Source organism: Blennius ocellaris (genome assembly GCF_963422515.1).
Source record: "Blennius ocellaris genome assembly, chromosome: 7".
NCBI classification, from domain to species: Eukaryota; Metazoa; Chordata; class Actinopteri; order Blenniiformes; family Blenniidae; genus Blennius; species Blennius ocellaris.
This window is the reverse complement of record NC_137656.1, coordinates 25439001-25511089: the sequence shown is the minus strand read 5'-3', so window position 1 is coordinate 25511089 and position 72089 is coordinate 25439001.

Below are 72089 nucleotides of genomic sequence, written 5' to 3'. Positions count from 1 at the left end.
TGGGGATACCTCAGGGCTGACGGTTGGGCCTTCTCTTTTCCTACATAAGCAGTTTACTCCTCATAAGATCACAATATTACTTGAGTCTTTCTACTGCCTGCACTCTTCAGGTAAGAGAGTCTCTGGGGTTCACTTGCTGCTGAAGGGCAACAGACATTTTATTTTGTAGCTCCAGTGCTGTGGAAGTCAAAACCTGAAGAATTTAAGTTCGCAAAGTTGACATTTTCCTTTTTTAGACCATTTACCTTTATGTAACATTGTCCTTTTATAGCAATGCGTTCTAAAGTATTATCTAAAACTTTCATGATGTGTTTTGGAGATTAGATGATCAATTAAAAGGTCACATAGGGCAGACAGTGCAAATTAGTAAATTGATAAATAGTGCAAGAACAGACTACAACTACATCTTTGGGTAAATAAAAACCAGTAATAGTAAAAACCTGATAATAAAAGCGTGAGTCAGATATAAATACAACAAAGAATGAAGGTCAAAGGTTAAATTATGTATAAACAGGAGGCCAGGCAGGGATCACAACTGACTTTTGGAAAAACTGGTTGGCATTTTTATGTTGAGACGGTGGGGGGGGGGGGGGGGATATTGAAACTGCTGAAAGTTACTGCTGAAAGTAACTAAAAGTTACTTGTAATCTAACACTAGTTACTTTTTAAAACAAGTAATCAGTAAAGTAACTTTTAAAGGAGTAACTAGTCGTCAATATAATTACTTTTTCAATGACTCTGTGGCAACACTGGGTACAACTAGGAACAGTACTGATAAAAAACACGTTATGTGAGTGTTATTTCACACAGACGAGGTTCAGATTGAGGAACATGCGGAGTTCATGTGTTCATGGTAATTTCTGCAACAGCAATGTCAGAACCAATTTCGTCCATGCTATTCTGAAGGATGATGTTCAGATTTGCACAACCTCTATTTATCTGTCAACTGAAGGTATTTATCCAGAACATCTCAGCATTCGCAATCAGTGAAAATACATTCAGTTGTAACCACAGCAAAAATATATAAATATATATTCAGGAGCATTGTTTGTATGTGCTCCCAAGCTTTTCTGACCTTGGGGATACCTCAGGTCTCATGTTTGGGCCTCCTCTTTTGCACATAAGCAGTTTACTCCTCATGGCATCATGACTTTACTTGAGTCTTTTCACTGCCTGTACTCTTCAGACAGGAGAGTCTCTGGGGTTCACTTGCTGCTAAAGGGCAACAGACATTTTATTTTATAGCTCCAGTGCTTGTGGAAGTCAAAACCTGAAGAGCACAAGTTAGTTTCTTATTTGGCAAAACCATTAACACTTATGGAAATTGCCCTTTTACTGTAATGGCGAAGCTTATACCCACTGTTATAACAGTAGGTATACCTAGGTTACGTGATAATTCTTCATATATGTATATATATATATATATATATATATCCTGAGCTGACTGTCCATTTCCACATCAACATTTCAAGTGAAAATGGATCAGAAGTTTCAAAAAAATGATGTAGTTTTCCTAAAGGGCTCAGCTATCCTCAGCTCCAGCTGCTTCTCCCCTCAGATCACAGTCTCACAATCATCCACTCTCCAGGATCAGACTCTCAAAATTCAAATTCAAAACCCTTCATTCACCTACCTCATCTCCCCTACCACCAAACCCCTTGCTACATTTTTACAAGTGCTTTAAAAGACAAAGATAATGATAACGATGATGATGGAGAACTTTGTACTTTCCTTATAGCATAATAAAACTCACCTTGCTTGACCAAAGGTAGCCGTACCTATATATCATATAAAACTCACGCTGAAACTCAGTGACCGAGAAGTGGGGTTTCTGGATCACAGCTCGCCTTATGCTTCAGTTTTATCGTTGAGTTGTCTGTCTTGAGCCAGAGTCTGACTGCTCAGAGGTTTCAGCGGTAATCAATGTGGCTGTCGAGACAACCAGTGCAGCAGGTCATATTGCCTTGACCACAAGTACATTATCAGGCTTCGAGTCCATTTTTCATCTGCCTTTTTCTTGTTTTTCTTGCTTGTGTTTCAATCTATCATTACATGAAGGGACTCCTGAAATGCATGTGACCCACACTTAAGTCTGTACCTGAACACAGTCACATGTCAGGAAACTTCTGCTCCTACAATCATGATGATCGTGATTCCATTATGGTCTAGAAATAGGCCAACCAGCTCTTTATCTCCATTATAAGTTAGTAGGAGGTAGAAAATACTGAGAACTTGTGCTGGTAAAAGCTGACCTGGCTCTTGGAAGCCATATTCATCATTGTATTCCAGAGTGGATTGAACTCACTGAGGACCTCAGTAGGCTGGACAGCTTGAGTTTATAGCACTGGTGTTGGACATGATGTTCTTGTGTGTGCATCGTGTGTGGTAAGTGAGAGCAGAAATAAATGCTAAAATACTGCAAACATAATCAGTGTATTGATTTGACATTTAAACTTGAAAGTTGTTGTGGAGCAGGGTATATGTGATGAAAATATCTATATATTTACACAAAACTAAACGATTGCTAACAAAAAATGACTGAAATCTGAACATAAAGCCAATATGGATGAAATCTTCTGTTGGAAAATAACGTGAAATGTCCAAAAAAACTTCTCGCATAGCTGTTGGATTATGCATGTTTTAGCAAACTCCCGCTGAGAGCTTGGCGTGGAGGCTAGCTTGATATCAACCATGCAGCTATCTTTCATGGCAGCATCGCTGATATCTGGGCTTGGGTCTCAGTGCGATGTTGTGTTTGCTACTCTTAAGAAATGCTTTTTTTTTTTTTTTTTATCAATGTTTTCTTTGAAATTAAAAAAAAAAATGTTCTTGGTGGTTTGGTCAGAGTGGAGCCTCTTGTGGGATGAGTTTGGACCCAAGGATTTTTGTATGTGTGACTTCAAAGTTCAAATCCATGTTGAGAATCTATTTATCATCTGGAAGTCTTAATATGACAAGGCTCATCCTCACATCTGTCACCTCCTTACACCATGGCTGTACAGAGTCATTCCCACATCCATCCACAGTGAATCAGCCACTTTAATACTTTTGCGTACGACTCATTCTGTTGAGCTATATCCATTTTATACTCTTATTCCAAGTTCTCCATAGTTATCATTACTTGTGTAAAGACATTTATAATCCCTTCAAACCCTTTTCCCATTTTTTTTTCATTTTTTATGATCTCGGTTTTAGTTTTCATTTATCTATTTTTATACAACCACCCTCATTCACTAACTTACCAACTTTAATTTACTCTTTTTGTCACCTCAGCAGTGCAGTAGTGTATACAAACGTCAATTTAAAGTCATTCTTTCAAGCTCATATGGCCATGTTGTTTCTGCTGATGTCATTGTTTTTTTTCATTTACACAATAACTTGGTGAATTTTCTAAAAAAAAAAAAAAAAAACTTCTCCGGGTCAAAAAAATCATTGAGGCAGCCTCGGGACATTAAAAGCCAGCGGATATTGTGCAAAATGCTTGATAATGACAGCAATGTTATAAACAATATAAGCCTTGTGGAAGCACTTTCTCTTCCACACACAACCGGAGCAGTATTGATGAATTATACAAGACCTTGCAGGCAGTCGCGAGAGTGGAAATCTATGCTGGAGCTGGAGAAAGAGAAAGTCACAGCTCACATAAGAGTTTACAGTTTGGTGTTTGTCTCCCCACTTGATTTGAACAATTAGGAAGCGCCTACTTAAAATGCCACTTAGGAGCAAGCTGGAAAGGTTGGATCAATCTATAGACCTTTTCTGCAGAGCACAGGTGTATTGATGATGGCTGCATTCCACTTTTGTGAAGTTTAGTGTTTGCACAATGGTTTGCTGGAGTGGTTCACTCAGACATCATTGATCCCAGACATCTTGAATTTCTCATTTGCTTTTCAGTGTTATGAAAAGTCTGTGTTCAGTCTGCGATCAGTGTACAGTACAGCTTCATTATGAGCAACATCTTAGATCTTCATCACACTTCACTTAATCTTAAATACTGTTCTGGCTTCTGCGTTGCTTATTTTTATACATGTGGGAACAAGACATGGTGATTTATCATTGCAGTGTCTAATTGGAATCTTAAAACTATGCGTTATATTTGATTCACAATAGAACAATAGCAAATAACCTGCAGGAGATGTGTCTTTAGTTTGATTGCAGGGCGAAGTTTTGCATTATACATATTCTGTAAAATGCAAAAAGAAAATGCATGTAAACTTCAATAAACACTTATAACAAAGATTTCAATCTCTTTAGTATCTGCAAAAATGCCCTAATTGCTGTAATAATTGCATATTATGCTGGCCTCCAACATTTATAGGTTTTACTGCTTCATCCAATCAAGGATGACAGATTGCTGGAGCAAACGATGGGTTAGTGCAAGATCACAACCACAGAGCAAACATAAGGAGAAAAGACAGTCACACAAACTCAATTCACACTTGTTGGCTCCCTGATAACCTCCTATATATGTGGAGAAAACACACAATTGAATGTGTGAAGATTCAAACCACGAGTGATGACCCTTTACCGAAAGCATGCATATGAGGTGGTGATGAACGTGTGTGTGTGTGTGTGTGTGTGTAGTGGTCCATCTCTCTGGGCTTTTCCTGCGATGGACTCCTGACCGGTCCAAGGTGTTTTGACATTCCAGGTATTATTGCTTCTCCATCTCTAAAGTGTATTTGGATCATCACAATATGTGCAGATGGAGAGGATGAAACAAAGAGATATTTGAAAGCAAAAGGAGATGTGAGAGAGAAACAAAAGCTTTGTTGGGTTTATAAAAACAGCTTGGGAGCTGTTTTCATTAAGTTATGTGGAACTTTTTGAAAACACTCCATGACTCCATTTCAAACATGGAGGGAACTGCTACTGTGCATACATGTGTCATAGTCAACATGTCTTCAGCAGATGTGTGAGGAGATGGACAATAAGAACAACGTTTCCTCCAGAGTGTCATGGCTCCCCGTCCACATTCTCCTGGACTTGGTGCTTTTGGTGTGTGGTTTCATTACAAAAACAACCAACAGCACCCACGACAGGTCCTTCATGACAACTACATTGTTTTCAGCGTGCAAAAGCTGAATTAATATGATATAATACAAGTACATAATGTAAAGTATGTTTCCAAACCACAAGGACACAATCAGTAATTGAAATCTTGATGTGTTTGACCCGACATATTGCTGTGATGAGGATCCCAGTGGGAAGCTCATTGACTGCGCCTTATGGGGTGGATTCATCCTCTGAGGAACATAAATGTACTTTAAAATTTTTTATTGCAGTTCCATAGGATGCTGTCCATTAGTTAGAGAGCGCTAACTGACAGACCTAAATATAAATCAAACAGTCGGGGTATCGCCAAAGTAATTACAGCTCATCCCAGGGGAGCCATTAATGCCTGTAAGAGGTTTCATGACAGTCCAATCAGTCGTTGAAATATTTCACTCCAAAAACATAACTGGACGAGAAAACACACAGTCTTGACATTTTATGTTTTTGTCCATATGACAGATTTTATCCTCAAGTCGTTTTCTATTTTTCATTAAAGTTCTTTTTTTCCATTAAAGACGAGAATAAAGCACTAGGAGATAGCTTCATCCCTTTGTCTTTACGATTTATCCCACTTCATCCCTCTCTTCCTTAGTCTCATCCGCACATTTTTCACTTAATCAGACCTCCACCGGAATGAATAGATTATTTGTCCAACAAGCAAATAGAGCAATTAATCTGTATTGGGGTGGCACAAGTTCTCCACAGCTCCATTAGAAGCTGAAGAGCTTCTGGAGAGGAGCATGGAGACCTCGCCGAAACACAATAATGGCTGAAGATAATACCAGCCTGGTCCAGAGAGACACTCGCTGTTTGTTCCGCTGATATTAGTCCCTCAAAATAAGACGAAGGTGGTTTGTGTGTGTGTGTGTGTGTGTGTGTGTGTGTGTGTGTGTGTGTGTGTGTGTGTGTGTGTGTGTGTGTGTGTGTGTGTAAAGAGAAGAAGAAGAGGGTGATTATGATGGAGAGGTGGGTGCTGGCTCAGTGTAAAGAGGCCACAGAAGCGAAATTTTGAAGGTGTTAAAAAAGTGATGGAATAATTTGGTGCTTGGTTTTTCTTCATCCTTCGTCTTCCCACTCGCAGCTGCTGCCGCAGGAACAGAACATGTTGTGCCTATAAGTGACATTTCAAATTTCATCTCCACCGATGTGACGGCAGCAAAGAGCACTCAACTTCATGAACACTGGACAACTCTTGAAATGTCCCAGAATGATCACTTTTCATGAAAATCACAGGTTTTTATTTCAGCCTCACTTTACATTTCCTTCTCTCCCCCTTATTTCCATTATCATTTCTCATTTTCTTTTTTTTTTTACATTTCTGTCATCCCTCCCTTTTCTCCTCCCATCACCATCAATCTGCCTTGCCCCCCATTTCCTGTATTTCTCTGTCACCTTATCATCTCCTCTCCCTCCATTACAGTACTTCATCCTCCTCTTCTCTATCATCACCTTCACTCCAGCCATCACAGAAATCACTACTCTGCATCGACTCCCACTTAACCATTCTGTTTACGTTTCCCTCTTCGTCCTCGCCGTCTCCCCGCCGCCGACCCCTGGCTGCATTCCTCGTCTTCATCATCCCCATCATCACCCTCATCATCTTACTCGCAGCAGCAGCCGCCGCCGCCGCCGCCGCCACGCAGTATTTGTATGAGCTGGATGTACTGTACTCCATAAAAGCGGTATGCTAATGCGGCAGAAGGCTGCAGAGCATTACGTGGAGTGGACCAATTTCAGGAGTGCTTGGGTTCGTTTTATTACAGCTCATAAGCCCAAGGTCAGCTGCGTAAGATGAAGAGGCAGGGGCGTCCCGTGCAGCACTTGAATCATTTATCACCCGGCTCCGGTCTGCTTTCTTTCCCGTTTCCTCTTTCTCATGTTCAAGTACAGTCCACATGCGATCTTGCACCTCCACTCTAATTTATGCACCGTAGTTTCCACCCTGTCATTTTCTCTTCACGTCTCTTTTTGTCATTATAGATTGTTCTCGCGTTCCTTTATGCAGTAATCATTTTCACTAAATTCCCATCTTCCTGTCTTTTATTCCCTGTTTCTCCATGTGCAGAAAAACTCATTTGGCATAAATGTCTATTCCAGCTATTTCTCCCCACACTACCTGTCGATGTTACTGACATCATCTCGTTCAGTTTGTTTTTCTTTTCATTTATGAAACAACATCCACAATGTATGTACCATCTCCAAATATACTCTTCCATATATATTCAGACAGCAATTACTTTTATTGCTACATTTGGCAAGTTGAACTCATAATGTCTAAGTGCTGACAAAACAAAAATGATAAATTTTTAATATTATATTTTTTGTCAGCCACAATCTAATTCTCACCTCAGTCTCCCCTGGAGACTCTTTTAAAGAAAGTAGTTTTTATCAGTTATATGAGTTAAAAAAATTTTTTTTAATAATAATAATTATATATATATATATTTATTTATTTTTTTTTTTTTTTGTCAGCCACAATCTAATTCTCACCTCAGTCTCCCCTGGAGGCTCTTTTAAAGAAAGTAGTTTTTGCCAGTTATATGAGTTAAAAACATTTTTTTTTAAATAATAATAATTGTATATATAATCAAAGTGTCATGTTTATAAGCAGCTGGAAGTATAAGTATAGTATATATTGGCACATCGAGCAAACAGATACCACCTGATCATGAAATAATATATGAATATAGAATCGTGAATGTTACTCTTTTACCAGTGGCTTGACACAACAAGAAAGAAAGCTCTTCATTGTGACAATAATTGCGTGGAAACTCATTTTAATGGAGACAATAAAAATATAGATGTAAACTTTTCTCGCCGGTGCTTTTCAAAACAAATTCCGTCCACATGTCACTATGAACACGGCTCAACATGGAGCCTAAGGGCATGTGGTACATATGCCAGGCCATTAGGGGAGCTGTGACATCGGGAGTGACATCATCGTTTTCCGCAGATGTACATCTCTGACCGTCCACAGCTCAAAGCTGAGCCGACATCTTAGTATTTCCCCACACTGGAAGCCGCGTTAAAGAGGAACAGACCTCAGCTCCTAAAATCCACCATGTGGATGATCGGCCAACAAAGAAGCGTTTACGTGAAACGGCGTTGTCATGTGGACATGAGGAGCGTTGCTTCCTGGAGACAGGATTGATGTATTCTGCTAGAACAACCTAAAAACTTTTTCTGCTTTAAAATGAGTTGTTTTTTCATCCAGTTACGATTTCGTCACATGTTGCTTCAGCTTCTCCACGATAAGTCTATAAGTGTCTCACAAGCATCTCTCAGTTTGTTGCTCTCCCCTCTCTAATTTACCTCCATTCTTCCTCTTGTGCCTCCTCTTCTTCCCCTCGCCATCTCTCCGTCTCTGCAGGAGGTAGTTAGTGCGACGCAACTTGTCTGCAGTCGCACGGCGAGCTGAAGCAACACACGGCGTGCCGTCACACCCAGGAGAGCGGCGCACGCACTCTGTGTTTTGTGTGGAGGGTGAGAGGGTGAGAGGGTGAGAGGGTGAGAGAGTGAGAGAGTGAGAGGGTTCGTTCCTCTTGGTTAAACGAGAGGGTGTGCGTGTTGTCAGGACTGTGAATGGACGATCAGACAGGAGACACTTCACATGTGTGTACTTTGTGTGTATGTGTGTGCACAGTGTGTGTGATGAACATGTGGTGTAAAAGATTTGAGACGTTTGTGTTTGTATGTGTGTGTGTGTGTGTGTGTGTGTCATGTTGTTGGTCTGCCACTTTTCAGAACTGACAGTGAGGAAGCTTGACACCGAATGTGCGACGACAGACCGAGAGGCTGAGAGAAACACGAAGCGAGACAGGGAGGGCGAGAGGAGGAGGAGAGAGTGCTGACACGTCGTCTGGCCAGGTTCCATTTCTGGTGGGTGGGGGGGGGGGGTTCTTTTGGTACTTTTTCCAGGGGGTCATTTGGAAGATCATCTACCAAATGGGCACTTCGATTCTTCGGCTCCAGCCGTCTCATAATTATTATTATTGTCACGGCTAAAGCTCAAGTATAATAGCTTGTAGCCTCCCTGCTAAATGACTTAACGCAGGTGAGAACATTTCCTGATGTGACCCACCGAGCCTCCTCGTCTCCAGCGTGGTTATGGTGTCATCTCTTAGCCACGTCAAGCTGAATCTCAAGGTTAATTAGCTGTAGAAGTTACAGTTTTGGGTCATTTTGTGAACATTTTTGTGCAAAATCACACTTTTCCTGCTCTGGACACCTGAATTTACTCATAATAAAATAAAATATAAAGCAGGTTGAGTTAAGGCAATATTTAAACATCTCTTTACATTCAAATGAACAAAAATATGGCTTTTTATGTTTAAGATACTCAGCCCATCTTGTTCAAATGTTGGACTATGACAGAAATCGACTGTCCATCACAGATATTTAATATATGATGTCTATCTAGTCATCGATGGGAAGTAGAGAAGGGCTTTACCTTGTTTTTCTTTCTTTCTTTTTTTAAAATCCTTTAACTTTACGTGTCCTCTACAATCATGATGGTGTTTTTATCAAGTTTATGTCAAGTTCTGAATCTGAATGTTTTCTGAATGTAGAAAACACGTTTGAATCCTGGTTGTTGCAAGAAAGAGTGTCCGTTGAGTCAAATTAGCAATATATAGTTTCAATAGGACCTGTTTACATGACAACATTTCAATGGAAAACAAGTTGTTTTTGTGTTGGGTTATCTATTTCCATGGAAGCGGATCATGAATACAAACATTGTCCGTTGTTTTCGCACTGTTTTATGTGACACACATCCACTATCCTTATTTTAAGGCATAGAGATGAATGTGTTTTTTTTGTTCTATTCGTTTATCAGATGTGAACCTCAGTGTGATCGATGAGTAAAACAATGTTCCACATCTATGTGCTAGTAATATTGCACAAACACTTGAGTAGATCAGGCCCTGTTTGAGTCAGTGGGAGTCTTTTCTGTGACTTTTTCCTTTAGTAATATTTTTATGATTGTTTGTGGTAAATGGCCTTTCACAAGAAAACAAATACGTAAGAGGACAAACATTTTAGGGTTTGGTTGACTGCAGGAAACGACCGATATTTTTCCTGTCATCACCAGGACCAAACAAAGCAAGTTGAATAATCTCATAATTGTGCGGCAGCGCGTTGCTGTATGGCGCAGTGCTGCAAAAGTGAAAGGAGGGGGCGGCTGTCTCTCTCTGGACAGAGAGAGCTACGCCGTTGTCTTTTAGAAGTCTCAGTCAAGACGCTCCTTCCCTCAGTAGGGGAGCGATCAAATGAAGCCTGGTCAGATTCAGCCACGATCCAATTTATAGCTGAAAGGTAACAGTCACCCTGTCTGTCCACTGTGAGACTGGCCAGCCTTGCTGTCCTTACACAGCGGGTGGTACAGTCACCATCTACACACACACACACACACACACACACACACACACACACACACACACACACACACACACACACACACACACACACACACACACACACACACACACACACACACACACACACACACACACACACACACTTCAAACACATGCAGCCTGTCAGATCTGGACTCCTCCGTCCTGTGTCGCCACCCCTGGCAATGGCCGGTCTTGTTATCTCTTCATGTACCTCGCCCCGGCGTCTCTCTCTCTCTCTCCTCTTTCTCCTCTTCCAGCAGCCTTGTGAGACCGAAGCGCCCGTTTGAAGGCACAGCCAGGGACCAACCGCACTGAAGCACCGGGACTCATACCGATGAAGTCGGCCTATCTAGGCCAGCAGAGGCACACTCTAATTAGAATTCAGGCATACTGTAAGTTTCCAGGCACGAGGAGAAAAGAGCTCAAAGGAAAGCCTTCTATAGATAGAAGGAGTAGAATGTCTAATTAGGGTCTTATTCTTATCCGCGTCTGATTGCATTGCATCCGTCTCTCCATCCCCCTCACGCACTGCCATTATGAAACCCATGTTGGTCTTTCTTCAGCCCATGTGGGCTGGTGGTTTTATCTTGGCAGCGCCGGGGTGTGAGGAGACTGACAACAACACCGGTGGAAGATCTGCAGGGCCAAACGCGTGGGCAGGTGTGAGAAGCATCTCAGTTTGTGTCTGCGTGAGAGAGTCACTGCAAGAAAGGAAGAAAAAAAACACAAGAGCGGCTGCTTGTATTGTGATTGGCGCTGAAGTGTGTTTAAGAGAGCATTTGCATCACATCCAGCATATGCATTCAAACCGCTATATACAATTAACTTGTGCAAAAGCAAATACCAGCTTTTGCAACTCGGAACCAACCGAAAGAATCAGAAGAACCTTTACTTCTACAAAGCGACAACGTCCAAACCCATCACCACAAGCTGCCAACCAGCAGGTGCAAAGCACTGCGAAGGAAAATCAATTAATTCTAATGAAACTATTGCTCGGACACCACCTACCACCAGCAACATCACAAAAGCTGTTGTTGCCACTTCTCAAAACAGTTATTAAATTAAAGCATCTGCATACACAATTATTGCAATGAGCAATCAGCAAATGACAGCACGAATGCAGTCCTCGTAAAGGTATGAGACATATCTGTCAGTCACTGCTGCTTTTAAAGGAGTTGATGATAAACAACCTGCAGGATGAAGTGGTTAACTATGAAATTTAATGTAACATTTTTAGTTGTGTTTAAGAATTCAAGCATTTTTTTTCCCATCTCAAACTGATTGTGTCTCATATTCACAGTTTTGTCAAACTTGAGTTCACCGTGTTGCAGGAGGTGGTCGTGAATTTAACTCTTAATTTACCTTCATTTCAAACTTTAGTAAGGAACTTGACTTTGTTTGCATCTTGCCAGAACCTGTAATAGCTTTTGCTGATCGCACTTTTTTCAGCCATGATAAGTGTCACACTCTGTTTGCGCGACGTTTCAAGTGAAAACACATTGCTTGTGCATTTTCTCCTCAGAGCAGTTTTGCATTTGCACAGGAATGTTTTGAAAATGATGTCCGTTTACACAGAGATGGCAGAAAAGCTGAAAAGAATTTAGTTTTTGAGCCACGAGTTGGTTGTGTTTGTATTGAAACCACACACGTGCCAGCAGAACAATACACTATAAACACAAACAAAGGGAGTAAACTGACATTTGTATGGACAGACGAAGTTGGACGCAGAAGAACTTTACTATGGCCGTGGCACGCATGTGCAACCTTTCTCAAATGTTGTATTTTCCTGTTTCTTTCTGAAAAGTTCCACTCTGGGAGCCATTTTCAAAAAGATTTCAGTGACTCTAGCACCGTTCTTGTGTGAATGGACAGACACAACGCTACTAAAGTTTTAAGTTTTCATGGGAAAACATTGTCGCGTAGATGAGGGTCTACCTTAGGCGAGTGGATTCTGTTCCTGGAGAAGCAATGGCGGTACAGCGATTAATCTCAGCTGGTGTGAGACAGACTCTGCTTCAGTTCCTTATCAGCTTCTGGACACTGCTGCACAAAGACTGTCAGCTATATTCCGAAAGTCAAAAACATTAAGAATTTGTACGCAAACCACGTCAACATTCACTAATGTTTGTCTTCTGATCTATGACGGGGAAAACCAGCCGGTCACTGTCAACACTGCGGTACCTGGCTGCTACGCTGACCAGAACTGGGAATCCAGCCTCGTTGGATTTCCAGCAGAGGATTTGAACTCCTCGCATGACTGACGGTGACCATTCATCACAAACTACTAAGTTGTTTTCAGTTTCAAAAAAAAAAAAAATCTCCACACAGCAGACATGTTTGAGTTTTCCCTCTTTTACGCTCATCAACAAAATTATTTTTTTACCTTTTTACCTGCTCACTCACTTCTGAACATTGCTGTTTCATGCTGGTGCCAATGTTCAACTTGTTAGTGTTTATGACGCGCTGTCATCATGGTGCGGCCCTAGTTTTTGGCTGATGCAATTTGATTGGGTTTGGAGAGTCGTAATGGTTTGTTGAATAGATGTAAATAAAATTTGGTTTAGGTTGAAAAATAATTGAGGTAATGCGAATTTACGTGTTTAAAAATTGTGATGAAAGATTTTCGTTTAAAAGTAATTACATGAATATTTAAACTTAAGTAAAGTTTCAAGTATAAAAATGATAATGCCTGGTATATACGGTAGCCAACACAACAACAAATAGCCACAACACTTAAGGTGCCAAGAACGAAGCGAGTTCTGTTCAGGACACTTCATACATCGATGAGGAAGCAGCGCTCCAAAAACCAAACGGAAGAAAAGAGCAGCTTTTCACGTTCACTTTCCCACGTTAACGACGCTCACGTCTACATTCTGATCAATCGTGGCCAGATGACGTGTGGAGGAGAGGATGCGAGAACTTGTCTTGTTCGCTGGTTTAATAGTGAAGCATATTTTTCTGTTTTTGCAGAGATGTTAAATACCTCCAGCCTCATTTCTTTGTGTGAATTAGTTTTCAAAAGTGATGCAACTCTCTCATATGGCGCTGTGAAATGCAGTTTTGATTTACAATGCCTTGATGGGTCTGAAGCCAATGCCGGGAGCAGCTGGCGTCAGTAATGCTGCCGTATGTCTTGAAAATGATTAGAGAAAAGTGATGTAAGTTTGTGTGTAAAACCGCTCGTTTCAGTTGGGGAATATTCCATATATTTACACCCCAATTATTGTGTTTGATATTTGTGTTTGACGTTTCATTGTGCTTACATTAAGAAACTTGCAGGGAAGCTTCTATTGTCAGCGTCGCTTTCTAACTGCTGTTATTCATGACGGCTCGCTTTGTGTTAAGGAGGGTTCATTAACGTGACGGGAATCTTTGTAGTGCTGTGTCGTGTGTCACCATCCCTGCATTTATCCAACACTGTTCCCTCACCAGGACACGTGCCCCCATTGTTTGAGGTTTTTCATCTTACCACTAATTAGCTTCTCAGTGATAGCTGTTTTTTTTTCTTAATCATCTTTGGCTATTGTAGTTCTCTTTTCTATTCTTGCCAGGCTGATAATGATGAGGCTATAATTTGGCATGCGCATTGAAAGCTTAAGACTAGAATGCATATTCCTGGCATGGTGCCACAAGAGGATGGTCTTGACCAAAACAAGATTTCATTTAAAATCTTCATTGAATATATCGATTCACGTAATCCATTTAACCTGTGAGGTTCTCATAAAATACAAAGTCAGGATATACAACCACAACCACAGACATGTTTAAGCCTTGATTCCACTTCCCCGCCTTCATGAGAGCAATGAAAGAGTCTTTCGCATTGAAAAGAGGGAAGGTTTATCCAAGGAATTTTGCTTTGTTCGTGTAAATCACTCAAATGTTACAAAAAAAATAAAAAGTCCAAATGATGTCAGTCTCTGTTGACTTCCGGCTTGTCGGCCATCTTTCAGCTGTAATCACAGATTAGCTGTGAGCTGTTTGTGTCAGGACTGAGCTCCGCAGCCCTTTGTCACCACAGACGTTGTGACATGTCATAATGAGAAAAGCACAGGTGCATTAATGGCGGTTGTGTTCCGCTCAGATGAGGTCCTGCTACTTTGTATGCTGGTTCGCAGTCATCGCACACTGGGACACGTAATGGAGCCGAGGCATCATCCATTCAATTAATTCCAGCTCTGCTTTTCCTGTTGTGATGAGTCAAAATATCCCCTCCTGAAAAGATCTTCCGTATATTATTGCCTGATTAAATTATGAAAGAGCACTGGCATAGCATTTTAAAGTACTTCTTGGATTCTGACAGCTTGGCTGAGGTATTAATGCCGAGGTATTTAATGTTCCCTGGTTTTAGTGGAGTATTTGATGTGTGCTGAAAAATAGAATTAATAGTCAAGACAACTGATTTATTCCAATTTATAGAATATTCTGAAATTGCAGAGAATCTGTCTATTAGTTCTATTGTTTCTGGAATAGAGGTCTGTGCGTTTTGTAGGAAAAGTAATACATCATCTGCATAAAGGCATATTTTATGGGTTACATTTGCTGTTCGTATTCCTTTTATGTTATTGTTCTGTCTAATGGCTGCTGCTAATGGTTCGATAAAAATTGCAAAGAGAAATGGTGAGAGTGGACACCCCTGCCTGGTACCTCTCTCGAGATTGAACCTGGAGGAAGTTTGATCATTTGTTTTAACACAGGCACTGGGTGAAGTGTACAATGTTTTTATCCAGGAGAGGTAATTTTGTCTAAATCTGAATTTCCGTAGTGTAGCGAGTAGAAATGACCAATTTACCCTATCAAAAGCTTTTTCTGCATCTAAGGAGGTGATAATGGCCTTTTGTTTATTCTGGTGGCAGTGGTCTATAAGATTAATTAATCTGCTTGTTGTTAGTGGAGTGTCGTCCTTTAATGAACCCTGGTTGATCAGGGTGTATGATGTTGGGTGTAATTTTTTCTATTCTGCTTGCTAAGGTTTTACTGATTATTTTACTGATCTACATTGATTAGTGATATTGGGCGATAGCTGGACAGTAGTGTAGGACCTTTATCTGGTTTAAGAAGAAGATTGATATTTGCACAGTTCATATGTGGGGGGAGAGATAAAGATTCTTTAATTTCCTTAACTGTTCTAAAAAAAATGGGTGAGAGTAAAGGCCAAAATTCTTTGTAAAATTCAGTAGTGTATCCGTCAGGCCCTGGAGCTTTACCATCAGGTCCTGGAGCTTTACCATCAGGTCCTGGAGCTTTACCGTCAGGTCCTGGAGCTTTACCATCAGGCATGTGCTGGAGAGCTTCATGCAGTTCTTCTACTGAGATGGAAGCTTCTAGGCCTTGGATGTGTTCGTCTTTTAATTTTGGGAGGTCAACTGTGCTCAGAAAGTCTCTATTTCAGATTGTGAAGGGTCAATTTGTGAAGAGTAAAGTTTTCTATAAAATTCTCTGAAAGTAGTATTTATTTCCTGAGGGTCACAAGTGATTTCACCATTTTGAGTTTTAACTGAGGGGATTGTACACTTTTCTTTATTTCGTTTTAACTGATTGGATAAGAGTTTGCTGGATTCATTGACATGTTCAAAGTTCTCCCAGCGTAATCTCTGTAGTTTGAATTTTGTTTTGTGTTCAATTATTTCATTCAAATCCATTTTTAATCTCTTTAACTCCGTTAATAAGCGGTCATCTTTGGAAGCAGTGTGAGCTGTCTCTATGGTCTTGATTTGAACATGTTCCTAGCTACACTCATCTTCTAGGTGGGTTTTCTAACGTGTGTCTGTGTGTGTGTGTGTGTGTGTGTGTGTGTGTGTGTGTGTGTGTGTGTGTGTGTGTGTGTGTGTGTGTGTGTGTGTGTGTGTGTGTGTGTGTGTGTGTGTGCGTTTGTCTGTGAGTGCTTGTGTATCTGTGTGTGTGTGTGTATTTGTGTGCGTGCATGTGTGTATCTGTGTGTGTGTGCTTGTGAGTGCGTGTATGTGTATGTATGCGCATGTTTTTAAGGTTCCTAATTCTGACTGGTTATTTAAACATGGGAGTGTGTGTCTGCCGATATATGAGTGTGTGATCTCATGACAGTTGGATTGTCGTGGTATTAATGTGGTTAAAACAGTGGTAAAGCATTACTATTAAAACAAGGGAGGGGGTATAGAAATAGAAAGTAGGGAACCGTCGACTCTCATGTCACACCTCAACCACAAACGGTTCAACCCACCAGTATTACAATCACTACACAAATAACATGAATTTTTCACAGTGGCAGACACACACACTTCCACTCCTTATTGATGAGATTTGCTTGTTTCATGTTTTCAGCTATTGTTCTTTCAATTATCAAAATCATGTTTTTGTTTTGTTTGTTGTTGTTTGTTTTGTTTTGTTGTATTGCCTACTTGCTAACTTATACTATTGCTTGAAAATCATGTTGCTGTCCAGATAGAGACGCTCAGGCTGGTTTAATCTCGTAACAGTTGGAAAATATTTGGATCAGTGTGATAACTAAATATATGTAGCATTAACAAGGTGACAACAATGGTTCTCTCTCTCTCTCTCTCTCTCTCTCTCTCTCTCTCTCTCTCTCTCTCTCTCTCTCTCTCTCTCTCTCTCTCTCTCTCTCTCTCTCCAGTCGTGTACGGCAGCCATGCCAACTTCTAATAAAGGCAGCAACATGGGGAAACTCTTAGTCTTTTCCTGTTGCAAGAGCAAACACTGTTCTGACATCAGAAGGCTCTCAATCACATCATATTGTCTGACCAAGCTGATGAACAGGACAAGGGTTGAAAAACAAACACAAAAGTGTAAGTTGGGACTTACACTTCTCTTAAAATTAGTATAAAAACTTCTCTTAAAATTATTATAAAAAGAAATGAGTAAAGAGCAAATCTGTTAATTTCATTGAAACACATTTCCCGATGTAAACTTACGAAGCACATGGTGTTGTCATGGTTACAGCGCCTCCACCTGGATAAAGAGTGGATGGACAGACGTGCGGGAGACAAACTGTGCTATCATGATCTATTTTCTGTACTGAAGTAAAACCATTTTAAGTAACACATACACTTTGCCCAACAACCAATGTTGAACTTGTACAACCTTTATTCTATCCAAAATGTCCCCAGCAGGTACCCAGGCACGTTCCTCAGGACCATACCCCTCCCAGTCAACAAGGTACTGAAGGCCACGTCCACGCCGGCGAGGTGCCAGGAGCCGCCTGACAGTAAAAACCTCCTCACCATCTACAATACGGGGAGGAGGAGGGGCTCTCGAGGAGGGAACCAGTGGGATAAAGAGTGGATGGACAGACGTGAGGGAGACAAACTGTGTTATTATTATCTATTGTCTGTACTGAAGTAAAACCATTTTAAGTAACACATAAACTTTGCCCAACAACCAATGTTAAATGTGTACAACCTTTATTCTATTTGTGAAAATGAAAAAAATGAACATTTCACTGTTTTATTTTTTTCACACTTCAACCACATTGAACCAGGTCCAGGTCAAAGACCTTTTTATCTGGACTGCTCAAATCTGGACCCGACTGTAGAAGTCAGTCAACCTTTTATTACTTCAGAACAACACATCTGACAGGCATCCTCTTCAACTCCCTAATTCATACTCACAACACACCGCCCACTTCTGATGTGAGAGAATCTGCCTGCAAATATTGCTTTTAAGTTGAAAACACACTCACAGTCTTAAAAAACACTGAATTAATAAAGTTTATATTATCATTTATGATTGTACCGGATAACAACAAGTTAAACAGGTGAAGGGTTCTGGCAGGCATCCAAAAACAAAAAAAAAAAAAACTAAAAAAAAAAAAAAAAAAGAAACAAGCAGTTCATAATCACAAATGCAGGAAGGCAGATTTGGGGAAAATATTGTCATTGTTACAAAATATACATTTATTTTCATATAAATTATTTATTCATTAATTATTATTCATTAATTATTATTCATAAATATTTCCAAAAAAACTTGTTTTCCGGGTGCAAAACATTCATATGTACTTGTTTAATTGTATTGATTATACAAAATTTGGGACAGATTTTATCCAAATATTTTGGAAACAAGTCCTCTGAATCCACACTTTTCAGGGAAATATCTAGATAAAAATATAATTTCTTGAGAGGAAAATGTGTCCTCTTTCATTCTGTGTGGGTTTGGAAGCAGTCAGAAGTAAACTTTAGACATTAGGAGGCGCTGTTTTGCACAGTCGCATGATTTTCCTCCTTCTGACTGCATCGTTTATTCTCTGTCTTATGGAATTTTCCCCACATATATTACATCATCTTGTTCAGCAGGTTCTCGTCGCGATGACGATGTGCTCGTTTTGTGGCTCAGAGTCACGGTTTAGCCACAGTTGGCCGTTGTTCGGGGTGTTTGATCACAGTGGTTTCTGAGGAGAAATTTTGGTTTTCCCATATATTTGAATGGGAGGAGGGAGAAACAGAATTCAGTGTTCTGAACTTTGAGGGCTTATAAAAACGAAACCAAATGTGTTAAGAAAATTTTGTTCAAAATTTTTGATCAGGAGAATCTCCTCTTTCATTCCATATGCGTTAAGGGAGATAGTGTTTGCGTGAGGGCCTTTTTGGGGTGAAAGGCAAATTGCGGACTTCCTGTTGGAGTTAAGTCTCGGGTATGAGCACGTGATTTGTAGGTCTTGATGAAATAAACAATAGAGTATTAATTTTGATCTCCCTACGACATTCCTACGACATTCACTGCACCCCTTGGAGAAGATTTCAGCCTCTGCTACTTCAAATCGATTTCATTTCAGGACGTTTCCATATACTGTCTTTGGATTTTTGAGACTTTTTGTACAGCGTCTGTGAGTAAACACATAAATGACAAACTTTAGCATGTATTATTTCATATATACAGTAACTGCACATTGGTTTGAAGTTAAATTAATTAGCCCTATGTTTCCTGGAGCTGTATAAATAAGTAATTGTGACAATGGGTAAAGAATGAGTTCACATGAACGTAACCCTCCAGGTATTGAAATATGTCAGTTACATAGTCATTGAGGTAAATTTTACTTTTAGACAATGACCCAAGCATCAGTGATGAAATAGAAATTGTTGTAGTGGGCATGATCTTTATTTCTGATGAATAACCTAAAGTTATATCCTTCTTTGTGTTTGTGTCTCTGCAGTGAGGAGCAATAACAATAGTTGACAGATCTTCAGAAACCATTTGCATCATTTGAGACATAATGCTCGGCAGCACTTGTTTCAGGAGCCAAACAGCCCGACCCACCATGCCCGAGAGACAATGTTCACGAGAACGAGATCGACGGTACATTTATGGCGGCGTCGATGGAGAGAGACACTACTGAGACAGAAGTCATGAGCGACACTGGGACAGTGATCGGTACCGATCCAGACGGGACTATAGAGATCACCAAAATCATAGCTCCTTCAGGGACCCTTCACCTATTGATGATCGCCCCAGAGAACAAGAGGTGGAGGGTCGCTGGGGCAGGTTCCCCCAGCACCCTCGGGAACGAGATTGAGACCGGTGCGCACACATTACCACTTCTACCAACGGAGATCTACAGGTGAGAGTTTTGAACACTGTAATGACCCGCACAGCAGCCGGCGGTGGTGCCACGATGGTCGAGAGTCTCGTTTCATAAAGCTCAAGAGCAATGGCAACTATCGCCCTTCAATGGACGGGATTTCCTCAACAGCCACCAAGTCAGAAGGAAGCGAGGTACCACAAAGGCACAAACGACGTTACTCTGATGATGCTAAGCACGTCGAAGGGTGTCCACCGGAAAAACGCAGACGCACCGACTTCGCTGACAATAACAGAGATCAAGAGAAACACTACAGAGACAGAAGTCATGAGCGACACTGGGACAGCGATCAGTACCACTTCTACCAACAGGAGTCTTGCCACAGTTGGCGGGGTTCTCATTTAGTCCAAACAACAGAAGTATTAATAACCCCCATGATCGATATGATAACTCGACGGTGCACTTAATATCCTCCAAAATAGTGCTGGTGCTCAGTATGTACAGTGGCAAAAACAAAAATGGATATTTACAGCAAGCGAAAAAATATATATTTGCTGACCGGGAATCCGACCAGGAGAAATGTGGTAATCTGGATAATAATGGCAGTTTTTGCCAGACTCACCCGAGGAGGAAAAATCTCACAAGAAATACATTTGGCACGTTTCCTAAAACTAATGGGGTGTTAACAGTGTGCTCTCAGTGTTATTATGTTTTTGTTTTGTTAAAGTCACTAATGCTATAATGTTTTGTTTCCTTTTTGTTTTCTTTATTGATTGATACTTTGACTTTAAGCTGATTGAACTGGCAGGCGACGAGTAATGTGGGTGTGTCCATGTATTGTGATTGATTGTTCAATAAAATCCCCTTGAGTGAGCACAGATGTGGCTCTGCTACTGCTGTGTTTTTGCAAATCAGTCACGTCGTTGCGTGTGCTCTGTGAACATGGGGAATCAGTAATGCACGTCAACAGGTGTCCAGCCGAAAAACACAGATGCACCGACTTTGCTGGCGGTGACAGAGATCGAGAGAAACACTGCAGAGACAGAAGTCATGAGCGACAAACTCATTTTGGTTCAGGAGACACACATAGGCCAATTCTATCCTGAGTGGGCTGGACCGGTGAAATACTGCCATTATAACCTTTGAATTTAGACATTAAAGTTTGTAATTTCCTGTGGTGCAGAATATATGTATTAAAAAAAAATCTGGCTTCTTCCAAATCTGAGCAATTGGGACTGAACATTACTGCAAACTCAGCATGAAGCCAGTCTTAATGATAGAAAATACAGTAAGATGACCAAAAAACATCCATTACTGTTACATTTTGCAGCCTGTTTATAACAAACTGAAACACTGAAGAAAGCTGTGTTAGAAATGTAATGCATTCGTTGCAGTTTTTACAATTTGCTTGGTGGGTCCTGGGCTGTACTGGAGCCTCTTGCAGGCCAGTTCTGGCCCACGGTCCTTATGTTTGACGCATTGTATTAGTGGTTTCCTCTCAGGATAGGGCTCTGCTATGTTATTTGCTCCTATGCTGCTCCTAATGTTCAACATGAGTTTTTTCTGTGAAACATAACGTCTATTTGATATATTTCGCTTTCCACCAATTACATGGCACAAGCATATGCAATTAGCATTTTTAGTTGGAGGTTCTGACAAAGATATATCAGAACCGGTCGAGCAAGTGTGTAACGAATGACTACATTAGTGGGGTCCAGAGTTCTGTATTGTAAAAATTGGTTCAGCAGAGACTCTCACTGGGATAATTAAAGTAGCTGAGCGATCATTAACGGTAATGGTTTCACCTGTTTGACACACTCCGAGCAAAAACAAGCTGGTAGGGTAAAGGTCAGGACCATGTAAGAGAAGTGCACAAACCCACAGTGCAGACGAACACATTTTAAGTGTTATTTATTCATCTCAGTACGTGCACACACACCACACACAGACACACTAAACATACTCCATAAATTAACACAATTGACAGGTTAATCACGGAGGGCAATAAAAATACTTTTTATTTTTCATTCATATTTGGCATTTAGTCATTCACTGTCACATCCCTGCAATTGAGAGAAGTGGTTGCCAGTTTTGATCATTTCAAGAGCTCTCTCCATGTCACATAATTGCATTTAAGTGGCTCCACCCACAAATGAGTCATCCTGCCATTGTCAGGAAAATCAATTTCATATTAAAAATCTAATGAGCTATCCAATCCCAAACCCAATCTAATGAGCAGTAGTTATTGTTTAGCAAATCTTTGTATACCACACCACTGCACTGCATGCCATAACTACCTCTATTTCCTATAATAGCAACAGTATTGTGTCTATTACGATTATTTGTTCTGTTTATTTGCATCCAACTCATGAAAAGCCAGTTTATGTACTCTGTTTACAATTGCTCTATTTTTATTTTACAGCTTTACCTTCATAAAAATTACTTTGTACACATACAGCAAGGGTTTGGATTCAAAAATGTTGTTTTAATGGCAATAAAAATGATAATTTCTCATGACATTATGTTGTTTGTGCTGAAACTAACAACTTATTTGAGCCTCATATGCTCAGCTCATTATAATTAAGAACACAACCACATTTGGGGCTTATGCAAATAAATGCATCTGTCTCATCCATTGTCACCACTGTTGTTTTTCTGTTTCTTTCAAACAGCATCCTCTCGGGCAAGACTAATGTGACTACTTTTAATTCACACAAAAGTTAGTGCCAATCAACAGCTGCTTGTGTTATGATCCATATAGATGAGGGTTAAGTTAAAAGGAAAGGAAACATGACAGACAGAACAAAGATACAATTATTTAGATAATTTTCTAATAAATTAAAGGCTTCAACAAAGGAAAGACCAGTCAACCAAAAATGACTTGTGTCTAATGGAGCGAAAACTTACAGAGTCAGAAATAGCTCAAACTGGGTTTTTAAATGATACCAGCTCACAAGCACACACACACACACACACGCACAGAGCCTCATGGCTCAATGGCCTATCTTCCTTACATTTTCGATGAACTTAGTTGATACATATGGAGAAAGATGTGGGACAGACCAAGCAGAAAACTGTGGAAGTTTTCATTCTGTGAAATTAACTGCTTGTTAGGAGTCCAATAAGCACCTGTAACACACTGGTATATTGCGTTCAGGCGCCTCATTTATAAAACCTGGTGTAGGATTCCTACTGAAAATCTACGTGCGCCCAAAAGCTGAACATGGCATGCGTTCTAAATAATTTGATCCTGCATCCCCACATCTGTACTCACTTTCCTTTTATAGCTCACAATCCACCTGGAAGGTATCAGAGTTCATCTCCCGACCTCGACACGCCAACTTTCTACCATAAATGGTCAATGCAAAGTGCCTCGTCCATATTTTTGCATCTCAATCAGCCTGTTGATCGCCGGCATTTGACGCTATATCCTGACAGAAAAGACAAAGAAAAGGAATTTTACAGAGAGCGAAATAATTATGGGAGAGGTGGAGGTCAGGAGAATGATACTATTTGGTGTCACAGTAGTGATATTACCATTAAAAGAAAAAACTGTACAAACACTGTCCATAGTGTGAGAGTCTAGGAGAGATCTGTGACTGCAGAGGCGGAGAAGAAGATATGATCTGATGGTGGGGGCCGGAGGAGAGTGACATCATGGGGGCCGGAGGAGAGTGACACCATGGGGGCCGGAGGAGAGTGACATCATGGGGGCCGGAGGAGAGTGACATCACGGGGGCAGCACATGAGTCACACCACTGGACCCTAAAACAGCCCCCATGGTTGTGACGACCACTGTGTGTCAGAGTTTTGGAAGGGGAAGGAGACATAGAAAGAGTTCTGTTTTATCTGTTTAATGTCTAAATTATAAATATTTGAAAAAGGACTTGTGAAAAGCTCAGTAGACTTTGTCGTCTGTCACCAACAGCAGACCATCCAGAGCACATGGCGGTGCAGAGCATCCACACTGCAGCTTCACTCACGGCTGTTACTGCACTATTTATATGCTTATTCAAAATTACACTGATTGTTACACACCTTGTCAGAGTTGATTATCAATCAGTTATATCCAGCGCTCTGGATCATTAGAAGATGAAACTATGACAAATGAACATCGTGCTGCTGATTCAGTAGTAACGTCTCCCTAAAGAAACAGCTATACCACTGCAGCTTGGCTGTTTATGATTACGTGGGTTAAGGATGATCCGGATACTCGTTTCAAACGATACGTAAGTATATATGATATGTATATATATATATATATATATATATATATATATATTAAAAAATCAAAAATGTACAACTGTCAAAATTGGAGGAACCTATAAATCCTCTTTAGTGTTGTTATTCTGCAGTACACCTTTTTACATCTGTCAATCACTTCCCTGACCTGTACCAAAACCAGAAGTGACGTACACTACATCCCTCCTTTTCTTAGATGCTAACTTACATTACTAACATTGCAATACTAAAACTAAATAATAATTCTAAAGCACTTCAATTCTCAATAGAATAACACCTTCAAAATTATCAATAGCAAACTCAACACTATAAAATAATGTCAGTTATACAAAAATATATATTAGACTTCAATTAACCTGCAAACAATTCCACTCCTTGCCGTAACACAAACTCCCTAGAAACAGTTGTATAAAGAGCAAATAACACTTCAACCCAAACCAAAACATAACAGTTGCTTATATGAAATCATTTTGTTATCCTGTTCACACATTTACCAAATTCACAACCAAGATGGCTGGAGGAAGGCCACTCTGCCATCAAGACGATTGCCAGAGATTATTCTGCTCTTTTATGGAAACGTCTCATTACCCTGTCACAAAGTCCATCAGATAAGTAGGCTCCTGCTTGGCTCTCTGAGGTCGAATGTCCTGCAGGGGCACTTCTTCAGATGGTGCTTGTGATTCACCCGGCATGATTTTCACTTCTCAGCAGGTTGAGTGTTCTTGAGTTCTGTATCTAATCTAGTTCTAGACTAGTGTAACTCCCTATTATCAGGAGGTCCAAATGACCCCCGAAAAAGTCTTCTTCTGATTCAAAATGCTGCAGCGTGAGTCCTGACAAGGACCAGCCTCAGAGATCACATCACTCCAATACTAACCTCTCGTCATTGGCTCCCTGTTAAATCTGGAATAGAATTTAAAATCCTTCTTCCAACCTATAAAGCTCTTAACAACCAGGCCCCATCATGTCTTAAGGATCTATTAGTCCCGTATCTCCCCAGAAGAACACTTGGTTCTCAGAGTGCTGCTTACTGGAGGTTCCTAGGTTTACTAAAAGTAGAATGGGAGGCAGAGCAATAAACTCTCAAGCTCTCGTCTTGTGGAACCAGATCCCAGTTTCAGTTATGGAGGCTGAAACAGTCTCTACCTTTTAGGCCAGAGTCAAAACTTTTTTATTTACTAAAGCTTACAGTTAGGGCTGTTTCAAAACACCCCCTCCTGGCATCTATCTCTACCTCTCGCTCTGCCTCTCACTCTGCCTCTCTCTACCTCTTTCTCTATACCTCTCTCTCTTTCTCTCTCTCCCGCTCTCTACCCAGACCAGGGTCTGTTTCGCCAATTACCCAAATCAAGATTTATATCTCCACACCCAATCTTTCTCTCTGTCTCCTCTATCCTCTCACCCAAACTGGTCAGTAGAATGTTGCTACCTCTGAGTCTGGTTTCTACAAAGGTTTCTTCCTGTTAGAGAGTTTTTCCTTTCCACAGTCACAAATAAACCTGCTGCTTATGTTGATCCATTGGGTTTTTCTCTTCTCTCTGTTAAAAGCACAGAGAGATGACTATGTTGTATTTGGTGCTATGTAAATAAAGTTGAACTGAATTGAATTGAATTGAATTGTTCACTCTCTCTCCATCCTGACTTGGTCACACTTGTGCAGGCTGAACCCATAGCTTCACAAAGGATGCATTATGCATTCTCCTCTTACCATCCTGTTCTAGAATAGGAGAAGGTCCTTTCCGCTCCACAACTGTGTAAGGGTCCCTTTCAAACAGTGTTGACAGTTTGTTTTCCCTTTTCTGTTGGAGAAGAACTTTGTCACCTGGTTGTACAGTGTTATCTTTTGCTCGTCTGGATCTGTCTGCATCCACACGTCCCTTCTCCTTTCTTGTCGCATCAGTGAAGCGTACAGCATCATCCCGACCTGAAAAATGCTGTTGGACGTTACCTGACAATTCAGGGAGCTTGGTCCTGATTTGGCAGTTAAACAGCAGTTCCGCTGGACTACGACCTGTAACACAATGAGGAGTCCTGCGGTAAGCCATCAAGAAAACGTCAAATTCAACATGCCAGTCTTTGCCTTCTGTATGAGCCGCTCGTGTGGCTTTACAAAGTGTCCTGTTTTGTCTTTCAATTTCACCGTTTGCTTGAGGCCAATATAGAGTGACCTGGCAATGCGAAACACCATTTTCTTGCGGACATGTTTCAAATTGTCTTGAAACAAATGGAGCCCCGTTGTCTGTCACAACACATTCTGGAATGTTGTGAGTAGCAAATGATTGTTTCATGCTTTTGATTATGTTAGCTGTGGTTGGACTCCGCAGAATGTCAACAGTCACCCACCTTGACTAGTAATCGGTCATTACCAGTAGATGATCTCATGACAGGAATGGTCCACAAATATCCATCGTGAGTGTCTTCCATGGTTTAGCAGGGAGCTCTGTCCTCTGAATAGGATTCTCTTGTGAGCTCGACCTATTAAGTTGACAAACATGATATGATTTCACCAACTCTTCTGCTCAATTCCTGGCCACCACACTTTTGTTCTCAGTCTTTGTTTTATCTTTACTATTCCTCGATATCCTTCATGCGTTAACATCAGTGTCTTGCATCGTGCACTGTTAGGAATCACTATGCGAGAACCTCTCAACACAATTGTTCCTATTGTGGAAAGCTCCATTTTGACAGTCTGGTAAGCCACATCACAATTTTTCCAATCACCAGTCCTGATGCTCCTCCATAACGCTACCTGTGTAGGATCTACTGCTGAGAGCTCCTCTAGTTGTCATGGAGTGAAAGCTTTTGGCACTGCATGTTGAGCTACCAGCTAGATGTGTTCCTCTGTATCCTCAAGGCCCAGCGGTGGATTCACTGTGAGGCGTCACAGTGAATCAGCTGCATTCTGCGGCCCTGGCTTGTACATAACCTTAAACTTGTATGGCTGCAAACTCAGTGGCCATCTTTCAATCCTCACTGGTGGTTTTGAACCTGGTGAATATATTGTTTCAAGAGACTTGTGATCCATGATTATAACAAAGTTTTTCCCATATAGGAATATGTGGAATTTCTCACATGAACATACAATTGCAAGAGCGTCTCTTTCTGTCTAAGAGTAACATTGCTCCACATCTGACAAAGCTCGGTTTGGCTCACAATAACTCCAAGCCCAACTGGACTAGCATCCACTATCATATGTGTCTCTGCATCCTGATTGAAATATACCATCACGTGTGAACTGGCTAGCTGCCTCTTCAGTTATACAAATACTGTCTCCTGTTCTGAACCCCATGTCCATTTGCAGAATTGTCTAGTAAGTCTCCTCAGTGGCTCTGCTTTAGTAGCCAGATCAGAAATAAATCTGCCACAGTAGTTCACAAGACCAAGGAAACTTCTCACCTCACCAGCATTCGTTGGACGATGTGTTTTGCTTGGACTTTTGACTGAGCTGCTCCGATGCCATTTTTCCAACAGAACATGACCCATGAACTCCATTTCTGTCATTCTGAATTGGCACTTCTTTCCCATTTAGTGTCAGCTGCTTGTCCTCCAGTCGTTCAAGAACTTGGTGCAGCCTTGTGCAGCTGGATGGTTTCTCCTGAAACTATGATTACATCAGAGATGTTATGAACACGAGGAATGCCGTGTAGAACTTGTCCTATGATGTGTCGGTAAATCTCAGGGACAGACGAAACTCCAAGCATCAGTCTCTTATAACGCCACAATCCCATGTGTGATGAATGTAGTGAGCTGTTTCGAGTCAGGCTCTATCTCGGTCTGGTGATATCCCCATTTCAAATCTAGCTTTGAAAATACTCATGTCCACACACAGTCTTGGTTCCTTCTTGCCTTGGACTACAACTAACAGTGACACTCACGCAGTCGGTACAGTTACTCTTTCTATTACATCCATTTCCTCTCCGATTTTCTCTCCGATTTTCTCTTTAACTTGTTTTGTCACACTGAATGGCTCTCTGTGAACTCGCTGCGCTACTGGCTTTACAGTATCATCAACATGTAACTTGAGCTGAAAGTCTTTTAGCTTGCCTAATCCCTGGAAACTCTTTATATTTTTCCTGTATATCCACTGTGAAATCTTCTGCCTCTTGTGATTGAATGGCATTCACCTGTTCCTTACAGCCTATGTGCAACAGCCCTAATTTAACAGCCCTTTCCCTTGCTTGACAGACGGATCTGTGCATTTTCTATCACTTGAATTTCTGCAGTGACAGTGTCTGACCTCTCACTCTTCAGCACAGCTGTGAAAATCACATTAAGTGGTTTTCTAGATCCAAATGAACAGACCCTTTTATCTGCTGCGTTTAATTCAATGGTGTCCCTTGACTTGATCTTTCTAAATGTATGCCCGTTCACAATATTACAGGAAGCACCAGAATCTATCAAAATTTCCACTGGCTGCTCATTAACATGTGCAGTGAGTGTTCCTTCCGTATTACCACTCACAACAGAGAAGACATAACCAGCATCATTGTCACTATCTTCTGTAACTGTAGTTGACACTCTGTATACTCTATGCACATTCTTCGTCTTACACATCTTGGCGAATATCCACGTTACATTTTTTGTCCTTTGTTATGATATATTCTTTGTTCATGTGTCCTGCACGTCCACATCTGTAACATGTTGCTAATCTTGAGGTCTCGGTCTTGTCAGTTTTGTTTTTCCTCTCCCTCTGCCTGGTTTCATTTCCACTGCATTAATTGTTAATTTCTCAATCTTTGCGGCTTGTTGATCTGATGTCTCCATTGCTCTGGCCATTTCTTGGACTTCCTGGACCAACTTCAAATCTTTTTCACGCAACAACCATCTGCGCAGTGCATTTGAATTGCATTTCTCAATAACCTGATCTCATATGAAGTCATCTTTATTGTCTCCAAACTCACAAGTGGACACCAGCCTTTTTAGTCTGCTTACAAAACTGCTCATTGACTCCCCTTGTTCTTCCTCTGCTTGTCTAAACACGTGTCTCTTGTAGGGAATGTTTTTCTGCTGTTAAAATACTGATCCAACTTGTTCACTGCACTCGTAATTATCATCTTCTCCCGTATCATCCAATGTGAAGATGTCTTGGACTTCAGCATCTGCCAAGTGGAGTAGTAAAGCTCTTTTTCGTGCAGCGTCATGAACTCCAGAAGCAGCTGAATAGACTTTGAAACTCCTTAACCACTTCTGCCACAGCACACCAACATTAGCTGAGTTGGCAAGCACATCAAAAGGAGCTACTGGTAAACTAGAGAGCAATATCATCTTCTTTTCTTTGGAATTAATCGCACGTTCCTTCTTGAATACTCATCGCCAATTGTAGTGTTCTTATTCCACATTACACTAACCACAGTACACATGTTCGCAGTTGCCCACTTTATTCTAGGTCCGCATGTTAACCTTTTTACATCCGTCAATCACTTCCCTGACCTGTATCAAAACAGGAAGTGACTACACTACATAAAAAAAAAAAAAGCCTCTACGACTGTATGTTCAGGTCAGCCTTAGCGCTGGAGGGTTTTCTCAGGTCGTATACACTGAAAACTTTGACTACATCAATAGTAGTAGCTTATGACACAACAAGTCTGACTTGTAACAGTTAAGATGATCATAGTTGACCAGTATTTGTCTGTTATTTGTACTTTGCTAGTTTCAAAACGAATCAGTGTTTCTATATACTGTATTTTACTGAATATAAGTCACACATTTTTCCCATTGTTTGGTTAGTTATGTGACTTATAGTCCAAAGTGACTTACATGTCAAAGAATTTTGGCACATCTGGAACCACCACATGGCATCGTAGCGTCGAATAAACTTACCTGGAGAAGAGTGAGAGGAACAAAATCACAGGTGGCTAATCAAAGACGAGCTGAAGGCTACGGCTTGGAAAAAGAATCGCATCTAATATACCAGTGAACAACAATTTATATATTTGTATTTCTTTTGTTTTTCTTCATGATGCATTTGCTAATTTTCTCAATAACAGTGACTGAAGAACAAGAGTTTAATTTCTTTTAATGCCAATAGTGTTGACAATGTCTTTATTTATATGCAGATTTACTTGTCTGCTGCTTTTGTGGGCGATCAAGTTGGAAGCGGAAATTTCAAATTTCGTAACTCTTCAAAACTGACAACACCAATACTAATCCAACCAATCAAACAACTAAACCTATTTGCGGGTTGTTTGACACACTGCAGGTGTTTGTTAAGTGAAGATGGCAGGAGAAAGGAAAAAAAGTCATCTGCCACTACACCCAGCAGCATAATTCATTCAGTCATTTTCCACTTCTTGGTTATTCTGACTTGATATGGCGAAGGGGGTGTAAATTACATGTCAGATGCAGTTAGACAGCTTGAATAATTTGACAGTCCATTATGTTTTGAATATTGTTCAATCAGGTGAAGGGATGTCCATGTAGCCTCATTTCAATTATCTTTATGAATGCAGATTTTCACACACGATGGTCAGTGCAGCTGAAACAAGGACGTGGTTGTAAAACGACTTTGCCCAAAAACTTTATTCTTTGATTTTGTCAGTAAATTTATATTTGTAGTTTGGGTTGGAAAGCCTTAATGTATTTCTGTGCAAAATAGGAAGAATTTAGGCCTTGTTTACACAACAATTCTTATTATTTTTGCATCTCCATTTTATGTGGACTGGGACTCATGACAATCTGGAAGCTATTGGTTTTATCATGCATCTGCTTGCGCTTGTGCAGAAGAACTGTTTTCTACAGCCGTGGTGCCATGCGCAGTAGCGGTGTTTTCAAAAAGTTGTGTTTTTCTTCATTTCCATGGAGATGGACATGTTTTACCTTGGGAGTTGTTTTTCTAAAAGTTACATTTTCAGTGGCTCACTGTGGTGTAAACGGACAGCCAAAGCACAACAAAAGTTTTCCATGTTCACTTGAAAATGTTGTCGTCATGGAAAAGGGGCCTCAGTGCACATTTGTCTGGTCTTCATTGATGTAAAACTCCTGATTTTAACTCTTACATGACTTTGTTGGCCTTTCTTCATAAAAAAACCCAAAAAACAATCATCTGCACTGTGGAAGAAATCTGATGCAGTCTTAATAAATGACTTATGATGGTGTTTGGTGACTATTGAATAAGCGTCCATGCATCCTTCTCCAAGTTTATCTAATTTAGGGTCACGGGGCGCTGGAGACGATCTCATAAGACGATGCATGAAAGCAGGGTCCACCCCGGACAAATTCCACGGCTGTACACAGAGATCATGTAAACCTCACACAGAACGGCCCAAACCCCAAAATACTAACCATCAGCAGCAGTTGAATTCTCTCATTATTCTCAGCTGTTTGTGTCCTGAAGGCAAGAACGTGGTTAAGAACGAGCTGCTTTCTTAAGACTGCCAAAATAATCCATCTGTTGCTTCGGTCTGTGTACCAACAAAATCAACAGAGGTCAAACCATGCCTGTGATCATCAAAAACATTGACTACACAACAGTTACTTTAATAATGAAATGTCACACTATTTATATATATATGTATGAAGCTCTTATATTATAATATTCTGACTTGACAGTACACATGAAGCTTCATACATAAAGAAAAATTGCGGGATATTATTATTATTATTAAAATAACGAGTCGAGTCATTGTTTTTGATTATCTCAGGATCCATCCATCCATTCCATCCATTGTCTACCGCTTTATCCGGGGCCGGGTCGCGGAGGCAGCAGTCCGAGCAGAGTTGCCCAGACTTCCCTCACCCCAGACACTTCCTCCAGCTCCTCCGGTGGCACCCCAAGGCGTTCCCAGGCCAGCCGAGAGACATAGTCCCTCCAGCGTGTCCTGGGTCTGCCCCGAGGCCTCCTACCGGAGGGACATGCCCGGAACACCTCCCTCGGGAGGCGTCCGGGGGGAATCCGAAACAGATGCCCGAGCCACCTCAACTGGCTCCTCTCGATGTGGAGGAGCAGCGGCTCTACTCCGAGCTCCACCCTGGTGACTGAGCTCCTCACCCTATCTCTAAGGGTACGCCCAGCCACCCTACGGAGGAAGCTCATTTCAGCCGCTTGTATCCGGGATCTCGTTCTTTCGGTCATGACCCATAGTTCCTGACCATAGGTGAGGGTAGGAACGAAGATCGACCGGTAAATCGAGAGCTTCGCTTTTTGGCTCAGCTCCTTCTTCACCACGACGGACCGATACAACGTCCGCATGACTGCAGACGCTGCACCGATCCGCTTGTCGATCTCACGCTCCATCTTTTCCCCACTCGTGAACAAGACCCCAAGATACTTGAACTCCTCCACTAGGGACAAGGGCACTCCACCGACCTGGAGGGGGCCAGACACCTTTTTCTGGTCGAGAACCATGGCCTCGGATTTAGAGGTGCTGATCCTCATCCCAGCTGCTTCGCACTCAGCTGTGAACCGCATCAGTGTACGCTGAAGGTCCAGGCTTGATGGAGCCAACAGAACCACATCATCCGCAAATAGCAGAGATGAGATCCTGTGGTCCCCAAACTGGACCCCCTCCGGCCCCCGGCTGTGCCTAGAAATTCTGTCCATATAAGTAATGAACAGAACCGGTGACAAAGGACACCCCTGCCGGAGACCAACGTGCACTGGAAACAGGTCCGACTTACTGCCGGCAATGCGAACCAAACTCCTACTCCGGGAAAACAAAGACCGAACAGCCCTCAACAAGGGACCCCGGACTCCATACTCCCGGAGCACCCCCCCCCCATAGGACATCTCGGGGGACACAGTCGAACGCCTTCTCCAGATCCACAAAACACATGTGGACTGGTTGGGCGAACTCCCACGAACCCTCAAGCACCTGGTGGAGGGTATAGAGCTGGTCCAGTGTTCCACGACCAGGGCGAAAACCGCATTGTTCCTCTTGGATCCGAGGTTCGACTAACGGCCGGACCCTCCTCTCCAGTACCCTGGAGTAGACTTTCCCGGGGAGGCTGAGGAGTGTGATCCCTCTGTAGTTGGAACACACCCTCCGATCCCCCTTCTTGAAGAGAGGGACCACCACCCCGGTCTGCCAGTCCAGAGGTACTGTCCCCGCCCGCCACGCGATGTTGCAGAGACGAGTCAGCCACCACAGTCCCTGCACATCCAGAGACTTAAGGAACTCTGGGCGAATCTCATCCACTCCCGGTGCCTTGTCACCAAGGAGCTTCACAACAACCTCAGTGACTTCAGCTTGGGTAATGGACGAGTCCACCTCTGAGAACCCAGCCTCTGCTTCCTCAATGGAAGACATGGTGGTGGGATTGAGGAGGTCCTCGAAGTATTCCTTCCACCGCCCAACGATATCCCCAGTTGAGGTCAACAGCTCCCCACTTCCACTGTAAACAGTGTTGGTGGAGAGCCTTTTTAAGGCGCCGGACGGTTTGCCAGAATTTCCTCGAGGCCAACCGAAAGTCCTCCTCCATGGCCTCTCCGAACTCCTCCCAGACCCGAGTTTTTGCCTCCACCACAGCTCGGGCTGCGGCTCGCTTGGCCTGCCGGTACCTGTCGATTGCCTCGGGAGTGCTATGAGCTAACAGTGCCTGGTAGGACTCCTTCTTCAGCTTGACGGCATCCCTTACTTCCACCACCGGGTTCGGGGATTGCCGCCACGACAGGCGCCAGAGACCCTGCGGCCACAGCTCCGAGCAGCAGCTTCAACAATGGAAGTGGAGAACATGGTCCACTCGGACTCAATGTCTCCAGCCTCCCTCCTGATCTGTGAGAAGCTCTCCCGGAGGTGGGAGTTGAAAGCTGCGCGGACGGAGGGCTCGGCCAGGTGTTCCCAGCAGACCCTCATAACATGTTTGGGCCTGCCGAGTCTATCCGGCCTCCTCCCAGTCCAGCGCATCCAACTCACCACCAGGTGGTGATCAGTTGACAGCTCTGCCCCTCTCTTTACCCGAGTGTCCAAGACACGCGGCCGGAGATCAGATGACACGACCACAAAATCTATCATTGACCTCCGGCCTAGGGTGTCCTGGTGCCACGTGCACTTATGGACACCCCTGTGCTCGAACATGGTGTTCGTTATGGACAAACTGTGACTGGCAGAGAAGTTCAATAACAGAACACCGCTCGAGTTCAGATCGGGGAGGCCGTTCCTCCCAATCACCCCCTTCCAAGTCTCACTGTCATTGCCCACGTGGGCGTTGAAGTCCCTCAGGAGAACAATGGAGTCCCCAGTTGGGGCACTATCCAGCACCCCTCCCGGGGACTCCAAGAAGGTTGGGTACTCTGAGCTGCTGTTCGGTGCATAGGCCGAGACAACAGTCAGAGACCTGTCCCCTACTTTAAGACGTAGGGACGCAACCCTCTCGTTCACCGGGGTGAACTCCAACACATGGCGGCTGAGCTGTGGGGCAATAAGCAAGCCCACTCCAGCCCGCCGCCTTACACCGCGGGCAACTCCAGAGAAGTGGAGTATCCAGTCCCTGTCGAGGAGCTGGGTTCCAGAGTCCAAGCTGTGAGTGGAGGTGAGCCCGACTATATCTAGCCGGTATCTCTCAGCCTCCCTCACAAGCTCGGGCTCCTTTCCCCCCCAGCGAGGTCACATTCCATGTCCCAAAAGCCAGAGTCCGTGTCCGGGGATTGGGTCGTCGAGGCCCCTGCCGTCGACTGCCACCCAATCCACACTGCACCCGACCCCTACGGCAGCCTCTGTGGGTGGTGGGCCCACAGGAGGATGAGGAGCAGGGGCCCGCGTCGTCCCTTCGGGCTGAGCCCGGCCTAGTCCCGCGGGCAAGAACCCGGCCACCAGGCGCTCGCGTGCGAGCCTCCACCCCGGGCCTGGCTCCAGGGTGTGGCCCCGGCTGCGCCAAACCGGGCGACGTCACCTTGCTCCTCGTGAGTGTGTCCATGGGGTCTTGTGAACTGCTTTTAGTCTGACCCGTCGCCTCGGGCCTGTTTGCCTTGGGAGACCCTACTGGGGGGGCAAGCCCCCCGGCAACATAGCTCCGAGGGTCATTCGGGTGCTCAAACTCCCCCACCACGATAAGGTTGCAGTTCAAGGGGGAGTATCTCAGGATGATCATTCATATTTATATATATATATATATATATATAATTTATTTCACAAGATTTAGAGTAAGATATATATATATATATATATAATAACGAGTCCAGTCATTGTTATATATATATATATATATCTTACTCTAAATCTTGTGAAATAAATGATCTACATGTTCATCTGAAGCATAAAGAAGCCGCCCTGCCGATGTCAGACTTACGCCTACGCTGGTGTTCATTTAAAAGCAGCTTAGAGACAATTTGATCCATTTAGCACGATCATAAATCTATTTATTTCTTGCTTGATTACTGTTCCTTTGTACCTACTTGGTACTCTCTGCTGTTTGTTATTACTGCTCGCCAATTCCATCTACTTTATAGAAATCTATTTTTTCAGTTTTACCACTTATTACCCTGTAAAACACTTGAACCACAGCTTGAACTTCAACTAACCGCTGGAGTTTGACCTTGAAATGCATTTACCGCTGCAATAAACATAGATTGATTTTTTAAAATCAGCGTCTTGCAGTTGTTTCTCACAACCAGGTTTTTTTTGTTTTTTTGTTTTCTTTTGAAGGGGCTGTGCAGCATCTTTGGCTCGTTCAGTAGAGCACAGTGGCCAAATAGACCGGAAACACAAGGACAGCGGGAAATGACAAGCACTCAGTGTCGTACTATATTTTAGTGCTCGCACTTAAACAGTTGGTGACCTCGCATTATCTCAAACTGGACACGACCATTGTCCACTCCCCTGAAAGGACAACGTTTAACCTCCACAACCTCACCAAACTATCTGCCTGCAGTGTTTACTCATATTAAAAGAAATCTCACTTTGATCTCACATGGAAGCCACAGTTCTGTCTGCAGTATTCTATGGCTTTTTTTTTTTTTTTTACCACAAGACGTTTTGCTCTGCAACAGCTGCAGCCCCCGCCCTTTCTGTTCTGTAGGACATGGAGAGACCGCTGAGTGCAAGAAGTGTCCATCAATTAATTTCACTGACCCATGTAAGTGCACCATCTGGGCACTGCATGTTGCACCAATGTGAATTCGCTCCAGCACTCAAATATGCAAGTTTAAGTGAAGCACTGATTAGACGTGCAAAATCTGCAAAACAGCAAGTAACACTTGTAAACAGTACTTGGAACACATGGAATTGTTATGACAAAGGCTTGACGGTAGGGTTCCAGTACATAACCCATTTCTTAAGATTTGTCTTTTTAGGATTAAAATTTTTTTTGTCTTCCATTTTTTCGTGTCATTTTCATTCCCACGTTAATATGTCCCCTGTTCTATTGTTCCTCCTTAATTTTCACTACTCTATCACAATTCAGAATCACACACAAGCATGAAATTGAGTGTTTTACAAAGCTCCTTACCCATTCTATTGCATGGGCTGCGGTTTGGTATGCTCAACCATAGGGGGTGCCACAAAACATGGTAAGAATTAGGTTTCCCCTAATTGTCAATGACATTTTTAATTTCTAACCAAACAGCTGCATTTCTTACCCAGCTAAACCCCCCAGGGCTCCCCAACTTTTATATTCTCCAACCCCATTTTTAAAAGAACTACAATTCCTTAAAGCCGCTCTTCACTCTGTGATGACAGTCGCTGTGGAATATGTAGTTCCTCTGGTTTGTAATCCTGCAGGCAATTTCTTACCAAATGTTGTAGTGTAAAAGCAAAATACGACAAATACATGAATGTAGAGCAAAATATTGATGTATGATTACACAAATATTTCTAGGACAATTGAGCGCGTTGCCTGGGTAACCGTGATGACGCCTCGAGCGCTTTTCCCGCATGCACGAAAGTGAGACAAAAGTCGAGACTATCTGCTGTCGATGACTAATTTACAACAACTCAAAGACTGAACTCGGTTACAATAATCAGATTATTTATTCCTGTGATCACAGGACATCTTCCAGTCGACATTTTCCCGCAGGTGTTCATCTTTTCAGCTTTATTTATTTACAGAACAATGAATGTAACAATGAGCCTATGGCCCAATGCAACGAGGAAGAGAACATATATTTTGTCACAAATAAATCAGAGGGAGAGAGATTATTTTTTTTAAATACCTTATTTACATTTCATATTCCGTCACTATTTTAACATAAAACATTTACACTTTCGATTTCAGGCATTCACACATATTTTCACATGTTTCATTGGGTTGTATCAATAATCTGTCTTGCCATTCAGCTCAGTCTCGTTCAGGCCTTGATGCTTCATCAGTAGAGTCTGTCCCTCCAGTGGGAACAGTCCAAATGACCTAGACTCCCACTGGGTCTGCCAGACCTCCACCCGGGTCAGTGCCACTCCAGAACAGTCTGCCAGACCTCCACCCAGATCCGTACCAGTCCAGAACAGTCTGACCTCGGCAGATCATTAAATCTTCTCTGGATCTGGTTTTTTCTCCCCCACATTGCACTTACTCCACAGATTGGTCCTCAAACAGTCTCTTCATCCATTTCCCCCAATAAACATTCTGCGTGGTGGACGAGGTGGTCCAGGAGGATCAGGTGGACCAAGAGGACCAGGTGGACCAGGAGGGCCAACCTTAGTCTGAGGAGACCACCAGCAGCACCACAGTCCTTTAAATCCCACCAACTGTGTGGATCAGAATTCTTGATGTGAACCAGGGTCTCAGGTGGACTCCTGGTGTCAACAGTCTGGGAGGTCTAGTCCGACCCCCCCAACCGGAGGTTCCACCAACAGCCAGTGAAAACTTGGAGCAGGAGCAATAAAGTCATTTAAAACATTGAACTTTAAAAACACTTTGATGAAATAGGACACTTCCTTCATCCAAAAAAAAAAAAAAATAATAATAATAATTTTAAAAGAAAACAATCACAGTGGCTCATTCTGGTCTCGGATGTCTTATTTGACTTTCACCATAAACTTTCTCAGTCCGAACACTTCCTGGTCAGTAAGCTCCGCCCCTTCTTTGACCATGATGACGCTGGCCATGTTTAGGAAACAGTGAATCAGGAAAAGGGTTCTTAATTTGTACACCTTTTTTGTTATTTGTTTGTTGTAGGACCCATTTCATTCCTGCAACTCGATAAATATTTGTCACGGTCTTCACTTCAGGGTAGACGTTGCTGGACTCTTCACCATCAGAGGAGTTACCATCCAGCTCTTCACTCTCCTCAGCTGAACTCAGATCAGCTTCAGAATCCTCTAGTGAACTCACAGCTCTTCCTGTCCTTTAGGGCCACTCTCCACGTCTTGTTTGCTTTTGGCTCTGAGCCTCTTACTGTTCTCCTCCTCTTCCTCCTCCTCCTCCTCCTCCTCCTCCTCCTCCTCCTCCTCCTCCTCCTCCACCTCCACCTCCACATCCACCCCCGCTCCTCCCTTTTCAATTTTACCTGACTCCCCCTGAACCTCAGTGAGACCACAGTCCTCCTGAGAGTTCAGATGAGATATTATTATGTGAAATGTATACAGCAGCAAGTGACAGACTTTCCATTATTTTTCTGGCATCAGTTTGGGAGTGTGTCCCTGAGTCACCGTGAGTCCAGACCAGCAGCACCCGGTCCCCTCCACCAGCTAAACTACAGAACTATGAAGATCACCCATGTTTTTCACTTCATCCAGAAAATGCCTGGATGTTGTTTTTCCTTTTATTTTGAAGGGATACGGAGCTTCTATGCAGCTAAACACACGGTACCTGCTGAGACCAGGTGTTCACAAAATGTTAATGTTCATTGTGGACACGCATCTTTATTGTGAACTTTATAGTCATTAGTGTGAACAGACCGTTAAGTAAAATTAGTTAATGCCTGGTTGTTGGAAGAAAAGCAAAACAAAAACATCACAGCATATATGTGCTGTCTCAGATGGGGAAAAGTGTGACCCAGTGAGGAAGGATAAGGCCAATTAAAATGCATTAGTTTGAAATTCATTATGGTAACATGAAAAGGGGGCAAAACGTGTCACAGAACACGAAAAATAGATTACATTTCGTGACCATTTGACAAACCGCCGTGAGCTGGTCAGCCCGATTACCTGCGATCTCTGTGGTGGACTCAATGGTTGCCTCATTAGGGGCTCTGTGCCTTTAATTCTGCCTGTTCAAACACAATTATGTTCAGTTTTACATGAGATCAGTGGGGACATTTTAATTTTCTTTTTTCTTTTTTTTTCCCTGTGGGAGCACAAGGGTGAGTGTCAGTGTTCCAATGCCAGTTGTGGCAAGACGGTCATCCTGCATAAAGAACAACCAAGTCTACTCTGCAAATTGCAATGGTTTGCCATGGCAACCCTCTTTCTCGCTCTCTCTCTCGCTGATTGAGTGTGGTGAGGAGGTCTGAGTGGAGTTGGTGAGAAAGTGCCATTTTTCTGAATTATTTGAGCAAGTTACTGACTTGTATCAGTAGTTTCATGGTGTGATAGTCTGTGGTGAGTGAAGGTGTGTGTTGGTCCGGTTTGGTGAGGCTGTGGTGCGGTTAGCATCGCGCTAGTAGTGTAGCACCATGACTTCCACCAAGCTGAGCAGGAAACACAGGTTCAAGCTGAACCCCGGGTTCTCCTGCTGGGTGGAGGTTCTCCTGGTCAGTGGAGAAGTGTGTGACATCGGTGGCGAAGGTGGTGGAGAAGTAGACATTGCGTCTGCTGCGAGAATGACTGGAGCTGTGGTGATGGTTGTGGTGGAGGTGGAGAAGGCTAACGCTATCATCAGGAGAAGGCTAATGCTGTCATCACAGCTGGTGTGGTGATGAGGGACACACTGGTGGAGGTGATAAGGGACACACTGGTGGGGTGATGAGGGACACACTGGTGGAGGTGATGAGGGACACACTGGTGGAGGTGATAAGGGACACGCTGTTGGAGGTGATAAGGGACACACTGGTGGAGGTGATAAGGGACACGCTGGTGGAGGTGATGAGGGACACACTGGTGGAGGTGATGAGGGACACGCTGGTGGAGGTGATAAGGGACACGCTGGTGGAGGTGATAAGGGACACGCTGGTGGAGGTAATAAGGGACACGCTGGTGGAGGTAATGAGGGACACGCTGGTGGAGGTGATGAGGGACACACTGGTGGAGGTGATAAGGGACACGCTGGTGGAGGTGATAAGGGACACACTGGTGGAGGTGATAAGGGACACGCTGGTGGAGGTGATGAGGGACACACTGGTGGAGGTGATAAGGGACACGCTGGTGGAGGTGATGAGGGAAACACTGGTGGAGGTGATTAGGGACACACTGGTGGAGGTGATGAGGGACACACTGGTGGAGGTGAAGCCTCTTAGCACACCGGCTAAAAGAGTTCTGGCAGGGAAGGTTCCACCACGAGTGGAGGATGGAACCCTGGTGGAGCGGCTCTCCAGGTATGGAAAGGTGGTGTCTCCTGTGAGGAAGCTGTCTTCAGGCTGGAAGGAGCCAGAGGACAGACACATCGTCCAGGGGGCGGGACTGAACCTCCCTGACTATTGACACCAGGACTCCACCTCACACAATCAACACCCATACCGTTACACCTGAGACCCTGGTTCATGTCGAGAATCCTGATCCACACAGTTGAGGGACTTTAAAGGAGTGTGTTGCTGCTGGTGGTCTTCACAGACTGAGGTTGGTTGTCCTGGTCCACCTGGTCCTCTTCGTCTACCTGATCCTCCTGGTCCACCTGATCCTCCTGGTCCACCTGATCCTGCTGCCAGACCCAGGGGGATTCTGGGTCATTTGGATTGTTCCCACTGGAGGGACAGACTCTACTGGCCTGAACGAGACTGAGCTGAATGGCAGGACATATTATTGATACAACCCAGTGGAACATGTGAAAATATGTGTGAATGCCTGAAATCGAAAGTGTAAATGTTTTATGTTAAAATAGTGACGGAATATGAAATGTAAATACAAGTGTCTAATCAAAATCTCTCTCTCTCTCTCTCTCTCTCTCTCTCTCTCTCTCTCTCGCTCTATTGAGCATTATTGAACACCAAGAGAAGCCTCACCATGTATACAAATCATACAACCAGGGGTATTTCCAGACAAGTCGGTTGCCCCTGGCGGGAGCCTCTTTGCCCATCCTGATGGATCGGTGGGCTTCAGTTTCCAAGCTGTTTCACGGCAGCAGCACCGGGCAGCAAATGGCTGGCAGAGGCCCCATTAGGAAGATTTCCATCATGTCATCGGAGTCTGAGGGGATTTCAAGTTGTGTCATTGATATAAATGATATGGACCAAATGTCAGTTCTCTTTTGGATCCCCCCCCCCCCCCCCCCCTTCTACACAGAGGAAAGCCACAATGATGGAGCTCCACTGGGGGATTCCTGGCAAACTGTCATCATTACGGACGGTGTCTATGTAAATGGACTCCATCATAGTATCATTGATAGGAGACAATATCAACCCCCTGCAGTTCAGAGCCTGAGGCAAACCCCCCCCCCCCCCCCCCCCCACACACACACACACACACACACACACACACACACACACACACACACACACACACACAAACAGATGTCAAGTCATAGCTGATTGTACTATTATAGAATGCACCAGAAAGAATAATTATATTGCATTGACATTGTTGTTGTGTAAATTAACCCCAGCGCAGAATAAATGCTTTTAAATAACGATGTTATTATTATTATTGTTATGATTATTATGATTATGATTATGATTATTATTGACTTTCATTCTAATAATGTTACTTTTATTTTTTCAAAATTACATAGGAAAGTTGGTTTGGATGAATAATCATCTATTGTGTTGGTAGAATGTGAGAAAACACCCGGGAGTCAGTCCATCACAGAGAAATTATCCTTCCTACTTGTATTGAATTCTCTGTACCAGATTCCAGCTGTTATTCGTAGTTCTCAGTTGTGGTTTTGAGGTCATTGAATCCCTGACTGTTGACCTCGGCTCTAATATTTCTCTCTCCTCACGCGCACAGTCAGCAGCTTTGGAAATTATTCATCTTGAGAGGAGATTTTACAAATGGTTCACTTTTAGTGAACCTTAATGCCATTTATGGATGTCCAAAAGCCTGAAGAATATGCATAAAGAAATGGAGAATGCCTATTATTCTACTCTTCTCATGTGCAGTAATACAGTAGACCTTGTATTATGAGCAACAAGTCCTAATATATTCACTTGTGGGAAAAAAACCCATTAAGTTGAAACATTTTGAGTGATTTCAAGAATTATCACAATTGATTTTTATTTTTCATGTGGCCTTGAATCTTTGCTTGCATTTTTTCTTTATTTGTCAATTTAGTCTGGTCTAATTTCCTCTATTTTTCATTTTCCAACAACTGACTACATGTATTTTTTTTTTTTTAATGTCTGTGCTGAATATTTCATGGAATCTCTGGTATTTGAGCTTTGGGTTTGAATTTATTGGATGTCTCAGGTATTGTGTGTGTTTAGGGGCTCCTCTTTTGTAAACCGTGACATATTGAAATACTGAGGAAAATGTTGTTATACCTTCTATACAGGAAAAAAAAAAACCCCATTCAACTTTTGAAAAGAAGATTTGATGTTTTGAAACATAACGACAGGGTGCAATAGTGGTTCTGGGACAACGACAAAACTTTGTGGCTCCTTTAAAATCTCAAACAAATGTGTCATAATGAAACTGACGATGCATCACATCAGCATTTAGATGGGACACACGCACTCACACACGCGTGCGCGCACACACACACACACACACACACACACACACACGCACACACACACACACACACACACACACACACACGCACACACACACACACACACACACACACACACACGCACACACACACACACACACACACACACACACACACACACACACACACACACACACACACACACACACACACACACACACACACACACACACAGACCATTTATAGGTCATTTGCACATATTAGCACTCTAACACAGTGAATGAAGAGCCACTATTAACCATCATAGCTGCTAAACAATAGGTTAACATCGTGTTTTAGACCCTGGTGATTCCATTATTCAGCTTAAAGTGACAAAATCGTCACCGAACTGCTAAAATGCCAGGAGACCTGCCTGTGTGAGCAGAAGGCAGTAATGTGATTTAAAAAAACAAAAACAACAAACAAACCTGTAATTGCTTAAATGGTAACAAAAGTGAATCCAAATGTGTGGATTACTTGTGTCTATCTGGTATATCCGAAAACAAGCTTTCTGTGACTGTGGTGTTCACGGTTGTGATGATAAAGAAAATATGGTGATGGAAGTTCAGAGCCTATCTGTATGTAAAAATCCAGCCTGCGTTCACATCCTTTGCCTGGGCTCTCGCTCTCTTTTTGTGGTTGAGGGAAAGGCTTGTTAATGGTCACAAATTTGGAGCTGAACTGAGATCACAGGAATACCATTTATATGAATTCTTTTAAAGTGTGGCTTTGCGCCATGAATTCGGCAGCTCTTATCTGCGTAAGGAGCTTTATTTCTTTAGTAATCATTCTATTAATACGTGATTACACTGTATCCCCTGGAGTTTTCATTGTAGAAAGGCTGATAGTCTTTTAATTAGACCTAAAGGGGATTGGAGCAGTGTTTTTACATATTCCACTAGTGCAATGAATTATACAACACTGCTGTATGGACCCATACGGCTCACATTACATAACCACGTGCCAATTATTCAGGTCTTTATCTGAGCAGTGAACTCACAGCCTTGGCTTTCGCACATACTATCACGGGCAAAAAAAAAAAAAAAAAAAAAAGGAATAGTGGACATCTGCCCACAGAGAGAATACTAAAGAGTCGTCCACTTGACAGGCTCATCACACGCCACTACAGCTGATGGTACTGAGTCCTGGTCCCTGCAAACCGGCAGGTCATCTGCAACCGAAGGTTTTCTGTCATGTATTCTGGCCCCATGTTTATTTTATTCTCGTCTGTCGGTTTCTACTTTTCTATTGTGATTGCAGCTCCCATCCTGACAGGCTTTGGCTCAGAGAATAAGGGAGCAAGGCTGTTGTCCTGGAAACAAACCCTAATGACAAGATTTGATATGATCCTCCGATTTAGAACAAAAGCAGTAGTCTGCTGTTGGGCATCGAGACGGTAGGTAGACAAGAGCTGGTGCGTGTGCGTGTGCGTGTGTGTGTGTGTGTGTGTGTGTGTGTGTGTGTGTCTGTGTGTGTGTGCATGTGTGTAGTATTTAGTTAAGAACACCAAATGCTCTATAAGAAAATGCGAATGCACCAAAGCCCTTCAGCTGAAAAAACACTTTACTGTATGTAGTCACTACAAACATCTCTTAGAAAAGGCAAAGAAGAAGTTTGTACTTCTTTATGTAACAAGAAAATCACACAGTAAATTTGTGTTAGTTTGGAATGAGTCAAATACAAATAGTCTTGATAACGGGGGTAAAGAAACGACAGGGAAAAAAAAAAGGTTCTGGGAATTATGAGCCTTTATTATGTAATCATAAATAGGAGATGGGGAGAAATAATGAGAAAAAAATGCTTCACATCTCCTAGAACTGAAAAGACTGGAACTGAAAATAGTGCAATTCCTGGTGAGGCATTTCACCTCCAATCCACAAGGTCACCGTAGACACAAATCAAACTCACCATGTGTCATCTAATCTGCAATTTCCGAGCTGATGAATGGCTGTCAGACCTTTCAAAACACTTCTTTGAGTGTAAAAATCGGCTTTCATCAAGATCTTCTGGATTTAAAATGTTCAGAAAATAACCCAATTGGATGTAAAGGATGTTTTCATGATTTATTAAAGACAGCTTATGTTTTAATTACCAAACTACAAAAGTGAAGTCGTCATCAGGCCGAGAGAAGACATGATCTAAAAGATGACCTCAGTTTAAATTGTTTGACTTAAAATCCCAGTTTGTACTGACAAATCACATTTAATTAAGCAACGATTGCGAAATTGAGCAGATTCTGTCCCATTTAGAAAGATGAATGAATGAGCATGGGGACACAGAAGTTTGTTGAATTTTGCAAGCTTGAACTTTTTGGCCTTATTATATTTGTTTATATTTAGGACAGGACCCTATTGTATTTCATATGATTCTTATTGTTATTATTCTTTTTTCTTAATTTTTTGACTCCTGCTGCCTCTTTGAGCCCACATTTGACCCACTAAACAAGCTCAAATGTTGACCAAATTTGGCACGCTCATCAAGACTGGCAAAAAATTTAAAGAAATGTAAAAATGAAACACCAGAGTTTCAAATTGTGCTCTCTAGAACCGCCTACAAACATTAAAATGGAGGCCACACCCCATAGGATTGACTTAGAGATCAAACCAAACTCGATTGTTTGTCTCATCAAGACATAAAATCACGCACTGATACCCGGGACCTAAATCCAACAGGAAGTCTGCAATTTACAATTTGCAAAGATTTTCACCCAAAAAAGGCCCTCACGAAAATACTATTACCATCTGAGGGAGAATACATTTTACCCCCAAAACATGCTCAGATGCTTCCCAAATTAAGCACACTCAACAAGATTGGTGAAAAATATTGGAAAATGTTCAAATTAACCACCAGAGTGAGGAGTTGTTTCCAAAACATGTGGATAAAATCCTGCAGTTAGTGGACGAGCTCCCCAGCTGAAGTGTCTTTCTTTGCATCATCTAAACACCACCCTACCATCCACACCAACTTTAGTAGATCCTTTTCTCTGGAAACCAGGAACATTTGGGTTGGGGTTTGGGTTAGGCGGTGGCCTATATGTCATAAGGTACATTAGAATTTAATTGACTTTCAAAATAAAAGCCCCCCCACACATTTTTCAAAAATAAAAGTCCCTTTATCAAAACTTTCCACATTGAATATTGACCAATATTTAAAGGGGCTACACCGCCCACAAAGATCAAGTGAATAGTTTAATGGTAATAATTTTGTTACAATAACTGCTTAGGAAAAAACAAGGTTTTTTTTCTTGCATTTATTATTTAGGGATAGTGATTGTTTAGGCAGGGCATTGGTCACAGGAAGGAGCGACAAGTTGACTGGACCTCCTCCTTTGGCATTTTATTACTTTTTAGAAAATGTCTCCTGATTAGCATATGATAATGTATTATGCTAAGAACATTAATAACTTTAGTCCATGAGTATACACTTATATTTTCTCAGTTAGAAATCAATCAACTTAGATCATTTTAATTGTGGACATTTTTCATATAAAACTGTTTGGTGTGGCGATGATGCAGATGAAGAAGGTTTATGCATTTTAGGAGTACCGGTATGTCCTTGTGTGTGTCTGTCTTATGTGGGATTCTTTAGTTTTATATTTTATTTTTATTTTAACTTGCCACAGAGTTAGTGTTTCACTTTTCTGGAATCATAATGAAAGAGTAATTGTTACTTTTCCACAGCGTTGTAAAAACGATGAGAATGAAATATGAGATATGACAACTAGATGAAGAACAAATGTACGTTCTTGAGCCACAACAACTCTTTAAGAGGTCATCTCTATACCTCCAGATGACATCTTTAGGGAATCCAGAATGAAAGTTCTTTGTACTTCTTTTTTCTTCAATCATTTTGAAAGCATGTCACTTATGTCACTTATATATATATATATATATCAAGTTCGATATCTTGGACAGGTAATTGGACATACAACTGTTCGGAATCATGGAGTTACTGTTTGTGGACGACACCATCAAAAGTCTTTTAAAGGAGTGGCCCAGCTTTGACTTGCGGTTCTGAAAGTCGTTAATAGAGGAAGTTATACTGGGGCGGAGGGAGACTACTAATTTCCATATATATATATATATATGGGTTTGATTCAAGGTGGAGTCACAATTGTTTTTGTTTTTTTTTCACTGGGTCACATCATCTAGAGATCTTGTCTGGACGTTTAAATGATGTCCGGACAGGACATCCATGCCATGCCTATGTCCAGGAAAGATGTTCAAAAAACTTCCACTCTGGCTTCCCTGACGACATCTTTTGGAGATATGGAGATGGTGTCTTCAAGACATTTTTCGGACCACTGTTGCTAATTTGGAGCTTCTCACTCCTCTGCAGTTGCTTTCCACAGTTTCTTTTCCCTGAAAGCATTTTATATCTGTTCTTACTGGTATACAAGAGGGAATGAAGACGTTGCATCTGTGCAGATCAAACCCAATGGCTTGTCATTCAAGTTGACGTCCCTATTCACTTTTTAATGGGTACATGGGTCATGGGAAATACTTTTATCTTTCATGTCACAACATACCCATTAGTTGTACATGTTTGGTTTTGTTTTACCTGCTTTTTCGCAAAACTGTTGCAGGCTTTTGTGTCCAAATCAGATAAATGTCAGCCCTTTGATGCATGTTGGGTTGATATGTTGAGCCTTGTTAAGGACTCAATGTACAAAGTTCTTTAAAAGTGCCCCGAAAACCCCCAAGGCACCTCGAAAAAGAGAAAAGAGTCTTTCAAGGATCCGAGCATCTTAGTGAAATCCGTCTAATCCAAACCAGGGTCACTTGCTGCGTCACTTATGAGGTGGGCCGAGTCATTATCATGTGACAGGAAGCGACGGTGAAGTCATTACCGGCAGCGGCAGAACAATGAGGGTACAGTTGCCCTGAAAGCCCCCGTGTCTGAAATAGCACACATCCTGTCACCTCCCCCTTTCTCCTTGCTTCACGTCTCCCTAAATGTTCCACCTCTTTATCAGCTATTGCTTTGCGTGATTATCAGGGTCACAAGCAACTGGACTTTGTATTTCTTACTCGCTCCTTGACATGACTGAACTTCTTGCTGTAGGAAAAATAACAGTTTGAAGGATGGCAGGCAAATGGAGACAATCTTACCCTGAGAGTGTTTGTCTGTGCAGAGCAGTGGAACGAGTCGAAGGGTGAAAGAGAAGGGTCAGCACCGCCATCGCTGAGGCATCGGGGTGGGGGGGGTGGGTGAAAACACTTTCCTTTTCCCCTGACTGAACCTCACTTGGTCCGATGAAAAATGCAGTAAGGCTCAGGGAAAGGACAGCAAATGTGATTATACACCTGCATTTCTTCAATGCCTCATTTTCGCTGCCTCCCTCTGCTTACTGCTGCATCGCATTAACATGCTAACATGTGGGCTAAACAAACTAGTGGAAAGCGGAGGCAGGCAGCAGGCCTTAATGAAGACCCACACAGACTGGAAGGTGTGGCCCCGGTCTCAACAGGGGATTGTTTTCTGCCAGTGAGGCCCCAGGAGTTTCTGCGGTCCAGCAGAGGCAGACGGCGCTTGTTCCTTGTCTTCACTCCCTCCAGCAACTTAATTTATGCAGCATGTTGCAGTGCCACTGAGCCTGAATAGCTGCCACGATAAGAATTTGAATTTGGGAGTTGGAGGGGGGTAGTTTTTAGAGTTGGAAATCATGGTTGTGCATTAGTGTGCCAAGGGCTCTGCTCCAGTAAATACAGACTGAGGACTTCAGTTAGTGGCACTGTGACATGTGTTCATCCCCTGATCTTGTCATCGAGATGAGACTTAATTTCCAAATGTGGTTAGAAGGGGTTGCAATGCCGACATCTTTCACCCCAGCTCGGGGAGAGTTTAGCCCTGCACCCTGCAGGAATAGGGCGTAGCTGCCTGCTTTTTATATATCAACTGCTGCTCTGTTCACTGAGATGGAGAGAACTGCTCAGTATGGCCTCATTTCATCCTCCTCCTCCTCTTTCTTATTCTGCTTTCTTATCTGTTTTCTCCATGTCCTCAGGAAGCAATTTGAAGCAAAAGATGCTTGGTTAAGGGCTCCGATGGCACAGTCTGCTTTGATATGCTGCTTTGCCTTATGAGCTGTCAAGACATGTGGAAAAGGATGGGATGGGAAGGTGGTGGTGATGGTGGTTGGGGGGTGGGGGTGGAGTGGGGGGGGCATGATTTGGGAAAGGGATACAGCAAGAGGAAAAAACGCTGAGCTAAGTGGCCTCCTTCCAGGCGAGTCGGCATTGAGATACACTAATTAACGAAGCCATAATTAGAGTTAGGCCTGACACACAGAAAAAACACTCCCATCCCCCCTTCCTTTTGCTCCACCCTCCATCTCTCACATTGAGTGAATTTGCACCCATATTACTACCGCTACAGGATTTTCATATTTACAGTGCAAACCCTTGGTGCTGGTTTTAATTTGAGTTGAGGTACAAGCTAATGGAAGGGAGAAAAATCACACCTTTAACTAGGCCAAGGAATATTATTCCCAGACAATCCTTTCCCAGTCTTGCATAACTCATCTACATTTTCTCAGTGGAGATTATTTCCATGCAAAAGAATCACCACAATTTTAAATTTGACTAATGATAGTGGCGATAGCTCTACCTGCCGCGCTGCCTGAGGAGGACAAAGCGAAGGTGAATAATGTTATTCCACTGTCAGTTCTACTTGGATTTGATCATAAATCACATCACCTCATAAACATTGTGTGCTCACACAAAAGATGTGATGCGTCCTATATTAGATTGTGGTTCTCTGTCATTTATCACATCCCTCTCATATAGAAAGGCTACTGTACATGGCGGCACACAGCAAAAGGGTCTCAGAGTGCGGTGCTGCCGAAATGTCCTGCGGCGATGTCCTTTCTTGAATTACATTTCTGAAGATGGGGGGTTGGGAGTTTGCGGGCTGGCATTGAATTTCAAAGGCTAACATTTGTTTAAATGGATTCTCAGCTCTCATCGTAGTGCGGGGGCATCTCCAGCCCGATTACATTGGTGTGGAATCTCAAAAAACGTGTTCATGATTCTTACAAGATCTGTTCACATCAATGTTTGATGGAAGAGTTTAGAAGAGTAGTGCCTGAGGTGTGTAGGAAAAGGACATGAACAGTGCCCAGAGGTGGTTCACAGTCAGACAGTGGTGAGACTAAGTTCTGATAGCGATGAAGATAGTCTCTGGGAAGCTCCTGGAAAGTAAAGCAGAGGCAAACTTTCACAGGAAATTGGTAGAATGAAAAGGGGGCCCTGCTGTTATTTTGCATTACAAATTCACCAGTGTACTATGCATAAAGATGCATAATCTGGGCGTATAATTTAAATGCAAAGTACAAACATCCATTCCTTCACTCTCCCTCTCTCACTCTTGCATACAGCAGACAGAGAACCGTGGAAAACAAGAATCGTTGGTGTGCATGTGCTGCAGCAATAAGACAGAGGGTGGCTTTGTTGTCGGCCAACCCAGTTGCTCCACCTCCTCCTTGTATCAGCACATCGTCTCTAACTGCTTGGGGCAGGAAAAAATGAGAGAGGCAAAATGTGTGACAGTGTGTCTGGTTTCTTTGTGCCTCATATACCAGACCCCGCATGGAAGCATCTGGTGTGGGTGTGCTCGTGTATCAGGACTCATATGAATGGCCACGTACGTCACATTTCAAGAGACTTACTGGGATTAGCTGGCCAAACGCAAAACCTTGGAGCTCAGCACATCAGAGAGGCTGGAGGGGGAAGAAACAATGCAGCTGTTTACTGAAGTGACTTTAAACGGCGAATAATGACAGTTGGCAGGGCCAGTGTGTGTGTGTGTGTGTGTGTGTGTGTGTGTGTGTGTGTGTGTGTGTGTGTGTGTGTGTGTGTGTGTGTGTGTGTGTGTGTGTGTGTGTGTGTGTGTGTGTGTGTGTGTGTGTGCAGGGGAGCAAGAGATGACTATCTGCCAGGCAGTTTAGGTAGCTGCTTCCTGAGTGCTGATGTGGCCCCTGTGATTCAATTGGCCGGCCAGCTGAGTGACTGCTTGGCTTCTGGCTTTCTGGTTGGTCAGCCGGACTCTGCTGCAGCTCAGCAACGCCATCCTGTGGAAGAGTGCCATAGTGCCACTGAGCAGATGAAAGGACCTCGACCCTGCAGCAGCTCCCGAGGCAGTGTGAGAAAATGCACAGGGACTGAAAAGACGTGGCAGTGTGATGCATAAACAAACCCCTCCTGCCTGCTTTTTTTTTCAGTTTGTATTTGTTGTATTTCTTGATGACTTTGTCACCTCAGCAAGTTGAGTTTGAAGACATTTCCAGGATAGTTACAGTCTTCTATTATAGATCTAAACCGAGAAGAGTGAGTGAATCCTGAAACGAAGATGAAAAACATTTTCTCAGTCAGTTAAAAATGCTGAACATCAAACATGATGGCCTGACCAAATTACTGACATACATATACAGAATTAATGAATTTGTTTGGGAAGTTTTTGAGTTGAATAAAGTGATGGCGCTTACTTCACTTTCCCTAAAATTACTATTCATGCTCACTGCACTGAGCTCGGGATGTAGTGCTCCCACAGTGCTCCTCAAATCTGTATTCTCTCAGGGCACCCACCCCCACCTCCGCCTTCTTCCCACCCCCCCTGCTGAGACGCTCTTGCCAGCACATACAGTAGATGGCGACACACATCTGAGGACGGCTGATAAGAGCCTCTCAGTGGGGTGTTCTCTTTGAGAAGAAGTGAAAGCCTTTGTTTTGAACCCACACTCACAGTTGAATTACATTTGAATGTGAATCCTAATGTGGCCAGACCCATAAAATCCAGAGCAGTTAGTCCTTTAAGGGGTGCAACACCTGCTTGTTGACTGAGAAGGTGTTGACGATTCAAACCACAAAACACAGTGGATTGAACCAGGGCTGGCAAACACGAGGCCCATCTCCAAACCAAATTTTGGTTTGGAGATTAAATCTTTTGTAGATTCAATGTAGTTTCAATTGTTTGGAAAATTTCAAACAAAACATATTTTTGTTTCTTTTAAAGTAGCAGTAGCAGACACAAAACAACACTGAGACCCGAGCTGAGATATCAGTGATGTTGCTACTATGAGAGATATCAAACTAGCCTCAAAGCCATGCTGCCAGGGTGTGTTTGTAAAAACATATATAATGCAACAGCTGTAGGAGATGTTTTTCTTTTTACATTTTACTGTCTGTAAAATTGACTTTATGTTGAGGTTTCCATCACATATAATCTGTGCTGTAACAGAGAAAAGCTTTAAAAAAAACAAAAAACAAACAAACAAACAAATCATAGAAAAGCGGGGCACTGAAAGGGAGAACATGCAAGCTGCACAGAGAAAGGAGCCCAAGCCCCAGCTAACACCAGGGATATCCTCACTGCAAGTGTTTGAGCGCCAGATTAGCATAATGGAGTTCACACAAACAACTATAAGTACTCAATATTGTTTGTGGTATAAAAAGTGGTTTGAGTAGAATTGAACTGCATGGAGTACATGGACAGACCAAAGAATACATGTGTGGCTGTATAGGGGGTTGTATAGGTGGATCTATAGGTGGAGGAAAGGTGGATGTATCGGTGAATACAGCCTGAAGTGAAGGCTTTCAAATTACAATCCTGGTATCATTAACACGAATCATTATTTATTTATTGTTATTGCGATTCTCCTCTCCTGAGTATTTCCCAGCCCGTCTCTGCAGTGAATAAAGACAAACAGCACATTATGTCCAGTATGTTGCTTGAATACATAAATGAATATCATTCATATCAAATCGTATTAAGTTTCAAGCGGAAAGTAAAACATTGCACTCAAGTTAATTCAATGTTTGTTTTTCCTGTATGAAGTTATTCATCGTCAAATAAATCATTTATTCAGTTGGTCCTGAAAAAAGGAACATTGAAGGAAGAAGTAGCAATAGTTGTTCTGTTGTTGCCTCAAAGCTGCTCTAATCAATATTTTAAAAGTACCAACCGATGAAATTGCCCTCTATTATATGAGATCTGTTGCTGAAGCGATGATCCAAAGAAAACTTCGACCCATTATATGAATCACTGCAGCACTTTGTGTTGCTCCTGAGCACTTGGTAAAGGTTGACCTGCAAGTGAATGATATTTTACCTTTGCACAGTAAGTCCTTAAAGCCACGGTCCTACGCTACACTCTTATTAGGTTTTAATTATTCAGAGAGAGTTTTGGGACATGCTGAACTCTTTGCACTTCAATGTAAATGTGGTTCGTACAACAAATGTCGAATGTTTTATTTTGACTTAACCTTGCGAGCCGAACCCTGACTTAAAGGATTAGCTTTCTTTGCCACGCGCTTTTAATGCAGCGACTTCAAAAGGACTCACAGAGGCATCGGCTTTAAAGAAGAGGATTTATTTGGAGTATTGTGTTATTTCCAAATGTTGGTACTTTGTGAGACGAGTCGGGAGTTATTAGGTGGCAGGCAGAGGGAAGATTTAATAAATGTTTCCAGGCAGAACTTTAGGTTGCAATCAAAGCGCAGCACCCCGCTGAGGCGTCCTCCTGTCACAGTCCTGCTGACACACAGTTCATTGTTACTTTGTTTATTTGACAATCACTGTTTCTACCATAACACTGTATTATGATAATCCCTCCCCATATGGATACTACAGATCCTGACATCAATGTTGCCATTCTTCAGATTGACAGCTTTAGAACAAGGCGCTCGCTGTGTTGTCATCCCCTGCAGAAACACCGGCTCCTTTCATGCTTCTGCTCCACTCCGAGACTTAGAGATGACAGAGCTGACAATCGGTGTCCATCACCCAACCCACTCACACGCTTGCCTCCCGTGGCATCTGGCAGAGATTAAGATTATATGAAAGCAGTGGGAAATGAGATGAAAACTTTGAGCATGAATTTATTTCCTCCCTTCAGAAAAACAGACAGTGATTTATTCAAACAGTGGATTTCTGCAGCATTGAAAGAGAGACTGCAGACGCCCGCCATTGTGAACAGAGAGTACATGGATCATTGAGTACATCAGGATGCGTCTTCATACCGAACACTTTGGGTGTTTGCACACAGTCTAGTGCGTACTTGTGTGAGATACTGTTTCAGCATACGCCAAGTGTGTCCAATACGGCAGCAAGCTGGTGGAAGCAAGTTGAGCAGGAAGTGGAGAGTTAATGAGGCTGTCCTGGCTGAGGCTGCTGAAAATGCAGAGACGGCTCAATTAAGCTCAGGTGTGCATTGTTGGCTTCATTCATTTTACCTCGCTGCTATCTACACACACGCACACACACACACACACACACACAAATAAAGACCTGTTTCCATGGAGAAACGTGTAAGACAGAAAAATGTCAGAGGCCAAGCGGTTCATGACAGATTCACATTTTCATTTGTTGCTATCAGGCTGACTGTCAATAATAATCTGTTGTAGCAGATTAGGGTTCCTGTTATGAACGTCAAAAGGGCACAGCTGTATTTGTGCACATCACAATCGACTCCAGACAAGGGGTCTTATGTCTTAAAGAGCCGGTTTCACCACAATCAACCACATTTAATTCATCTGGAGCCCCAAAACATGTTGAACCTTAAAATGAGCTAACAAAGCTGTAGACAGGGTTTTAGAAATACTGAGGTCCACCACTTATCATCCTCCTGCACGTCACTTACAAAGTAGAGGACAAAATGAAGACCAACATTAATTCAAAATGGATTAATTTATTTAAAACACGTGTGTGTGTGTGTGTGTGTGTGTGTGTGTGTGTGTGTGTGTGTGTGTGTGTGTGTGTGTGTGTGTGTGTGTGTGTGTGTGTGTGTGTGTGTGTGTGTGTGTGTGTGGTTGCCCAACCCCCCCCCACCCCAAAAAAAAGTATTGTTGCCTATGCCTATACAGCCAATGCAACAGCCTTACATTATGTCCTACAATAAAAACACAATCCAAATCCAATGTAAGGCCACTATTATGCATCAGTATTTAATCATCAACAACACTACTGTCATGCATGTGTGCTCGTCTGTCTGTGTGAATGACAATAACGGAGAAAGAGCGCTATGTGGAGATGAATGAACGGAGGATATTGTTGGTTGAACCAAAACTTAATATAATTCAATTGTGGTGGGCCGCCACATTTGTATGGGAAACACCACTTTACAATCAGAAACTGCATCAAATGTCAACAGCAGCGCCGATTTAATCCAGAGAAAGTAAAAAAAAAACAAAAAAAAAAAACCTAGCACTCACCATCACTTATAGATTAAATCCATCCTACAATAATTTTGAATGAATCGCTCTATGAGGCTGCTAGAACCACTGCTATTCCATGTTCTGGACCTTGTACTGAAGAGTAAACATGGCCAGCAGAACAGCTTGTTGTGCTCCCAGCGAGCTGTCACCCAGTCGTAGTGTTGCTCGTTTCCCAATGTAAAATGCTGCACAAAGCCTTTGTTGATCTGAGTTAGCTAATCATTTCTGGTGTTGGTCTTCCTGAAGCAGGTCCTCTAAGTATCATCCATCTTGCTGTTAAATTAGCCTCCATCACTCCAGAGTAGCAGATAATAACAGTCATCACCACCTGCCCATGGACCAATCAGTCAAGCTCATTTCAATGACGACACCAAGACCAGCACTAGAAACTCTGCTGGCCCTGAGGCGGTCCGTCAATAACACATCAACATCTGATTGGCTGATGATCCTGTCACTCTGCATTTTAACCCAATAGCAGGTCCAGCTTCCATCAGAGGTTAGCAGTGAAGCTACTGCTGGTCCCAGCAGAGGAAAGGAGCTGTGATGCGTTTGCAGGACATAGGAGATTTGAACTCCACAAAATATAATCATTTGTTTTCTGGATAAAGTTGCTAAAGTCACTAATTGATACCAGACACAGATTTCAGAAGCACTTTTTAATTATATAACAAGAAAGATCACTTTAAACAGGGCTAGCGGTGCTAGCGGTGCTAGCCCACCACACAGTTCCAAAGCATTGTTTTAACTATTTTTCAATACATCCACATTAGAAAAATATAGAGTTCGAGACCTCAGTGTCCTCAATAGTAGCTACGGGCTAGGCTGTAAATGAAAGTTTAAAATTTAAAAACATGTTTCCCCTGCTTTGGTTTTAGTTGCTTCAATCTTTTACCTGTATTCGCCATCTTATGTTTGTTTGCCTTTTGTTTGTTTTGGCCTTTGACCTTTGCTGTTGAAAGTTGCTCTGCCAGAAAGAAAATCTAAAAAAAAAAAATACACTTCCCATAAAAGTATCAGTTCTGCAAAGAGAATAAACCCAAATACAAAAACACCATCACCACTCATCTCCACTAATTTCCAACCCCTAGTTTTGATCACAGCAAAGTAAATTTTTCACAAACAAACCAGAATTTTTAGCCATTATACTGTGTGTGTACTGTGTGCTAACTGACATCGTCTTCAGAAATGTGCAGGCATGGGTTTGTGGGATGTCAAAGTTGGCGTTGATGTAGCTCCAGCGAAAACATCAACATTTGATTGATTCAGCCCCCCAAAAAACAGACTTTCTCAAAGGAAGAGTCTCCAAGCAAGAAGAATTGTCTGAAACGTTGTTAAACTGATCACTGATGGTTTTTCCAGTTGCGAATCGAGATCACGCGATATTGAGCGTGCACAATGCTTCAGGATAGTTTGAGTTTAGAGGAATTTCAGCATCTTCATTTCAGCTGTTTAATCCATTTGGTCTTTTTTGAACATTTTTCACATTTTTCCTTTTCACATTTTTTTTTCATGGTTTTAGGCTTTTTAGCCACTTTCGCTGTTTTTTGTTTTTTCTGTGCATTTTTGGTTTTTATTTATTTTTAGCATTTATACCTGTTTTAACCATTTTGAGCCATTTTGGAGCATTTCTACTTTAGCTGTTAATGATATTTTGACTCTTTCAGACATGTTGCATGTTTTCAGTTTGACAGCTTTTGTCAATTTTTTCCTCATTTGAGCCATTTTTTTGTTATTTCAATTTCTTGGCCTTTATAGGAGATAAGAGCTCTTTGGATATGCAGATTCTTTTTTTTTTTTAAGTCAAAACTTAAGTTTTGGAAAGCTTCATGGAGCAGCTATGAATCGACAAAAGAGCCAGATGTGGCTCCTGAGTCACACGTTGCAGATTCCTGCTCGAGACTGTAACAATAGATAAGGCACTGTCAAAGTGGTTGTATTTATTAATTAATTAATTTATAGCAGGAGTGATACGCAGATTAAAGTTCGATGGACAAATCAAGCCAAATTCTATCTTGAATGCAACAGACCAGAAAAATAGTCATAATAACTTTGAAATTTAAAGAGTATCTTAAAATGTGCACAGACAGTGTTAGCAATACTTGGATCAACAAGAACATTGTAAACAGGAACATCTCTAGTGGTGATGGTAGTGAAATAACGAACCGAAGAGAAGCTTGCTCCATCCGTTGTTCACCAGCCATTAACTAAATCTCCACTCGGTGCCTTCAAATGTTTTCCAATTTCCGACTGCTGCACTCAGGCTAACTTGCCATAGGTCATACAAGTTAATAACATTCTCATCTCTTGCGTGAATATTTTTGTGATATAACTAATTTTCCTGCAGACCTGAGAGCAGTGAAAGGTAATTTTACTGCAGCACTTTGACAACTTTTCAACATACTTGCTCCTGCTGCCCGACGGCTTATTTTCTGACTGATACTGGAGTCATAATATTGAGATCTAACCTCATTCACACCCAGGATCACAGTGCACTAAATTTGCTTAAGTGAATTCAGAAAGGTACAATTTTTTATTTCAATCTGACCTCAATTTCATTCAGGTTAATGATGAATGTACCTCACCGGGGACTCTTCATGAAACAACTCTAGATATATTTAAAAGGAACTGTTGGGCCATGTTCACACTCCAGTAGTTGTATATAATGTTTCATTTGTTCAGAGGGACAAACAGGCTTCCCCTTGTTGGTAATCTGCCTTTTTGAAGAGTCCTCAAAATGTAAATGATTACAACTTGGAAGCTGAACTTAAATGTGAGGCAGAAACTGCTCAAGTCCTCAGTGTGATTATTGCATAGCCTTGAGCTTGTATCAGGCTCTTCGTGGGTCCTAGCCAGACTTCCCAATTCCCCCCTACCCAAAAATCTGTCACCACCAGCTGGAGCCATTACCCCAACTCCTCCCTGGGTAGGCGAGGGCTGCTCCTCCCTCATATCCTCATCAGCCAACAGGGACAGATGTTCATTACAGGCCCATTTCCTCCCTCCAATATTAGATCCATTAGCAATGGGGCAGCCCTATTTCAGCACACGGTTGCCTATTGTCTCTCACAACGTTGGCATTGCTTCATATGGTAACAAGTGAACAGAATGAGTGCATTTTTGTAGTCACCTGCTGGCAGATTCTGGGTTCTAGCAATATGCTGAATGTTACTGGGAGATGATGGGCGACTGTTAAATGATGAGGCTCATTAGCAGCTGTTCGCCGCGGGTACACAGTCCGATAAATTGATGCTAAGGAGCTTTTAGGGAGGTCATATCTGGTTTAGAAAGGGCTACGTATAAAGCCAGGAGGCTGCGTGCAAATCAATGTAATGACTCATTTAGTAAGTACCTCTGTGGGCATCGGGGAAACTTCTCATAAAAAAAAAACATTAAATATACATCAAACTGATTTAGTTATTGCTGAAGTTAGCATTCAATGCATACATATACACCATAAATACATTCATACTTCTTATTGAGGTCAATGGGATTATTACTTGTGATATTTATTAACTACGTTTTTAATGTGTTATGGCATTGTATTAAAATGTTTGCTATACATAATCTTCCCCAGCCTGAGTTGTAAAACTCGGATACCTGTTATTTACTTCTTATTATGGATTAAAATCAGGGTATAGATTGCTGGTGCCTACAACTTGCTTCTCTAATTGGATGATTCTGAAGGTTGTTTTTAATGTGAATCTGTTTCTGTGTTTGAATGTGTTTCAGTTAAATTAACAGAGTATTTCAATGAATTGTCTTAGGTTGAAAATGAAGAGTTCTCATCTTGACCTTGTCAACGAATGGAAGAAATATTTAGCAATTTAAACTGAGTCATACAGAGCGCCTGAGTGGCCATCGAGAAAAAAATATAATGATGCATGGTGAGAAAATAAGACCTTCCCTCATTTTAATAAATCGAGGGAACAAGATCATTTTCATCAGTCTAATTCCCTCGAGTTATATTGCAGTGATGGTGGAGCTGGTGGCTCGAATGCTGCAATACACCCCACAGAACTTTTGGTTCATCAGCGACTAAAAAACAAACTATATACTACTGTAAATGAAAGCTGGATTATTTTTTTTACCATAAAATGAGCCTTTTAATGGCTTCACATGAAAGAGAACTTTAATCAGCATGTGTTTATGTAGGTTGCCATGGAAACAGCTGTAGAGCTGCTTTCTATCATTCTACACCTCCATTCCTCCTGATGCTGAAGCATTTGATTCAGACACGTCCAGAAATAAACTGAAAGGAGCAGAAATTCACTATGTAATGCCCAAATGTTGAAAAATAAGCCCCAAGCTCATTCATTTCTGGTAAAGAGGGGAGACGTGATTTGAAGCTGCTGAGAAATAGATTCTCTCTTTTTGGACCAAGGTGAGCTTAACATGTCTGTATTTCACATGCTTTAGTTTGTTAGTTTAGATACACCAGTATCTAATGTGGTCCAAATCATTTGAGCTCAAATCATCCATGACAGCAAATATGACGGGACGGAAGTAACATTGGTGAAAAAATACAATACGAGGGAATGAGTCATTCCTTGAAGTTATTAACTTGAGGGAACGAGTTACTATCTTTTGGCCACTGATTAAATGATCTTGTTCCATTGCATTATTTACTTGAGGGAAAGACTTATTATCTTGTTCCCATGCATTATTATTTTTCTCTATGGCCACTTCAGGGCTCTTTAAAGTCATAGAAATTGTGAAAAACATTTTTCTGTCATGTTTCCATCTTTCTTGAGAAGTTCACTCTTTTGATCAATGTTTAGGACGAGTAATGTTTTGCACTTGGCAATATCCCAAGTTCAAGTTTGACGCTCTTCTGTTCAGTCTGCAGGTTCTCACAGGGTCTGAGTTGATTTTTACACAGACATTTGTATGAACACATGACCACATTGGATTGCTATTATGGTGACTGTCAACAAAAGGCTAATAAGTCCCAGTAGAATATGGACTGGGAGTCATGACACTGTGGAAGCTGCCATTGTGTTCAATCTACTGAGCATGTGCAGAAAGACCTTTTACTAGGACAGAGCTGCACATGAGCAATAGTAGCATTTCTGCCATCTACATGGAGACAGATCCAGATTTTCAGTGGCTCTGACCACTGCTGTTGTATAAATGAACTCCCAATACACAACAAAGGTTTTGCGTTTTTGCTTGAAAAAGTTGTGGCGCAAATGTTGCCTGAATGAAACTGTACTTGACTGACTCTTTGTGTTTGCCCTGTGATAGACTAGTGACCTGTGGAGGATGTGTACTGCCTCAGTCCGGATCAAGTCCAGTTCCCAGCGATAACATGAAGTAAGAGAAAAAGTAATGTAGAAGATGAATGGATGGATCCATGTTTAATGTTCAGTGCCCCACATTTCATTACTTCACAATGAGCAAAAGGTCAAAAGTAATCATGTCAAGAAGCATGGAAATAGTGTGATATAGTGAGTCACACATGACCGGACAGCACAGGATTTGGAATAAAGGGTTGAGAGGAACAGGAAATGCTTGAGGTTTGATATTCAGTAAGTGTCCGGGCGGCCCTGTGCTCGGCCCTCGCCCACATCACTCAGCAGGAGGATCCAGTAAACCAAAGCAAAGGGACTCGGGCTGAGATGGGGGCATGGGGCTCCTCTCCGCCTCAGAGAGAAGCCCCTTGTTCCTGGGCGTCCGATGAGAGCTGGCCTGCTGACAGAAGACTCTGCACTACAGGAAGATACCTATTGTGCGCCGGAGCTGGACGCTGCAGAGAAGTCACTGCTGGTGACTAATGTTTCATTCAGGACTCCTTGGACGACTCCATGTGCCACATATCAGATATATCTCAGCATGTGTGTGTGTGCTGCTTTCTGCCTGGGTTTTGTGAATATTTTGTATGTACCCATGTGGCTCTAACTCACCATCAGACCTTTTATGGGAATATGAGTGGTGCACGCAGACATATCTCGTTTGTTTTCCATTACGCTGTCGGTGTGTGTGCGTGTGTGTGTGTGTGTGTGTTTTTTTTTATCTCCACGAGTGGGTGTTATTGCTCCGCAGGGGGTATTCGCTCAAAGAGTAGTGATTCTGCTTGTCTTCACAGATAAACACTGAGGCCCAGCTCTCAAAGTGTTTATATTAAAACTGTCAATAGTGTTGTTCAGAGTTTTGTACCTGCATTTATATGAGCCTCAACCCCCGAAAGGCAATTTGTTGTGGATCGACCGTTATAGAGGAAGGAGAAAGAGCAGCACAATTTCTCTGACACACAAAAAACAATTTTCATACAGCAGCTTGCCTAACCATGTTATTGTTTTATTTTAGTGATGATGAAAATCTCATACCACAGCTTTTCCCCCCCGAGCAGTGCTGATGTTGAGGTGCAGGTGCTTGCTCAATATAAAACTCAAACATTAACACAATCATGACCACTGATGGATTAAACTCCTGCCTCTTCAGCCCTGCATTTTCAAAAGGAATCGAAGCAATCACAGCACTGTGATGTCCAGAGCTACCGGTTGGTTCGTTTCAGCGAGTTCATTTCTCAGCTTCAGGCATCTTTTGTTACATTTGGAAAGGATTTCATGCCTGAAACTGCCAGTGCAGGTGGCAGAGATGAGCTGCAAATATGGAGGCAATGTGGTGAGCACAGAGCGAGCTTAATGAACGAGTGCCGTCTGAACTATAAAGTGGACTAATTGGGTGGGACAGGCTGAAGTCCCGAATGACTGGACAGGAGAGGGCTTGTGATTATAACAGACTCTGCGCCTGCATCTAAACCACAGGCCCATAAATCTTCTTTCATCAGCTTCACTGACAGTGTTCACTAACAACCGATTATTCGCAGCCATTTAAAATTCATCCAAAATCCATTGAATATTTTATATTACATCTAATATATTTCCTAACATGTCCCCTTTACTCATTGATACTCTAATTGTAGCCTACCTGTTACTTGAGAAAATTTGGCGTCGACCTATTCCGACAATATTTCAACGCACTTCACAGTGTAGTGTATACAGTATACCTAAACCTGGCAACCCGCTTTTGCATGAACAGCCGGCTTGTTTATTGGTGGTAATTGCTGCTTTTTCTGGCATTTTATCAGCCCATCTGCTGCTGACACTCGGAGCATGCGGTCTGCTCCAATCCAAATGCACATGCAGGAGTAGATGGTGCAAAGTGATACCCACGAACACGAGTGCACACGAGTATGTGCAGCTTAGATTTGCCTAAATGCGCCGGCCCGGACAGGTGGGCGAACGCAAACATGTGCTCGTATGTCATCTGCACAAACACGTGCCAACACACACTGCAGCATAACGGCCTACACCTGATCGCCTTGTATTTATCCACAGACGACTGAATACGAACACATTGGTTTGTGAACTGTGGCGCAGATCACACGGCCAGATTCACACAGAAAACAAACACTCAACTCATGAATATAAACAAATATGAGGTTACATTCTCACATAAAGATACATTCTCATTCATATATGTATATAGTCATTGCGTGACTAACACACTGGTAATAAAAGCCTATTCTATGACTTTGATAAATGGATTTTAGATATTGTATCCTTTAGGTGGCTGCAGGAATGGGGTATGGCAGGGCACAGGGGAAGACACGCACACGCACGGACATACCGCTCGCACATAAACTGACAAGTACAAATATATCAACACTGCACCATACATGTTCTATAGCTGTGCGCATGCAGAATTGTAAAAATACACACACAGTGGTCCTGTCGTCCCTGCCTGGGGAAGCCCAGGCTTTGCTATGATTAATAGGGGTTGTGTGGCTCCTCACTCTTTACCTCATACTATCTCTGCGTAAAAGCTGAACAAATAAGCAAGCAGTCAGTTAACATGACACAGACATGAAAAACTCACAAGCAGCCTGCATACAATATGAGCGCGATGGTGTGCAGTGTTCTGGGCTCAGCCAGACCTCCGGCCAGAACTAAAGGCTCGTTTCCAACAAAGCTTTGTGCTTTTTCTGCTGCTGCATCCCCACAAAATACTGCTGACAAAACTAGCCTATATTGGAGTACTGAGGATGCTTTTTAAAAAAAACGCTACTTTCATCCCATAAAAGATGTAGTAATCTCCTACAGCCACATCATAATACAATCCAGAATTTAATTCTATTTCGGTGAAAGCAAAAAAAAAAAAAAAAAAAAGGAAGAAAATAGTGATAACCAAGTAGAAAAGAAAAACAAATTGTGCAGCACCTTTGCCCTTCTCCATTCAACGCTTGAGGCCCTGCAAACACTCACAGGCCTGCAAATAGCTTTCTCATTACTAACTATTGTGTAAATAAAGCCCCACAGGGATGGTGTGTGTGTGTGTGTGTGTGTGTGTGTGTGTGTGTGTGTGTGTGTGTGTGTGTGTGTGTGTGTGTGTGTGTGTGTGTGTGTGTGTGTGTGTGTGTGTGTGTGTGTTGTGTGTGTTTGTGTGTGTGTGTGTGTGTTGGCCAAACCGCATTACTACATTTTCTACATTCATCATATCATATCACACACACACACACACACACACACACACACACACACACACACACACACACACACACACACACACACACAGAGTTGAAAAGGAGCAGCTGTAGAACTGGGAATTATCGGATTGCCACAAACTCAGCAGAATGACTCTTTTAATTATTCCGATTTTGTCCAGTAACAGTTGGAAAGTATAATAGAGCCATACAAATGTTCAATTCTATTCATGGCATGACTGATAGGACACAACTGTCAATCAGTTGAGCAAAAGGAAGCACACAGTTGTCCATTTAATATCTATTTCCCCAATATCTGAAAGCATATTGGTACACACTACAGATCTACTAACAATAAAAGGCCTTCTATAGATTTTTATAGAAATTGAAAATATGTTTTCAAATATATTCAAATTCCATACTCAAATAGAAGTACAGACACGTCTAACTGAAGTAAAAGTATTGATTCTACCCTTTTACCCAAGAAAAAGTGAAAGAAGTTAATAAATATACTCAACGACAAGTCAATTATCAATGATCAATATTTTCATCACATGCCTGCTTTTGAAAAAATTAATATGTTTTCCTTTTGATTTTGGTGTTGCTGATATGCACATACACTTAAGCACATGTGTACACAGACATTATAATTGTATTGTATTTATAATACTATATAAGTATATAGTATATATCTTACCATTGTAAACATAGGCGAATAGCTGTAGAATTATAAAGAAGCCCGTCTGAAGAAAGCTCAAGTTCAAATGCACAGACATAGTCACAGTCTAGAAATGTCACAAAAATAAATCCTCAAATAAACTGGAAAATTTGAATCTCTTGTAGCTGCAGCTGTTTAACGTGTTAATACTAATGATAATAATAATGGGGACATAAAGCTGTCAGAGTTCACGGGTTCATGTGTTTTGACTGATTTCCAAGCCGAACCCGTTGTGAGAGCTCGATGGAAAATCTTTCTCCTCCAGTCATAAAACTGACTCAGCTCCATCCCAGTCAGAAGCTCGACCGCGCTCATGTACTTCTTTTGATATTTCCAAACCAAACTGTCAGAGGAACATGCTGAACCTCCCACTGACCAGGAGGTGAGATCATTAACTCGGAGTTAAAGGGCACATGCATTTTCAGTCACTGTGACATAAGCTTTTACTGTCACATCTGCTTACAGGGACCCAGATAATATTTTCATATTGGTCATTCTTGGTTGGGTGCCCTGGTTGTCTGATTCCATGGTTCCATTTTGGTATTTTTATTGGGTGGACATATTTTCTCTGAGGTCCGGCTGTGTGGCAGCTTAAGCCTCGGCTGTCGGTTCAAGCTTTCACGAGCACATGACAGGTTCCCGAGCTGTTTATTTAACTTCACCCCGTTAACTGGCAGTGACTAACAAGCGTTGGTGTTTTGTGGGACGAGATGGGAGAAGAAGCTGCGGTGAGACAAGGTCAGGTCCAGTTTATAAATACCCAACTCTTTCCATATTTCTAATTAGACATGTACAGTTAGCTCCGTGAGAGCTGGTTCACAATATAGAAAAATAAATAATTGCTCATACAAATGGACTCATGTGAGGGAATGCATTTACATGTGTAGTATAGATTTCTTTAGATACTGTGATGGCCTGCACAAGGGCATTTAAAGCAGTGAAATATTGCAGCTGAATCTGCTCCTGCAAAGGGATTTGAATTGGCACAGGCAACAAGAGCAATTTCAACATATTCCAACATACGAGGAGTCATGGAAAAAGTCCCTGCTGCTCAAAATAGCAATGTTTGCAGAAGTCAGTAAACGATAAAATGCAGTTTCCACTTTGCGATGTGAGCAAATATACACAATGTTTTAAGTGAAAAAGCATCATTTTTTTGTGGTTTTGTTTGAGGAAAGTTGAGTGTTTGTATGACAATGGCAGAAATGCTTCAAACGATGTCAGCAAGTCATCAAGGCCACGAGTTCATGCAGTTGGTTGTTGTTGTAATGAAACCACACACACATCCAGCAGGGAACAACATGAAATAAACATTAACAATGGCAGTACACGAACATTTGTAGAACAGTGCAGAGGTAGTTCCCAGCAACGCATAGCTTCTATTTATCGTTTGCAAATGGAGTATGATTCATTAATGGCATCTAACAAATACTCGTAGCAGCTATTAGCTGAAGGTTAGATTCATACTCGTCCTTTGAAAATGTTGTATCGTGCTTCCCTATAAGAAGTTGTACAACCCAAGCTGTCGCAACACAATTTTTCTTCCATTTTTAACAGAAACACAAAGTGTCCACTGCAATGCAAACGCCTATTTTCCAAACGTATTATTTGTAATACTGCACGCAGGAGAATGAAGAGCTTTAAAGTTGAGTAGATGACTCCACTTGACTCCACTTGTTTCATTACAAGAGAAAGAGAAAGACAGGTAACTGACTTCAGGGTTTCATTCCCTCTAAAGACTCCGTTCGAGCAGAGAAAGATCTCATCAATTGAACGTGTGATGAGGTGATCGATTGGAGTGAACTCCTCTAACAAGCCGCCTCTTCACGGCACACAGTTGTGAATTTCAGGGTGAAGGAAACCTGGCGCTCTTTATTCACTCAGTGATGAAAGGTTGAGTGTTTCTAATCAGACAGGTCAATAATACTCACACTGCTGGGGAATCTTGAAATACTGTGATGAAATGATTTATGCAGTGATATGAAACAGATCTCCAGTTTATTTTGGTATATCCTGCAGAAGCTCATACCAAAAGTCATATTTTGAGGACAATCACAACTACAACCTGGATTCAATTTATAGAACTCCACAATATAGTATTTCTGTGTATAGAAGCTCTTTATTTTGTTGGCTGATCAGAATGAATTTATTTCCATCTACTCAGAATGCAGAATTGCTTAAATCCATTTTTTATATTGGGTAATAGGTCTGAGCTTAATAACATGAAAGTCCCAGGAAACAGCTCATTTAAAAGGAGAAGTCGAGTTAATAATTACCCCGCTTTTGCCCCGAGGAGTAACCCGAAATATACTCCCTACTAACAACGCACGTGAGAAACACACTCAAGAACTGATCACAGTGAAAACAAATTAGTGAAGCAAAAAATATCCCACTGTGAGATGGATAAAACATATAGTATGGATGTACTTGGAGAAAACTAATCAATACTCCCACTTAGTGTTGCAGGGTATCAGTTTTAGAGTATTATAGAGTAATTAGTACTGCTGGGTCACAATACAAAGATGTGATCAAATGAAAGAAATGCAAAGATAAAAAATAATTTTGACCCCATTTACGTGCTGTTGTCGTGTAAATAGGATCCAAGTGTTTATTTACACTCTCCATAGCATTGGGTAGTAATGTGAGAGGTGAACATCACACCTTAAAATACCTGCAAACTTTGTTCAGATGTACTAATTGAGATTCCAGAAACACATACGTATGACACAGATTACGAGATATGAAGAAAAAAGGTTAAGTAAACGACAACTGATCAATCATTAAAGGGACTATTTCCCTCTCTACATCCCAAATAGCAGGTCACTTTCATCTGACATACTATAATATTCTGTTCAACTATGTCAAGTTCAAACTGCATTTTATTTTAATTCATTGAATTTGTAAAGTGGAACATCTTTCTCGATTTTGGGTCATTAAAGTTTGATGGTGGTTCCCCAAAGCCAGACTGGATGAAAGTAGCTGCTGTGGCTCAGTGGTTGGTCAGCGGTTTGTCTTCCGGTCCAAACATCGCTGGTTTGATCCACACCTCACCTTCTTCATTTGTGTCTTTGAACCCCAAGTATCTCCCAGTGATGTGTGAGCCCCCAATAGATATGCCTTTTATGAGAAAATCCCACTCACCATTTCCTCCTTCGGCCCAACAGGACTCCTGCTCCGGTTGGCTGAGCAGCAGGGAGGATGTGACCTGGCGGCCCATGGAGAGTCCACCGCACTCTGACATGATCCTTTGTCCTTCCACCTGATGGATGGGTTCATGGCCCCAATTTTAGAGTGGACACACACGCACGCACACACACACGCACACACACACACACACACACACACACACACACACACACACACACACACACACACACACACACACACACACACACACAGACACACACACACAGAGCTCTTGATGTTATCTTGTTGCCACTCACAGAAGTGCCACTGCCTACTAGTCATAAGGGTCCGAAACCCGATCCCCTGTGGTCAGTTAAGTCAGAGTCCTCCTCTGTGATCACAGAGAGACAGACAGAAAGGTATTCCTCTCATTAAGCAGTGAGACTCGTTCGGTTGAAGTTTATCAATAGTTTTCAGGGTCTCCCCCTCGCCGGTGGTTTGTAATGGGATGGCGAGTTTGACTCATCCACGTTGTGCCATTCAAATGTTCTCAGCCGACGCAGAGACAAACCCCTCTCCCCTCAGGCTTTTCACCTTTAGGCAACGGCCACTGACCATCTGCACCCTCGTCTGATAAAACTTCACCAGTGGACAGAGCGTCTTGCTTACATAAATTCAAACTCCTGCAGTGACCTCCAAAACTGTTTTTCGCCGGCGGCGGCGGTGGTAAAGCACACGGATCAGCTCGGTTTTTCCCTCCAGTCGCTGTCAGGCCTCTGTCAGCTGCCATCCATCACGGTCCAGCTATTTGGGGTCACCTGGAGCCGACTGGGCCAAGACAAGAGGGCTTGTCAGTCTGTCACTCACTGAATAATGACACCAGGCCTGGGTGACCTCCAGTGCTCACCAGCCCAGCACAGGCTGCCTGCAGAAGAGTGGAGCAGAGTAAAGCAAAATAGACTGGACCAGACAAGAAGTGAAAAGCATGAACATGTGTTTTTTTTTTTTTTTTTCCTTTTTCAGTGCAAGTGAATGTCCAACATGTGAGGCAGAGCTCTGAATTTGCTTCCTGCCGCAGAGAAGTGTCAGACTGTGAGAGTCACAAGTTTGAAGGTTTCTATTTTGGAGTGCAGCGGTGCGGAGGAGCTTACCAGGCACGCTGAATAAAAAATGCATGACAGGCCCAGGTAATTATTCTAATCCTGCTTGAGAGGGAGATAGTGATGCATCAAAGTGAAATTAAAAAATACGTCATTAAGCTTCACTCTAATCAATAAACTGCTTATAATTAAACAGGGACTGTGAGTGAAATAGGATCGTCTTTGCCCCCAATGCCTTTTTTAGGAGCTTCAAAATTGAACCCTTGCTATCTCCTCCCCCAGTCGGTCCAACGCTGACATCCTCAGACAGTCTCATCCTGCATGGAAAAATGATCAGCCACGGGGCTGAACACCGACGGCCTCATAAATTAGAAAGAGGCAACGGTTGAGAGGGTTCCCTGACACGAGCTATCTGACTGTCCACTTCTGTCTGTCGGACCGCAGGGGTGTAAATCAGACGTCTGGCGGTGCTGGAACAGCAGGCCTGAAAGCTAACGGAAAGAGGACGGCGGTCCGTGGAGGTGGTTTTCTGCTTTCTAGCTTCCCCTTCCCGGGGGGGAAGATTTACCGAACACGGAGGCCTCTTTATTCGCCACCCAATGTCAGATTAGTACAAGTGTGCTCATTTACACTGGAGGGTTCCTGTGTAAGAGTATGGTCCTGTGCTGCTGGCTGCTGCGCTGCACCACAGGCCAGGCTGCTGGTGACGGAGAGGGCAGCCAGCACTTATCTGCAGGGAACAGAACCGACAAACACGACTGCCGGGGGCGAGCCAGAGGAGTTCTGGTTCTCTGCTCAGCACACACATGCAGATAAAGTAGAAATCCTCTCAATTCCGAGGACTTTTTTCCTCCCTCCCTCCCTCCCTCTCGCTCACCAGTAATCTTTTCTCCTCATCGGTACGACACACAGGGAGTTTATATTGTTCCACTTCAGGTGCACTGGATTTAATCCAGACAGAGGATTTATTACGAACAGTAGCAAACAAGATTAGACAGTTTCATATCTTTGAACGGAGGAATAACTCATCCTGTGAGGCTGCAGCTCCAAATGAGGATCCATCCATTCGTCTTTTACACCTGCTTCGGTAAAGTTAAGGTCCAGAGGGCAAGAGCCAATCCCAGCTGACATTGGACAAAAGGTGAAGTACAGACTGGACAGGTCTCCGGTCCATCATAAGACTAACACACAAGTGAAAGAACAACGATTTGAACCATAAATAAAGGCTGGTTATTGTGAATCTATGTACAAACCAAACGTTCATGAAGTCATATGCTATGGATTATGCTGATGTTGCATAGTTCTTGATGCTTGTAGTAGTGACCTTCTCAGACTGTTTTACAATGAGAAAATGAAATTATGCTTGAAACATAACATGGAAGATGGGAACCAATCAGACGTCTTTAAGTCTTGATAGTTAAACTATTGTATTATATTTATATAATAAAAATTGTGATTTTCCAACATGTATATGAGACCTATCTTTATTCCTATGCTTTCAGGAAGTTGTTAGAATTTCAGTAAAACTATACGATTGTGAGAAGCATGAATGACATGAATGGTGGGAGTGAAAGGGTTAAAGGCCTATTCTAAAGTAAAATGGGCCCTGCAACCATTCGGAGTTCACAAACGTACTCCACCATCCCACAACATCCAGAAGCAGACGTTCCCCGATGAAGAGTGCCAGCGAGACAAATACTTATAGAAAATGAAAATGGAGCGCCAACAGCTGCAGTGTAATACATCTCATTTAACTGCTGAGCTTTTAGTCTTAGGCCATTAGCAAAGCATCTGCTTTGCTGTGTCCAGATGATAGTCCGAACCTGGGAGCTCAGCAAGCATTAAATCAAGATTTATTACAATGCAGCCAGTAAATTACATATACACACTGCTGTTTAGATGTTTACCCATGCAGGTTTCCTTTGACTAACTTGAATTATTAAACAAACAAAACCACGAGCAAAGAATGCTGATGAGCGATAAAGCATCAAAATGTATTAAATATCTAGAATATTCACTGCACGAAACCCCTTTTTTCACTTAAATGCTTTCCCCTCCTCACAGCCCTGGAGACAATCTGTTTACTTAACTAAAACACATTAGATACCATTCAGTGCTTCAAGAACATTGATTTTGAATTTAAAGTTGGCAGCTCGGTAACAGGTGGACTTTAAAATATAAAAGATATAACACAGAGTCGACCCCCAAGGAAGCCAAACCGACATGATGCCAGAATTTAACCGGGGGTGGTGGGGTGGGGGTAAACAGAGTCCAGTTGTTAGGCAAACAGCATGTCCCTGAGATGCAATAAATAACATGGGGGAGGCAACAGGGTCCGTGCAAATACAGTATGTTTGCATGCAGACGCTCTATGTGACATGAATAAGGTGAATTGCAGGAGTTCACCTTGCAGTTGTCCCTGAGTGGTAGTTAAACTTGAATTCTGACTTTGGGGATGCATGAGGAAGACGGATGGCCACAATTTGCAAAACTAATCTTGCCTTTGAAAGCAAAATAATAAGAAGTAAATGTCGAATCCCACACTTCAAAGATGTTCGTTTCTGGCACAAAACTGCGATCTTCAGTCCAAACATATTGATATTTGCTGTGAAACAGGAAATCAAAGCAGTCAGCCACGCTACTCTTGTTTGTTTATGTTTTTGAAGATATCTACAGAGAAACCAGAAGACTCTGTCTGGTGCTAAGTTCCTCCTGTCAATTTGTTGATGCATGAATCAGAAAACCACCCAGGGGAGGCGTGGGTATCTCAAACGAGACCCTCTTACCTAAAAATCCAGCTTATTATCTGATAGGAATCTCAGTGGGCAGATTTGATTGTGGCGTCCTCTCAGTGTCTCCCACTTAATCACAGCATCCCGCTCCTCTCCTCTTATCATGGAATCAACTTGTCTGTCACAGAGGTGGTGGAGGGAAGGCTCTTTGATGCACATATTTAATATTTATTTTTGGAGATAAATTACATCTGGAATGCTTCTAATAAACACCACTTTTATGCGTTTAATGTGAAGTTTTGTGAACACGAGTCGTCTGCAGAGAACTGATATAGAATTTAAGGTTGATATTAAAGCATTCAGATTATTAATATAGTTGTCTCTGCTGTAATGTATTTGAGCGTGTTGCAAAGACAAAAAAAATTGACTTGTTCAATGAGAAGAAAATATTCAGTTAAAACTAATACTCAATAACCACCACGTTCCACAAGACAATACGTGACTTATTTTGAAAATAACAAATTAAAGTCCTGATTGTTTCTCAGGACGCTCTACATAAGTACATACTCAGGAGGAAATATGATGCTGCGCAGACACATGTTAACGAGGTTTTTCCAATTATCACATTTCTGAAGAGAATGTTAATGTGTCAGACCTGTTCATTCGCATGATGTGATTACTCAGTGATGATTAAATGTGATTGTGCCATCGCAGAATGAAAATATTGGCTTCAGGAGGAGAAAACTTAACATTTGTGTAATTTTCAGGGTGAATTGTCAAAACTTTCACGATTAGCTGACTTTTGATCGAGCGCAGTCATCTGTTGAAATTTTTAATTTGTTCCAATTTTGGGGTTTTACGACAA